This window comes from Ailuropoda melanoleuca, chromosome 3 (assembly GCF_002007445.2).
Source record: "Ailuropoda melanoleuca isolate Jingjing chromosome 3, ASM200744v2, whole genome shotgun sequence".
NCBI classification, from domain to species: Eukaryota; Metazoa; Chordata; class Mammalia; order Carnivora; family Ursidae; genus Ailuropoda; species Ailuropoda melanoleuca.
The window spans coordinates 21,298,407-21,368,565 of record NC_048220.1 but is presented as its reverse complement, the minus strand read 5'-3'; the positions used below and the strand labels follow the sequence as shown (position 1 = coordinate 21,368,565).

Below are 70,159 nucleotides of genomic sequence, written 5' to 3'. Positions count from 1 at the left end.
GAGGTCCCTTAAAAAGTTAAAAATTGAGCTACCCTATGACCCAGCCATTGCACTACTGGGTATTTACCCCAAAGATACAGACGTAGTGAAGAGAAGGGCCATATGCACCCCAATGTTCATAGCAGCATTGTCCACAATAGCCAAATCGTGGAAGGAACAGAGATGCCCTTCAACAGATGACTGGATTAAGAAGCTGTGGTCCATATATACAATGGAATATTACTCAGCTATCAGAAAGAACAAGTTCTCAACATTTGCTGCAACAGATGGCACTGGAGGAGATAATGCTAAGTGAAATAAGTCAAGCAGAGAAAGACAATTATCATATGATTTCTCTCATCTCTGGACCACAAGAACTAGGAAGATCGGTAGGGGAAGAAAGGGATAAAGAAAGGGGAGTAATGAGAAGGGGGAGTGAAGCATGAGAGACTATGGACTCTGAGAAACAAACTGAGGGCTTCAGAGGGGAGGGGGGGTGGGGGAATGGGGTAGACTGGCGATGGGTAGTAAGGAGGGCATGTATTGCATGGTGCACTGGGTGTTATACGCAACTAATGAATCATCGAACCTTGCATCAGAAACCAGGGATGTACTGTATGGTGACTAACATAATGTAATTAAAAAACATTAAAAAAAAAAAAAAAAGAAGAGCAAGACCAAGACCAGGGCAGTGATATGACCCAAATTACTCATAAGCAAGTGTTTTATAATCTTTAGTGGGTACTTACTAACTTTTACCAGGTACTGTGCCAAGTGTTTTAGACATATGATTTAATTAAATATTCATTTTAACCTTTTTTTTTTTAAAAAAAGAAAAACTATTATGACTAGTAGAGGGATTTAGACAGGTGGAGCAGAATAAGATAAATTCGTATATGTATACAGATTTTAATAGTCTTTAAAAGTGCTAAGTCACAACTAATTAGAAAACACGATGAAAATAATTTATGCTTCACAGTATCAGTGACTCATGAGAAATATGTGGAAATTCACTTAGGGCACACAGAAGGCACGTAAAGTTTGATCTACGATAGATATAAAAGAAGACAAATAGATGCATATGTCACGTACCTGGAAAACTCAATATTTTAAATTTATTAATTGATAAATGCAATTGGCAAGATGACCCTAAGGATCAACTGAAAGAATTAATATGGATGTGAGTACTTTGATTTATAAAGATTGTATATTCGGTCATTCAGATGACTGCAATCTATTTCTCATAGGTATTTGGTCTTCATCCAGTGTTCCTGGCTCAGGTCTTAAAACCCTTGGAATTTCCTGTCATAAAAGCAATAAGTGTGTCTTTTTTTATGTTAATGAAGGTGACTTTTGGTCTTCACCCAAGGGTGGGGGTGCAGGAAGGCCACTGGTTGTCAGGGCGACCAACCAGGTGATTAGAAGATTGGAGACTTTAGTCCCATCCCTTCTCCTCCACCTCTGGGAAACTGAGAGGGGAGAGGGACAGGTTGAAGTAGCCAATGTTCAATGACTTATTTAATCATGACTATGCAATGAGGTTTCCATAAAAAGCCAAAAGGACAAGGTTCTGAGAGCCTCTGGGTTGGTGAACTATTGGGGGTAGGGGAGAGGGGAGTGCCTGCAGAGGGCCTGGAAGCTCTGAGCCCTTTTCCCATATCTCGCCCTATGTATCTCTTCAACTGGTTGCCGATTCATACCATTTATCATATCCTTTAATGAGCTGGTAAATGTTAAGTGTTTCCGTGAGTTCTGTGAACTATTCTAGCAAATTAAAAGTACTGAAGGAGGAGGTCAATAGAACCTCCACAGTCTATAGCCAGTTGGTCAGAAACACAGGTGACAGTCTGGGGCTTACGACTTGGTATCTGAAGTAGGAAGTGAAGCACAGTCTTGAGGGACTGAGCCCTTAACCTCAGGAATCTCATGCAATCTCTGGGTAGTTAATGTCAGAATTGAGTTAAATTCTTGGACACCCTGGCTGGTGTCTGAGAATCACTTCGTATTGTGCTGGTGGGGGATCCCTCCACATTAGACTTGGGGTTGGTAACACAAACAGAAGATGAAAAACCAGAAATTGGGTTAAAAGACTAATAAAGTAAGATTTGCCCTTACAGGCAGCCAGTGTGTGATAAAGTAAAGTAATTAAGAATGTGGTAGATCCACAGGGGGAATAAATATATCAGTGGAAAAAAAGAGCGTTCACAGCAAGCGATAAAGGAAACATTTTAATTCAGAGGATAAAGAGTAGTTTATTCAATAAATCAGGTTGAGGCTATTTATTATCTACACACACAAAAAATGGTTATAATCCTACATAATATGTACTTCTCCACGCTATAAAATGAATTACAAATTGATTCACAGTGGCATGCCTGGGCGGTTCAGTCCCTTAAGCGTCTGCCTTCGGCTCAGGTCATGATCCCAGGGTCCTGGGATGGAGTTCCAAATTGGGCTCCCTGCTCAGCAGGGAGTCAGCTTCTCTGCCCCTCCCCTGGCTGGTGCTCTCCCCCCCAAATAAATAAATAAAATCTTTAAAAAAATTAATTCACCATCTTTTTAACATGGATATTTTCATAAACTATTTATATACTTCAAGACAAGGGCTGGTAGGAAATATAAATATTTTTATAATGAACTTCTTTTTCATCAAAGTAAACATTTTCCTTTTTTTTGTTTTTTAAAAAGATTTTATTTATTCATTTGAGAGAGAGAAAGAGAGCGAGAGAACAAGTGGGAGGGGGATGGGGAGAGGGAGAATCAGACTCCCCACTGAGCAGGGAGCCAATCCCATGACCTGGGATCATGACCTGAGCGGAAAGCAGACGCTTAACAGACTGAGCGACCCAGGCGCCCCAAGGTAAACATTTTAAATATGTTATTCTATTACATAGAGATAAAAAGTATCAGAAATACAGTGTGAACTATTGATAGCTGTTTTTGCTGACAATAGCACTTTGGGACATTTACATTTTCCAGGTTATGTATTAGTCTCATTTTAATTTTAGATAAATAAATATGTATTATATTTGTTAACTAGAAAAGTGATAATAAAATGGAAAATAAAGGCAAGGAATAAAGGAAAAATACTGCTTATTATATAATATAAGAATCTTGCCATAACACACTGGACTTTACCCCTCTATGTTAGTGTCCTTGTACATTTACTTGTACAAATGTCATCAACTTCGTCCTACATAGTTACTGTTTTTGCTTTAAACAGTCAGTAGTCTTAAGTAATTTAAGAAACAAGAAAACATTTTATATTTACTTACTGTATTTACTGATAGACTTTGTTCTTTTTTTTAGAGCTGAATTTCTGTCAGGTATCACTTCTTTTCAGCCTTAAAAATTTCTTTTCACATTTCTGGTACTGCAGGTCCAGTGATGATGAATTCTCTGAGCTTTTATTTTTTATTTTAATTAATCCCAAAATACCTTTATTTCTCGTACCACTTTTAAAGATAATTTCTCTGGATATAGAATTCTAGGTTGTTCTCTTTTCTTCATAGCATACTTAATATTTAATATATCATTCTATGCTTCCATGTTTTTTGGCTTGCTTAACATCTGACGAGAGGTAAATAGTAATCCTTATCATTGTTCCCCTTAATGCCATATGTTCGTGTGTTTTGGTTGTTTTTAAGATGTTATTTCTGGTTTTAAGATATTTGACTATGATGCACCTAGGTGTGGTTTCCTTTGCATTTATCCCACTTTATCTTAAACTTCTAGTGGTGGTGAGTTAATAATTTTTACAACCAAATGTAGAATTTAGACACTTTTTTTTTTTTTGCTTCAATCTCTTTCTCCTCTCTTTTTCTGGGACTCCAATTTTATGTACATTAGATGGCTTGATATTGTTTCAAAATCATTTCATTGAGTTTCTGTTCTTTTTTTTGTTTTTGTTTCAGTTCTTTTTCTCCCTACTATATACGTTTCTATGTTTCCATTTAGATTGTTTCTATTGACTTGATGTCAAGTTCACCGAAGTTGTTTTCTTAAGTGTTCCCTCTCCTTTTAATTTGACAGAGATAGAGACAGCCAGCGAGAGAGGGAACACAAGCAGGGGGAGTGGGAGAGGAAGAAGCAGGCTCATAGCAGAGGAGCCTGATGTGGGGCTCGATCCCATAACGCCGGGATCACGCCCTGAGCCGAAGGCAGACGCTTAACCGCTGTGCCACCCAGGCGCCCCTGGATATTATATTTTTCAATTCTAGAATTTCCATTTAGTTCCTTTTTAGTTTCCTTTTTTTTTTCCTGCTGAGAAGACTCATCTGTTTTTATTATATCAATTAACCATTTAAAATTCTTGGATATGTTACAGTAGCTGTTTTAAAGCCTTTATCTGCTAATTCCAGTATCTCTATCATCTCTGCATCTGTTTCTATTCCTTATTTTTTTTTCCTGGTTATGGATTATATTTTCCTGCCTCTTCATGTGCCTGGTAATACATGATCATATGCTGGGAACCGTAGATGGTACCCTGTTGAGAGTCTGGATTATGCTGTCTCCTTTACAGAATGCTGAGTTCGTTATGGTAGGCAGTAAATTTACCCGAGGTTTGATAGGATCCTGTTGAGGCTTGATTTTGGGCTTTGTTAGGGTGAGTGTAAGTAGTGCATACAAAATGGCTAGAGTAGTTCCTATTCCGAAAGCACAGACTTTCTATGATTTTAATTAAATGCTCAGTGTGTTCAGCTGTGTCTTCCACTCTGGCTGGCCAGAACAGGTCTCAGCTCTATGTGACCTCTGGAATCCCCATTTAGTTCACAGACCCTGAGGTTGTGGTTTTTTGTTTTGTTTTAAGTAGGCTCCACACCCAACGTTGGGCTGGAACTCATGACCCCGAGATCAAGAGTGGCATGCTCCACTGACAGCCAGACACCCCACAGACCCAGAGTGTTTAATCCACCAGTCCTTGTAGATCATTTCCCTGCACACATGTGGCTTAGACGAAATCTCAAGACAACCTCTACGTATATGTTTAGAGTTTCTTCTCTACGTGGTTCCCTCCTCTTTGATGCCCTGCCTTTCAAATTCAGCTAACTCTTCATTTTTTATCTCTGATACCTGTTTTCTTCACCCGGTGAGACCATTGCACTGTTTGGGTTCCACTTTCCTTTGCCATGGTTTGGAAAGTGCCCTAGGCAAAAACTTCAGTGAATGTGGAATTCGCCTTTTGTTTCCCTTCTCAAGGATGAAAGCTATTTGATGTCCAATGCCTGTAATCAGTTGCTATAAATGTTTTATCCAGTTTTATAGTTGTTTACAGTAGGGAGGTAAGTTTATTACCAATTACTCAGTCATGTTTGGAATCCAATAAAAGTTTAAAAGAAGAAGGGAAAGGAAAATAGGGAGCCCTAGTTCAGGATGCGGGTCTGATGCCACACATGTCTAGGATTCTAATTTAGCTGAAAGCAGCTGGGCCAGTAGGGGCTACCCATCTCCAGTGCTTTCTAATCTGGCATCAGAATTGTGCTGAATAAAACTTCCATTTCTGGCCATAACAGTAAGTTGTATCAGACTAATCCTCCTGCCAAAAACAGCTATAAAAGTTGAACAAAATATATAAAACAACCATTTGAGGGCATTGGAGAACAACCAATACAGGTAAGAATTGAAGGATTATGGTCCTTGAGAAAAGGGAATAATGTGCGGTGAATCCCACATTCACCCTGGCTTTTTCCCTGGGGGCATTTCCCACATTGTTGCACGGGCAGGAGGTGCAGGGAGACTAAGCAGAAAGCATCAGTCTTACGAGACAGAGGATGGGGTGGAGGGTGGGTTTGGAGTTCAAGAATGCCAAAGAGGCTAGAACTTAGGGTCAGAAGATTGTGGAAAGGAGGAAATATCAGAGAAGGAGCCCAGTGAACAAATTTCTCTGAATTTATGGGTGAGTGAGGGTGTCGTGGGCTCCTGAGGCCTCAGGCTGAAGCTCTTCTAGAACAGATGGGCCTGGTTGTTCCTTAGTATGGCCAGGGCAGCTCAAAGATAATCCTGAGGCTACACAGGTCACTGAGCCAGGCCCACAAGTGTAGGCTGCAGGCAACACCCCCCAAATCCATTTCCTCCCTCTGACTGGTATTTCCTTGGTAGTCCCCATTGGTTGGACCCAATTAAAAATCCCAGAGCAGGAGAACCTGTTTATGTCATCCAGGTCAGCAGCCAGGGGCATAGAGCAGAGGCAAAGGTGGGTGAGGAGGACAGATCTGAAGAGACTAGCAGAAGTTGCCCAAGTCCGTCAAGTGCTAGTTACACTTGGTACAGGGGAAGTGCTCCATATGTTAACTCCCAATCACAGAAGCAGCTTAGAGCATTAGGAGAACCCACATAAGGACTGCCTATTTCGGCTCCTCTGGCCCCTTTGCTCCAGGGGCTCATTTCAACAGGAGCCAGAATATTCTTTTTTTTTTTTTTTTTTTTAAAGATTTTATTCATTTATTCAACAGAGATAGAGACAGCTAGCGAGAGAGGGAACACAAGCAGGGGGAGTGGGAGAGGAAGAAGCAGGCTCATAGCGGGGGAGCCTGATGTGGGACTCGATCCTGTAACGCCAGGATCACGCCCTGAGGCGAAGGCAGACGCTTAACCACTGTGCCACCCAGGCGCCCCTGGAGCCAGAATATTCTAGATATGTCCAGAATCCTGTCAGTTGCCTCCCCTATCTCCTTTCCTAACTTCACTTCGCTACTAGCCTTTGTTTTTTCTTTAGGTCTACTGGCTCCTATGGCCTGAGCCTCCTGTAAAACTGTAAGTTAGCTTAACTGGCTGTGCAAGGCGCTGGTCCACAGTGGCTGAGAAAGGGCTTTGGGACCCTCCCCACATCCTCCCTGCCTTCCCCACCACTAGAGGTCGCAGCATTGGTCATTGTCTGTGAAAACATCTCTATCTGCTCCAGTTGCTCACGCTTAGGTAGCTCTAAGCAAGGGTTCTGGCTAAACCTTGTCAGGTGGGAGAGATATTGCACTGGGTCAGGCCCTGAGGGGCTTTTCGAAGGAGACAGGGGCTGCTCCTTTAACTGGGTGTCCCACGGTGGGCTCCAGGCACCCTCTGGTGGCCGTCCTTATTTTTGCAGATGCGGTTCTCTGGGCAGTACCAGAATGCCCCCAAAGGGTTCTGAGGCCCCATGTGTCTTTGCCTGCGGACACAGATAACTGCTGGTGTCCCAGAATGGAACAAGAGAAAATCCCAGGTCTTATTGAGGGTAGGGGACCAGCCTGGCCTGGAGCTGTCGGGGCGGGAGAGCACGGCTTGCCTCTAGGACTGCTGAAACCCAAGAGTGTCTAATGGCCCAGCCATAGTGGGAAAGCCATCTCTCCACCTTCACCACCTGGATTACTTACTCTTCAGTCAGGGAGACTCCTTGTTCTAGGCATTCCTGCTTCCCTTTGGGCTCTGATTCCTGCAGATGCTGGAGGTGGACATCTTCCTGATTCCAAGCCTTATCCAGCTGGCTCAGGATCAGGGATAAGGTCAGATTCTGGTTCAAAGTCAACATCAGGTTCTGAGTCAGGTCCAGGTTAAGGGTAGAGCCAGAGTACAGAGCAGAGGATCTCTTCCTCCTTGTGTGAGAGGCCAAGTTCCACAAGTGTGTGCACGCATGCATATTCCTGTGTGTATGTGTGTGAGTGTGTCTGTGTGTCTAGTGGTTAAGGACTCTTCCGCTAGAAGCTGTGGCCAAGTTGTTGTGTCTTTCAGGTGCCAGAGGCACAGGAATCATCAGGCTTCTCATGGGTTCACACAAATGCTGGGGACAGGAAAAAAAATATGGAAAACTACAAAAAGAAAGTATAAATACTAAATGCTAACTCATGTAGCATTATGTCATGGAAACTAGTCCATTGTGGCTCAGCCATGTTCTTGCTGGATAAGGATAACATGTACTTCTGTGGGATGTGGGTGCATTAGAATATGTTTGATGTGGTGTCAGGTAGTGAGGTCCTCTAGAAGAATGAGTGCTCTGGCCTTTCTGTGGTAGGTAGGGTGGAGTCCCAGGCAGTGTCCCACAGGGACAAAGGACAGGGCTTACCAGCAAGTTTGGGTGATAGTGTCTACTCAAGGGGCTGGGGGAGAGTCAGAGCCACAATGAGACCTGATACAGGCAGGAGAGTGGAGGGTAGGAGAGAGCCCACAGGAGAGGTTGGACTCTTTGAGGCAGGTGTGAGCAGGGCTCAGTTACAGGGGTGACTCAGTCTCCTGTGGAGGTAGATCTTCAAAAGGATATGGTGATTTTGTACAAATTAGCAAAGGATACTCGCTTTTCAGCTCACTTTATTTATTTATTTATTTTTAAAGATTTTATTTATTTATTCGACAGAGATAGAGACAGCCAGCGAGAGAGGGAACACAAGCAGGGGGAGTGGGAGAGGAAGAAGCAGGCTCATAGCGGAAGAGCCTGACGTGGGGCTCGATCCCATAACACCGGGATCACGCCCTGAGCCGAAGGCAGACGCTTAACCGCTATGCCACCCAGGTGCCCCTCAGCTCACTTTATTTTTGATCTACTGGAAAGCTGTTGTAATGAATATGCAAATCTGTAATGTCTGTGATGCGAATGGAGCTCCCCCACTTACACAGTACAGAATTTGCACAAATAGACCAGGCTAGGGAGACTCCCAGATGGACTGACTGACACCCATCTCACTCCAAAAAGGATATAACCTGCCTTACAAACATGTATCACTAGAGCAAGATGAAATGCACTCATTGAAAAATAGGAGGGGATATGAGGCACAGGGAGAGGAAGGGTAGCATTAGTGAGTTGGTGTTGAAACCATCATTAAATGGGTGGTTACCTTCTGGTGGAAAGAGTCTGGTGATTTAGGAAACCAGACATTGTGATTAAGATTCCTTGTCAGTCTGAAGCCTTGAAGGTGGCCGGTGTGTTCTCTGTGGTAGCCAACTCGCTCCCCATTCTTGGGCTGTCTGGGGGCTGCCAGGGATTCCCTTCAGCAGGGCCTGCTCTGGGAGCAGCGCAGAGGGAGCCAAGGGTGAAAAACCCTCATTCTGGATGAGAAGTAAGTCCTCATTGCCCCAAAGGAGCTCAGAATAGGGAGCAGAACATTCAATAGAAGTTTGGGGTTTTTTTAAAGATTTTATTTATTCATTTATTTAAGAGAGAGAGAATGAGAGGGAGAGAGAATTGGAAGTAGACTGCACTGAGCATGGAGCCTGACATGAGGCTCAGTCCCACAAAATCAAGAGTCAGACACCCAATGACTGAGCCACCCAGGCGCCCCTAAATGTTTGTTGAATAAACAAATGAGTGAATGAACACAGCCCTTCCTATTTGAGCTCTTCATAATTCTCAAGTCTACCCGCTTCTCCCTGTATGCGTTGCCATTTCTCAGTTCAGGTCACCACCAGCTCCCTCCCTATCACCTCCAGGCTCTGCTCCTCCTTTTCCTCTCTCCTCAGGGTGCAGCGTGCTTTTCCTAAACCCCAAATGCTCCTCCCAGGTCATCTGCCCCTGGGACCTCTGCAGCCTTACCTGTCATTTCTCCCCTAACTTCTCTACTGGCTCGCTGACATTTTGACAAGGCCTAAAAAAAAATAGTAAAACCACCGCACTTTCAGCATTTTAGAAAGTAGCTAAGTTGGATGTCCATTAGCTAACCCAACCCTCACCTCATCCTCACTCATCCGTAATTTCTACCCAGTCTCAATTTGGGCTCAAGGTTCAGGGAGGAGGAATAAGGGGCTTCTGTGTTACAATAATAATGACTTTTAAAAGTGTGATTCATCTGTATGTATCAAAATACCAGGATTTGTAAGCACCATACCTAGCTAACTACTGGCCCTCTGGGCATCTGCACCAGCTGAATCTTCTTGCCAAAGATGGAAGGGAGGTGTGTGCAGTGAGGAGGGAAGCCAAAGTCTAAGCCTGCTATCTTTATCACAAGGGCTTGCCTTGGACCTGCTGGGTAATTACAGCTGCAAAGGCCTTGGAACTCCTCTCTCCACCCTGTAATGACAGCCCAGCTTGTGGTGGCTCTGCTGTTTTGGGCTGTGGAGATCCATGGGGGAGGCAGCTGGGAAGGGACATTCCATGGGGCCTGCCTTATTTTTTGTATGCACCAAATGGGCTCAGAGATCTGGGGAGCACTTTCTGGGGACCTACTTGGCTCTGTCCAGGGCTGGCCCTACAGAGCCCTGGGGATTCCGCCAGATTCTTTCCCTTCTCCAGGGTCATGCACCAACCTGGTCCTGGAAGAGAGTACCTAAGAGGCCCTATTTCTGAAGCAGTAGAGCCACCACTAGGTGGCACCACTCAAACTGCACCTCCTACCCTCTGTGGCTGGCCTGGAGTTTAGAGTACTGGTCAGTTGGGACACCCAGTCTTTCCTCAATCCCTGAAGCGAAGAAACTGGAGTGGGGAGGGTGGCAGTCCCAGAGTCCAGTGGACAGCTGTATGCTGAATGTGCTGCAATGTACAGATGTGTGTCAACATATACAAGGCCTTCTGTGCAGCATTGGTTGGCCCCGGGGCCCCTGCTCTGGGGAATTGCATGGTGGGACCAGGTGCTCATAAATCCCGGCCAGGCCACCACCGCTGCTGTGTGGTTGCCAGGATCTTCAAGAGTCATTAGCAGCCAGGGAGGCCTCAGCGCCAAGCAGTGCAGGCCGCCCCCCTCCCCAGAGATCACAGGTAAGCTGGGGAAATCGGGGGCAGTCTGAGGAGGCCTCTGTTTAGAGGGAAGTACTGCACCCACACACCTCATCTAGTTACCTATCCATTGAGTAGCTGATATCCAAGTATTCTTGCCATCCTTTCTGGAAGAGACACCAGGTCCTTCCCTTGGGATAGGTGGTGTGCAGACAAGTCTAGTCCACCTGGTGATATCTATAATGGGGGAATGTGGTGGGGAGGAAAATAGAAATGATGGGGAGATGTTCATTTCATGTCCTGAGATACAGAAAATGCTGGAGCAGAAACAGCTCTGGGGTGTCGGTAGGGTGTGGGGAGATAATTAATTCACCTATCAAGTGGCTGCAAATAAAAGGCTATGTGGGTCTGGCATGGGCCTGGGCTAGAGATTCAGACCTGAGAGTAATGGATTCACCCAGGCCAGGTAGTCCCTGGAGGGCATGACGGAATGTCAGGGGTAGTGGGTTAAATGGTGGCCTGTATAAAGATATGACCATGTCCTAATACCTGGCCCCAGTGTGTGTGAACTTATTTGGAAAGAGAGACTTTACAGATGTAATTACCTGACAGATCATAAGCTGAGATCAGCTTGATTACCGAAGTGGCCTTAAATTCAATGGCAAGTATCCTTGTGAGACAGAAGAGAAGATGCAGGCACTAGGGAATGAGTGGGGTGCAGGACTCTGAGGGCCTGTGAAGGACTTCGCCAGGCCTTTGGCTACTGGTGTGCAGTGGAGCAAGCATTGAAGAGACACCCATCCCTTCATGTAGTCAGCAAGTATTTATTGGACCCAGTTCTGTGATTGGAGCCGGGGATATGATCATGGGCAAAAATACACAGTTAATGTACTCCTGGGGGTCCAGGCAGGTGGAGGAGGCAGACACCAGTCAAACAATCACTCAACTATATCAACTGTGGCAAGTGTTACAAAGCACATAGGCCGTGAGAGGCCGTTAAAGGAGGTTTTGACCTGGCCAGGGACATGAGAAAAATCCCTCTAAGGGGACGTGAAGGATTTAATTGGGGAGGAGGGAAGATTTTCTAGACAAAAAGAAAAACATGTGCAAAGGCCTGAGAGTGTGGTCAGTTAGAGGGGTGGGAAGAAGGTCAAGCATGACTAGGGAAGTGAGCAGGACCAAATCATATGGGGCCTTACAGACCACCTTTAGGATTTTTCCTAAGAATAATGTGGTTTACTAAGCTGGGAGCGATGGGTTCAGACCTATAGGAGACTACCATAGCTACAGTGTGCATGGACTGGAGAGAGATTTAGGTGGTAAAAGTGAATGGACATGGCATCTGGAAAGACAGGGTCTGGGGGCAAGGCAGAGGGAGATGCTGGGTGTGATTCCCAGGCTTCTGGTTAGGTACCTGATGGAGGGTGGCTCCTTCACTGAAGCAGGGGGTTGGAAGGAGAGGAGAAGGGGAAAGACCATGAATTCAGTGGTGGGCATGCTGTCGATGAAGTGCTGTGGACACTCAATTGGAGTTGTAGACTCAGCAGGTAGTCATATGAATCTGGAGCTTGGGCGTTAGGGCAAGTGTAGAGAAATACATGAACCATCTGTGTAAAGGAAGAAATCAGAGAGTAGGGCGTCTAGGCCTGGGCTTTGAGGGGCCCTCAAACTTTACTGATTAAGGGGGAGTGGGGGAGGGGAGGATGTACTGGGAGGGAAGAAGCCGGGGCAAGTGGTGGGAAGAGAGGGCGATGGAAACCAAGGAAAATGAGTGTTCCAGGGAGACAGTGGTCAAACACTGCTGGAGAGTCAAATGCTGCTGGGGGCTGTGGCAGAGGAGAACTGAAGAGAGGCTTTTGAATTTTGAGACACGGAAGCTACAGACCTGGTTTGGTGGTGTGAGGACATCAGAAAGCCCACTGTAGGAGCCTGAGGGGTAGGAGAAATGAGGACAAGGACTGACAACCGTTCTTTCCGGGAATTTTGCTGGGGTCAAAACGGAGGAAGACATTGCAGTAGTTGGTGGAGTCCAATGAGGGTTTTGTTTCCACTAGAGACTTAAACGTATTTATAGGTCAAGGGAAGGATCCAGTTGAGAGGGGGAGGTTGAATCTTCAGGAGAGAGAAGGGGTGATCCACAGGGCAAGGTCCCGAGACCGGGGAGAGGTCGGGAAATCTAGGCCGACAGAGGGAGGCTCCTGTGGCATAACAGGATGTAGCCGATGCAGGAAGGTTTCTGTTTGGTTTTAGTTGAGCTGGTGGCTGACGCGGGCCGGAACAGTGGCTTGTTCCTGATTTTATGTGGCAGTGTATCGTTCTATGTGTGTGCTCGTGCCTTCCCCACGGCTGGGCGGCCAGCCTGGACAGAGTGCCATAGGGAATATCCCCACACAGCCTGGGCGGAGACGGACACCTCCCACTCTGGGCTAGCTCCCTGATGAGATTCTCAGACCGTGTTTCCCCTCATTCATGACCGGGAAGGTTCACAGAGCAGGCGTGGGAACCTGCTTGGCCGCCAGGGCCTCCTCCAACTCACGCTGGGATTTTGCAGCATCCCGGCCTTCATGCCCTCACACACCGGCCTAGGTAAATGAGGTGTCCACTGTTTTTGGTCCCTGTTGAATGAAAAGGCTTGGGCAAAGCAAGAGTTGGCCCCAATATGCCACCCCCCACCTCAGTCTTTGATTGGTCCCCTCCTCATCAACACATCACCCACACATACGTCACCAGGAGGAGTGCCTGACACAGGAGCTGGGGACAGGCAGAATCCCTACGGGAGCCTGGTCCTGTGAGTGGACCCCAGGTCTCTCGTCTTCTTCAAGGTCTTCTCCACCGGTCTGTCCACTCCACTGATATCCTGGTCCCCGGTCCGGGTTGGCCCCCCCCACCCCCGCTCCCCCTGTAACCCGGGGGCGGTGATCAGATGGAGAGGGGCAGCAGGAGCCCGTGCGCCCAGCAGGACCCCTGAAGAGATGGGCAGGAGCGGAGGCCGGGGGAGTCCGCACGCGGGCAAGGGCGCTCCCCGCCGCACCCGCGCGGGAATCGGGTGGCCGGCCCTTCGGCAGCAGCCCGGGGGCTGAGAATGAGAGAGGCCCGAGTCCCGCAGGTGGAGCGGGGCGAGGGGGGGGCGGGCGCGGCGTACGTGCGGCGAGCAGCCGGCGGCATGAAGGGCGCGGAGAGCGGCTCCCTCCCGGCCCCCACTCNAGCCGCCCGGGGAGGAGGCGCCGAGCGGGCAGGGCGCCGCCGCGGGAGGTTCTGGAAACGCCGGGAGCGGCGCGTGTCCAGGTGAGCGCCCCGCCGGCTCGGCCGCCGGGGCCGCCGCTGGGCTAGTGAGCGGGCCGGGGTCGGCGGGCCTTGCGTACTGCCTGCGCGGGGTCGGGAGTTGGGGGCCGGGGGTCGCGCAGTCCGGGCGAGCCCTCCGCCCTGCTTCTCCTCCCGTCTGGGTTCCTGTCCCGCCGCTTGCGTGCCCTCCCCGAGCTCAGGGTGGTGAGGTCAGCGGCGCCCTTCCTGCCGGTCCCTAGGCGTCCGCGCCGCGCCGGGTCGGGCGGGGCGGGGAACTTGGCCGCCCAGCCTCGTCAGACTCCCCGGGAACGGGAACGGGCGGCCCGGCCCCGAGGGCGGCCAGAGGTTGGAGGCGGAGGCGGGGCCGTCGCCCGGGGCCCCTGGGGGCCGCTTACTGTTAGCAAGGTCCGCCTTCCTCCCTCCAAAAGGCTGGGAGTCTCCGGCCTTGGCGCGGCGGGGTCCAGCTTAGTGCTCGTGAAACGGGCTGTTGGTTGAGAAAGATTTTTCCCCCTCTAGACATCACTTTCCAACGTGCTTGTTTTTCCTCGGCAGCTGCGCAGACCTGTGGTAACTAGTTAACTAATTCAACAAACGGACCCTTCTGTGTGTCAGAAACTGCAAGGAGTTGCTAGCCCAGTGAGGCAGACGGATTGAAGACTGGTAAAGTCCCGGTCCAAAACAGTGTGGTGAGTGCTGTGCTGGGAGAGAGTACCAGGCTGTGGCTCCTTGGTAGAGGACAGGATGCTTCAGGCCAGAGGGCTTCCTGGAGGAAGTGATCTGTGAACTGGAATGGTCAGAGGAAGGCTGAATAAAGAGTAACCTGGACAGAGGAACAGCGCGTGTGAGTGGGAGCAGTCCCACTCCAGTAGAGGCAAGGTGGTGAAGAAGGGACATTTAAGGGGATAGCTGCCCATGGACCCAACCCACAAGAGTTTCAAGTGAGAGGACAGTGCCTGGTACTGTGCCCCACGTGTGGATGCTGCTCTGCATGAGCGTGGATCAGGGCACTTCCTACTTCGGGACAGTTGGGCCCCTGGCCTTGTATTCTAATGTGATATCTTTAAGATGGTGTAGAACATTCGTTCCTCCCGAGACTGAGGCTGGTGTCCTCTGCTGTGGAGGGACACCTAAGGCTGTGCTTCTTAATGTGAGCTGAGGCCTGAGAGCCTCAGCCCCTTTGCAGGAATCCTGGTTCTGAGAGCAAGGGTTGGGGGACATCATTTTGTAGCTGAGGGCATTCTCACATGTCCCAGATTTTACCAAGATCCTCTCTCCACCTAAAAATTTATAGAATGTTTTTGCAAGCTGCTGCTTCTCACCCTGTATCACATCTGGAACAACAGGTTCCGTGATTTAGTTCTCTGTTAAGTGAACCTAGATTTCCTTTGGTCAGTGCTTACACTGCCCCTGAAGTATCTAGGGTGCAGTCTGTCACTGTGTTTCCGGGGCTCAGAGCCCAGCTTCTATTCACTTCAACACACTCGCAGGAGTGTGCTTTGAATCCTTTTCTTCAAGGGCTTTCTTATTCTCAGATGGCCAAGTATGTCCACTGTGCGGCCCAGCCAAGGAGGCCACGTAGGAAGGATGGAGTGAGTTGGCTGGGGGCCTTATCCCAGAGATGCTGTCATGTTGGGCCACCCTCGTTCACTGAGAGCTCAGCAGGCAGACCTGATGGCAACTAGGCATTGCCTGTGACTTGCAGTAGGCCCTTTTACCCAGGAGGAGGCTCTGAAATGGGGTGCCTGGGAGAGTGCTTACTTAGCCACTGCTTTAGCCTGTACACAGCTGGTCTCTGTTCATTCCCTGAGTACCTCCCCTGTGCCTGGCTTCTGCTTGGAGTGTGCCTCGGGGTGGAATTAGGAGGGAGAGGAGGAGGAGGAGAAGGAGGTGGTGGTGACACTATCCTTGCCCGTGGGTAGCTCATAATCTCCCCAAGATTGCTGCTTCAGGCTGGCAGCTGGCCATGTGGCAGAGGAGGAGCTCAGAGTGTGAATACTCATCAGAAGGAGAGACTGTGTGGGTGCAGCCCTGAGGAATGACTAGGGTGAGGGAATCTGGGGTGTACTCATTTCCTCACTTTTTACTCTGCCCTCCCACGTCCATGGGAGGTTCTGAGGCTGGATGCAAGACCTTGGCCGATTTGTGGCCACGCTGGCTGATAGTGTACATTGGGCTGGTGGGTGTGTCCCTGGCTCTTGGGATCTGTCAAGAGTTTAATTTTATGCAGATGGTCATTGGCAGGAAATGCTGTGATGCAGGCACGTGCAAGCCTGACAGAATGCTAGACCGAGAGTTAAACTGAGATTGCTTGAATCTAGCAGTTTGGACTTTTGAAGTGCCCCAGAGTGGGACATCAGCCTGTTTTAGAGTGTGGGGCGTAGTGGCTCCTGTGGTCTCTGGGGTTTTTGCTGGGGATGTGGACTGAAGGATATAGTTTTTATTCTCAGAAGGGGTGGAGGGTAATGAAAAGTCTGGACTAGACTTCTTGGAACCCTAGAAGAGTTTTTGTTTAAGTGTCGTCGTTGCCGGGCAGAGGATTAAGTATTTGGAGAGTGAGTTCTCCAGCTCAGTTTGGATCCTCTGAGCCTGTTCACAGACTGGTACCTGCTCTAGACCTTTCAGGAAGTGCTTGCTAGAGTATATAGCCTGCTTTGTACCTGGCACTCCCAAGGACCAGGGTGTGGCCAAGATCCTGAGGCCTGGTATTTGTAGGAACTCAGAACTAGTAGGTCAGAGGTATAGAAATACAAGAGATCCTAGAGTATTAGTCCAGTCCTCTGCCCTTTTCTGGGGAGCTGTCTTTCCTTGATGAGCTTTAGAGCCACTGTTTGACCTCTTCCGGGGTCATTCCCTGATGGTCAGTGTGCTGCATTATGTCTGACTCTCCTCTTTCCTAAAGTAATGCTTCATTTCTTTCGGCCCTTGTGGAATGTGGAGATTGCCCAATATCTGCCTCATTTTCATCTTCACTGTCCCCTAGACTAGACTGTCCTCTTTGCCAGGGATTAGCCAGGCAGCTGGCTGCTTAAGGTCTACTGATGTTCTTCTTCCAGTACCCTGGGTGCTGGTGTCTGGTATAAGCTGTGCTTGATGGTAGGCTGCCCACTGATAATTGCCATCTCATTCAGTCCTCACAACAACCCTGTGAGATGTAGGTCCTCATGTTATCACCATGATATAGAGGGGAAACAGACTTAGAACTTGTGTAAAGTCACGAAGCCAGGAAGTGATGGTGGAGCTGAGAATGAAGTTGGGGTTGTCTGACCCCTGACTAGACAGTACTGCCTTTCCCTGAGCAGGACTGTGTGGTCATTTCTGAGGGCTGTGATGTCTGAGGCAGGAGTGACTGCTCACCTGAACTCGAGGCCCCATGTTGCTGTCCACATTTTGGTGGGTATGTCATGCAGCTGATTTGTGAACCGTGATAAAGTTCTTCACCTGGGCAGGCCTGCTCTCCTCGGTCAAAGTGGCTCCTTGTGGGAGACCCTCGTGCTGTAAGACAGTAGATGTTACTGAGAGGGATTGAATGGTTGCAGTATCTAATGGAAAGTGTGTTTTGGGTTTGAGTCTCAGCTCTGCCACTGATTTGTGGTAGCATGTCAGGTATGTAGGAAACTCTCGCTCAGCCTCACTTATCTAGCTTCTGTATCTGAAGTGGAGATGATTATCTAGTTTACAAGGTTTTGGTGAGGATTAGATGGCAAAATGAAAGATTTTTGGAAATACAAATAGTGGTTAGCCTAGTTTCCAAAAAAGCAGAGCCTGAGATGGTGCTTCATGCTTTATTGGAAGGTGCAGGGCAGCAGGGGTAAGGGAAAAGAAGCCTGAGGGAGAGAAGGATGGAAGGCACAAGGTGGTGCTTTACTAAGCTGGCCAGGAGCTGCCATGCAGAATATCACTGGGTGAGCTCTACAGAAAATTGAGGCCACAGAACAGCTTGTCAGCGGAGGCCTGGTGAGGGAATTTATCTGCCGACCTCCTGTCTTCTGTCTTCATTGATCAGAATTGCCTCATGGGAGTTAGCTTCCTCTTGCTCCTTGGTTGCACAACCAGAGTCCTCCAGCAGCCACTGGGGAGGCCAGTGTGGTACTTCTGTGGACTTTGGAAGTAGCGGGAGGAGCCAGAGATATGGGGCCTGCACACACTCCCCCACAGAATCTGAGGCCCGGCAAGAGAGCCAGGGCCCAGGAGACTGGTGAGGCCAAGAGTCTGTGAGGTGGTACATTGGAGGCATCCTGTAGATTGCTCAGTGGACTTTGTCCTCATGTGTAGTCCCTTCTTAGGAGTTAGTCTCACTTAGATTGCCAAGCCTCTGCCAAGACTCTGACTGAAAGTCCAGTTCGGACTTTGCATGTTGATTTTTATAGCCTTTTCTGCTCCTTCACTGCCTAGCTACGGAAGCAGGAGACGCTGTGGTTTTAATGGTACCCAAGTGGGAAATACAAATCAACATGTTCCTATACCTGATAGAGAAGTATAAGGATGGATACAGGTGAGCATCGAGATTTCAGTGAAGAAAGTCCTCAGTGAAGAATATTTTTCCATGTGAGGTAGCATTTGAAGCTGGGAAACCTAGAGTCACGAGATAGGGGTGGAGAGGGCTGTAGGGCCATGCCATGCAGAGTCACCAAGGCCCTTGGGGCTAAGGAGTTTAGACTTGATCCCGAGGGCAGTGGAGAGAGAGACCAAACTAGGAGCCGCAGTAAGCCCTGCTGGCTGCTTTGTAGGGCAGAGGTAGGGGGGACACCAGATGAGAGGAGAGACCTGTGCAGGCAGGGGACAGGATGTCTGCGGGAGGGAACTGGGAGTGGCTCAGACCAGGGTGATGACTGAGGCCTGACATCAGGTAAGGAGAATAGGGTGCCTTCCATCCTCCTGGGGGGGTCAGCTTTCTGGGCCTGAATGGACATCCACGTGCCTAAGTTCCGGGGCCTCCACAACTCCAAGTCCTTGTGGCTTTGTTGGTCCAGAGTTGGCCACACTGCTGGGAGGCAGGGCCACTGGGGGGGGGCGCCCTTTTCAGACAGGTTTTTTGTTCCTTCCCAGAAGGCAGGCAACTTCTTGATTAGTGCCAGGCAAGACCTGCTTGTACTCAGCAAACCCATGTTCTGTCTCTAGGCTGTTAAATACATTGTTAAATTTCAAGCTGTTGCATTTGGGTTGCAGCTGGGAGCTTGGCAGAAGTTCGTGCCTGATGAGGTAAGGGGAGAAGCTAAGGACGCTGCTGGTTTGCAGCTGGAAACCTCTTTTCATGGCTGTTTGGCCAGATTGTAAATGTCCTTTCCAAAGAGCAGGCTTGTTGGGGCCTCTGATTGTATGTCTTGGAATTTGCCTGTACTTAGAAACAGTGCTGGTCACCTGGTGAGTGAATCATTGTCACTGGGGTGTTGGTGGGCTTTGGAGAACCTCCCTGTGGGGGTCTAAACTTGGGACTTAATATGCATACAGTGTCCATTCTTAACAATCCGTAACAATCGATTGTGTGGAAAAATGTAAAATTTTCTTTTGTTGTTTCTAACTTGAACAAGTCTTTGGTGAAGCATTATTTGGTGGATGCCTGGTATGGGCCAGAAATTGTTATAAACTTGGGATGCAGCGCAGATAAAACGCAGTGTTGGTTTTCTCCTCAGGCTTGGTGCCACTCAGTGTTTTGTTTTTCATAAAAGGAGATTTGACGTTGCCCATTTCCAGGTCTATTCAGCATGGATTTCTGAGGGTTCCTAGAAGGGCTTGTGGCAGCACTGGACACTCTGGGGGGCACCAGGCATGCACACACATTCCCACCTACTCTGTCCTAAGCAAGCTCTGGGTATAGGTATGAGATCAGATTGGGGGAAAGGCAAGTGGGGGCTTGGCTTGGCCTTTCCGACACTGTGGGACAGTCCCTCTTGGATGCTGCCTCTTCCCAACCTGACCCTGATTAGATAACTTCTTATACAAAGCCTTTAGTGTTCCGGGTCAGGATCCAGGGAAATGTTGGGACTGTAGGGCATCTCTGCCTGAGGTGGCAGTCTAGGGGCTGCTTGGGGGTACCTAGCTCTCTGACCAGTGGAGTTATCTTCCCCTCCCCCCATCAGAGCAGGACTTTGCAGGCTCTTGGCAAGCCATTTCCCAGAACCCCATCTGTGATTCTTTGGGGCTCTGCCTCAGGGCTGGTATTCGTGGATGGGCTTAGTCTAAGCCAGATAGTGCATTCCAGAGAAATGACAGCTGGTGTTCATGTAGTGAAGGAACCTGGCTGCTTTTTTCCTGAGTGCTGTAAGGCATGAGCCCTGGACAGTATCACCAGGAGGATTTGAGAGGAGCAGAGAGGTGTCTCTCTCCATTGAACTTGTTACCCCGTCTCTGAAGAAGTATGCCACTGCAGCCATTGACACAGCAGGGGAGAAGCGCTGGGCTCCCCTACTTCCACCTGTGCCTGGTCTGAGCTCTTGCCAGGGCCCTGCTCTCCCACCATCCCAGACTGACAGGCAGTTGGCTGGTCCCTCAGTGTCCACAGGTACAACCTCTTGGCCCTGGATTTTAGTTTCCTTTTCACATATAGAAGGTGCTTTCCTGAGTTAGTTAAGCCTCTTGAGGTGTAAGGAACAGACATTACTCCCTGTAAAGGTGCCTTATGTAAGCAAGAAGAGAGGCCCTCAGGAATCCTGGGCTGGAGGTGCAGAAGATGTGAGGCCTGGGAGCAGACCTGTGGCTGGGACAGGGCGGACCTGCACTCCACCTTGGGGCTGATGGCCTCCTCACCTTCTCTCAGTAACTTGCTTTCTTCTGCTGCCCTAACTGAATAATCCATCCCTTAGCCTGATACTCCATGCCCTGCAGCAGGTTCTGGCCCAAAAGATCTTGCTCTGTGCTTGTCGGCCTCCAACACTTAGTGCACTGATGGGCATGCCGATGGCTCTGCAGACATCTGGCAGGGGCATGAACGAATACAGCCATTCGCTTATTCTCTCCTCTTTCTGAGAGAGGGACCTGTTTGGGGGTGGGCCTTGTGGTTGGGCTTCTCTGAGCCTAACCTGGCACCACAGTGGGTTGGAATTTCTTCTGAGGCGAGGAGTGGTAGCCATGACTGTGTGTCTGATCAACCAGGGCAAGCAAAACGCTGCTGAACTGGCATTACCTGAGACTTGGAATTCTGTCAGGTAAGGCTTACATTTTGGAGATAAACATTTGTATTTTCTTCATTTTCCTTGTTTGCTCTTAGTATATTTCCACTGGGACTTGGCTGACGTCAAGCAGGAAGAGAAGGGACTGGTAGAGCTGGGGCTCAGGTGCGTGCTGGGCTGCATGGCTGAGCTGGGAGACCATGTCCAAAGCTTTCCTTATGTACTTAGGTCCACTGCCAGTGGGGCTTGTCCCAGGTTGTGCCTGCTGCCTTCACAGCTGAGGCTGGCTATTTCTAGGCTGACGAGAAGCCAGAAGCTGGTCTGGCATCCATGTCAGCAGTCCAGCCCATCCCGGGGTTTTGGCCTTGAATGGCAGATTGATTTTTGTATCCCAAGTGCCTAACTCAGTGACTAGCCTATGTGGATCTTCAGCAAATATTTGCGAATGGTGACTTGCCAGTGAGGACGGTGTCTGGTGAGGTGGCAGACAGGAAGAGCAGTGCCTGCCCCAAGTGCCTGCTCCCCATGCTGCCTTTGCTGTGGCCAGGTACAGATGGCAGGGGCAGTTTGATCCCCCTTCTGGCCAGCCAGCTGCTGTACACCTCATTTTGGGGGTGGGTTCCCTGGGGCCTATTGTGTCAGGTTCTCTTTCTGTCATTGTTTCTCCTGTACTTTCAGTCTTCTCGTAGGCAGAAGCTACATGTAACCTGGGGGTCCCCAGCACCTGGCACTGTCCTGACACACGTTGGAAAAAAAGACAAATGAAATAAGCAGTCTGTGAAATGAGAAGGGTTGGGCCTGTATATTGGACTGGCTATTAGAAGCAGAGGGGACTGTCTCTCGCACCATTCAGCCTTTCCATGTTGCCAGTAGTTACCGGGAATCTGGAGGGCAGGGGCTCTCCCAGGGGCACATGGCCTCCCAGAGCAGGGGCCAGAATTGAGCACACATCACTGGTTGCACACCCTGGCCTCTTTCCACTGCTGGTGCAGATTATCCTTAGTTCCTGTGTCCTTGGTCGGGGTTTTGGCATGCACATGTGTATGTATCTCTTCACTTAAGTTGCTTTTTTCACCTGTTGATCCAGTGGCTGTCACTGAATGCCGTGCAGACACTGTTCTCTGTGACCATGAAGCGCTGGGTGTCCACATTGCTGGTGGCCTGGTTTGGTGTCCTGGGCTGTGTGCAGGCTGAATTCTTCACTTCTATTGGTATGTGCCAACAGGACTGTCTTCTTCCTGAGCAATCCTTGGCTCAAGTGCCGGGGAATGTCACCACCTGAAGCCTGTTCTCACTCAAGGTGGGATGGCTCACTCACTGTTTTTGACCAGTTCTGGGGAAAGTGGGGCTTGTGGAGCTGCCATTTCCCCTTCTGAGGCCCTGATGACCTGAATGTCCTTGCTGGGAGCCAGCTGTCTCAACTGGATCTCCTCCCTGAGAAGCGCAGGCTGCTCCTGGCCCCCCTGGCCTTTCTGACCATCTTTGTCCAGGACCAGAGAGTGGTTCTGAGCAAAGAAGCCTGCAGGATGTCCCTTCCCTGATGCCATTACCCAGCTGGGTGCCAGTAGGAGAATGAGATCTGGGGCTTCTTCCTTAAGGCACTCCCAGTGCTCTCATCTCACCCTCCCCTTGGAGCCTCCACCTCTGTCTTACTGGAGCTGGGGGCCAGGACCATGTGAGTACCCTAGGCCCCCTTTAACTCCCAAGTCCCCATGATCCCAAGAGAGTTGACATGCCATGCGAGTGGCCCAGAGGACCTGCCTCTGTACTGGTGTTCTATGCCTCAAGGAAGGGGAGTGGATATCCCTTATCCATTTCTTTCTGGCCCTTTTCTCTTTCCCTGCAGGGCACATGACCGACCTAATTTATGCAGAGAAGGACCTGGTGCAGTCTTTGAAGGAGTACATCCTTGTGGAGGAAGCCAAGCTCTCCAAGATTAAGAGGTATCTGATGTCCCAAGGTCCCACCCCCACCCCCCAGAATCCATCCAGGGTGCCCATAAGAGGAAGCCCTTGAGAGAGCAGCGAGGAGCTGGCCTGGAGGTTACTTCATGCCAGTCCTCCTAGTGGCTTAGCACACGGGCTAAGGCCTCCCTGCTTTTCTCTACTTAACAGCCTTTTTGCATACATTGGGGCTCCCACTCTTCTCTAGATTAAGGGAGTGCAAGTGTCAGTGGGGAGTTGCTGTATTCATTTTATATTGCCTCTCGATAGAAAAGGGTCCTGAATCTCACCACTGAAATTACCACAGGTCAAGACCTGTGTGAATCGGTGTGTTAAGTCTTCCTTTTCCTCTGTTTCCACAGCTGGGCCAACAAAATGGAAGCCTTGACCAGCAAGTCAGCTGCTGACCCTGAAGGTTACCTGGCCCACCCCGTGAATGCCTATAAACTGGTGAAACGGCTGAACACAGACTGGCCTGCGCTGGAGGACCTGGTCCTGCAGGACTCGGCCGCAGGTGAGGAACGGTGAGCAGGTGCTTGGGGAGCCAGTGTGTCCGTGTGCTTGTGCCTGGGGAGTGTGCCTCTGAGCCTGTCCTGGGTCTGTGGCTGTTAGTGGGCGTGTGCCGTGTGTGGATATGCACCCTGCCAGGCCTGTAGCCATCTCCCTTCTCTCTGGGCACCTAGCAGTTGGCTGTCCTTACTTTTAATATGTAGTAATCAGTTCTTGCCTTTTCCTAGTGTTTTTATTCCCTTTTTTAAAAAGTACTGTGTTTTTTGGGGCACCTGGGTGGCTCAGTTGTTAAGTGTCTGCCTTCAGCTGAGGGCGTGATCGCAGAGTCCTGGGATCGAGCCCCACATCAAGCTCTTCCGCTGGGAGCCTTCTTCTTCCTCTCCCACTCCCCCTGCTTGTGTTCCCTCTCTTGCTGGCTGTCTCTCTCTCTGTCAAATAAATAAATAAAATCTTTTAAAAAATAAAATAAAAGTACTGTGTTTTTGTAGAAAAGTTAGAAAACAAAATGATGTAAGAAAATTAGAATTCTTAACCCAGTTGTCTAGTGATAAGCACTATTAAAATTCCAGTCTTCCTACACTTGTATTTACATTAAAAGTAGAAATGGACCCATTCATATAGTCCAGGGAATGCAAACGCACTTGCTTTGAGGGAACAAATGAATTAAAAAAAGTGAGTCAAGTGGGCTGGGTTATGGGGCCAGCGTAAACTGGGGATTATGGGCCTCATCTAAATCCATTCCCATTCATACCTTTTAGAAATAAAACGTATCTGTGGGCAGATTTGTGCCATAAGCATACAGCGATTTCCTGTATTTTCCAGCTTCTTTAAATGTCCATTAAATGTTATATGAAATGATTTTAACGGCTACACAGTAATAAGTCAAACGAATGTAGTATAAAACTTGTCAAGTTAGTAGATGTGGGATTGTTTCCAAATTATCAGCAATCGTGCATTACATCTTTGTGCCTACCTCTGATTATTTTCTTTTCTTAAAATTCTTTTTAAAAAATTATTTTTTTAAGATTTTATTGAGAGAGAGAGAATGAGTGAGCTAGTGCAGGAGCAGGGGCAGGGAGCTGGGGGCAGAGGGAGAGGGAGAAGTAGGCTTCCTGCTGAGTAGGGAGCCTGAAGCCAGCTGGATCCCAGGACCCCTGGATCATGACCTGAGTGGAAGGCAGATGCTTAACCGACTGAGCCACCCAGGTGCCCTCTCTGATTATTTCTTAGTTTAAATTCCTAGAAGTGGTATTTGCAGGTCGGAGTTTGAACTTTTTTAAAGCTTTAAAGCTTTAAGTGTGCTTGGTGTCTTTTACTGCGCTGGTATTTTTTATGCTCTAACATTTTCCTCTCAGCAGGAGGTGGTGGGGCAGGCATGGAGGTGGGCCCTCCTGACTCCAGCCAGCCCTGGGCTCAGCCTCCTGGACTCCTGGGCCTCTTCTCCCTGAGTCGGGAGTGCTGATTAACTTCAGACTGGTTGTCTCTGGCTGAGGCAGTTCAGCCCATGTGGCCAGACTGGGCTGGGCTTGGCTGGGGGCAGGGTGGCCTCTGGGGAGGGATTGGTGAGTTCAGCCAGGCTGGAGCTGTGCCCAGTGAGCTCACTGCCTCCAGAAGCCATGGCTGCCTTTCCCAGCCCCCTGTCTTCCAGCCTGGGGCTGTAGCTCAGAACTGGCTGTTCTGCCGGCACTGTGGTAGAATAAGCCTGCTGGGATGACCTTCCGCTCCCTAGTCTTGCTCTCCACACCCCACCCCCACTGGCAGCATCTGGTTCTTGTAGAAAACCTTATAATTACCAGAAGGCAGACAGGACAGGCCCAGAGAGCAATAGGTTGTTTTCACCTCTTACTTGAGAGTTCTTGCCTCTGAAATGAGGGGGACGTGCTGACGGTGTGGCTTTTTCTGGGGGCATGTTTTTTTTTTTCCTGAATTCCAGACTCCTAGAATCCCTGACTGTGCAGCCATGGGGAAGGCAGGATTACAGCTTCTTGATCCCTGGGTCCCCAGGCATGGTTAGAAGTGGGTGTTTGAGCCTGAGGTCCTGAGAGTAGGTGGCCGTGGGTACTGCTGCCCTGAGGAAGAGGCCGGGGAAGGAAGGGCCTTGGGGTTCCCCTCCCAATTCTTAGCTCACAGGCAGCACTGAAACTCCTAAATCAGCTTGGGAGGACCTGGCTTCCACCTGGAGTCCTGAGATCATAAGAGGTGCATATCTTGCTTAAGAGCTAGGGCTTGGATTCCCAGAACAGCCTCCTTGGGTACTTCTGTGGTCAGGGGCTGTCCTAGCTTCCAGGCTGTGGTCCTGAGTGCTACATTCGGGGAGCTCATGCCTTTGAGCTCATGGCAGGTCTGAGCTGTGGGAGTCCCTAGAGAGCAAGCACCAAATCACTCCACCATAGTCATCATCACCTTTCTGGGTGATAAGGGCCAGTGGTCAGTAATGAGTGGCCAGCTAGGTTCCTGAGTTGACCACCTCTGTCCCTTGGGCTCCTTGATCTGGAATGTGGGCTGGAGGTCTGTTATCTGCCCCCCCCAGTGATCCTGGATCAAGGTTTTCCATGTGGTTCATTTTCCATTAAGTGATCAACAGATTCTCCCTGAGTCTTCTTTGACCTTTTCAATTACTGTTTCTGTTCTCTGTCCCTTCTGTCTCCACCAGATCTGAGTTCGTTGGAGCCAAGACTCTCAGACTCCCACATGTTAACCAGTTTGTGGGGCCATCTTTGGTCAATTCCAAATGAGCAGTACAGGCAGTTCGTACAGTGAGGAGGAAGAAAAGAGAGATCTTCATGGACTGGAGCCATTGGGGAGGGCTTCCTGGAGGAAGGGGAAATCGCCTTGAGGGAAGGGACAGGGAGATTGCACTACGCAGAAACCCTCCACTGGGTACCTTTCTGGTCCCAGGGGGAATTGTGCCCTTGGATCAGGGTAACCTGTTGTTCTCACTCTCATTTGGAAGGTTTTATTGCCAACCTCTCTGTGCAGCGGCAGTTCTTCCCCACTGAAGAGGACGAGATGGGAGCCGCCAAGGCCCTGATGAGACTTCAGGACACATACAAGCTGGACCCAGACACGATTTCCAAAGGGCAACTTCCAGGTACCTTACCACTCCAGGCTTTGCTCATCCAATGGATGTGTGTCTACTATGGTGTCTGGACCCTACTATGGGTTGGAGCCACCACCACCTGGTGGTCTTCACCCTCAGGCACACCATCACTGCTGGTGATGATACTCTCTTGGGTTTCCAGGTGGTACCAGTCCCCCCATTCCCATGACAGCCATCTCCTCTCAGCTCCTACTCTTCCTTCCCATACCTTCCCCTCTCCCCACTCAGAGAAAGCCGAGGCTGCTGCTCAGGACCCCTTAGCCTCTGCCCCCCAGACCGCTGCTCAGATCTGCTTCCAGACCTGCTTCTGTCCCCACACCGTCTGATTTCTTTATGACGAAGGCTGATCTCTGGACTCACTGCCCTGTGTCCTGTGTGTCCTCAGTTATAGTCTCTGCTCTGTTCATTCTTGGCCCACCCCACTTGGTTCTTCCCCCTGAGCTCACACACACAGCGGGTTCTTACCTTACAAACACCTCCCTCAGGATCCAAGACCCTTCGAGTCTCTGCTGCTGATGGATCTCTTGGTTAGCCTAACTTAGCTAGGCTGCCAAACAGTCATCCGCACGCTCTGCACTTCCTTGCTTCCCAGGTCCTCCTGAACACGCAGAGTCTGGCCTCTTTGCTCACCATCCACCGATCCTGTCCCTGCCAGGTCACCAGTGGCCACTCAGCTGCTAAAGCCAGTGGTTGGGTTTCAGGCATAATGTCCTTTGGCACATTGATTGTCCCAGTGTTCCTGATACTCTCCTTCCTTTGAATTCTGGGGCACTGATCTCTACTGCTTCTCTTTTCAGCTTTCGGCTCTCTTTTTTTTTTTTTTTTTTTTTTTTTTTAGACAGGCCCCTTTCACCTGATTGCCTCAGTTTGCTTAGAAGAGGTTATATTGGGTTTGGGGGACTGTTAGAGGCCAGTAAACCCAGGGATTCAGTTAGACCCCATTAGACTTTGGATGTCACTCACCCATGGGGACCCTGGAGGCACAAGCCTGGGAATCATGGTGTGTAGGAGAAAGAGGCCCCTCTGTAGTTGGCTAGTCAAGGCCTAGAGTTCTGCCACTGAGGAGTCTGGTGAGCCAATGGGAAGGAGTGTAGACTTCTTATTCCTGCCTTAGTTGGGCAGGAATAATGGACCAAGCCAGGCCAGGCCATGAAGCCAGTGAGAGAAGGCCCCTGAGGGCCCCTGCAAGACATGTTCACCCTGTAGCTGTGAGAATGGCTGGTAGGAGGAGGGAGCCATACCCAAGCATTGACCTTGTACATTCAGTTAACAGATCCTTGCATGTCCTGAGAGGCAGGGAGGGTGGAAGGGAGTTATTCCCCAGAATTCCCTTACGTAGTTTTCCCTAACCACGTTCTGCAGGTGAGCCCAGCCATTTCCATCACATGTACATGGATGACATCCACACCTGTGTTTCCTACCAAGGCTTATGGCCAAAGCTTCCAACCAGTGAAGGCAAATGCCTTTGGGGCATCTCTACTTCGGTGTTCTGTGGGCTCCTCAAAAGTCACATATTCCAAACTAAAATCCTCATTGCCTTTGGAAATGTTTAGCCTCCTCCCTTGCTCCTTGCCTGAGCAGAGAGCACCAACGTCCACTGGCAGCCCAAGTCAGAATCCTAAGGCCCGTGGATTCTACCTGTCTTGTGTCTTCTTTACTTGGAGGCCCAGACTCCAGCCTCATGGTCACTTACTTCTCAACTGGATTATTGAAATAACATTCTGACTTGTCGTGTATCTCCAGCTCACTCTTTAAAATCATTCTCCGTGTGGTCTTAAGCGCATCTCTGTTTACATCAGTTCCTGGTCACAAAGCTTAACTTCAACTGCTAAACCCGAATTCCTCCTGTGTGTGGTCTTTGAGGTCTTGCATGGCGCCCTCTCCTGGGCCTCCTTGCCTATACTAAGTATTAAGTTTGTACTAAGCTACCCACCACCCAGCTTCCTTGTCCATCCCACACCCTCTGCAGGAATACCTTTACCCACATCATCGGGGTCTCATGTCTGGTTGCCTTTCAGCACTCAGGTCAGCTGGCACTCCCCAGGGAGCGCTCTCCAAGGGGGTAGACTTTTGATGGGCTTCTGGGGAGGATGCTGAATATGCGGGAGCTATTCTTTTTTTTTTTTTTTTAAAGATTTTATTTATTTGACACAGAGAGAGAGATAGCCGGCGAGAGAGGGAACACAAGCAGGGGGGTGGGAGAGGAAGAAGCAGGCTTCCTGCGGAGAAGCCTGATGCAGGGCTCGATCCCAGAACTCCGGGATCATGCCCTGAGCCGAAGGCAGACGCTTAACGACTGAGCCACCCAGTCGCCCCTGTGGGAGCTATTCTTGACCTTCTCGGCCTCTGTGAGACATGTGAATTGTAGCTACTGATTATTAGCATCCCGGGGATCACAGAAGACATCTTTATATGTCATCTCGTTGAATTCTTGCCATGAGTCCCCTAAAATTGATGGTATTAACTCTAGACCTAAGGGGACTAAGAGTTGGAGAGGTTCAGTAAATTATCCATAGTCACACAGCTGGTGGGCGCCATAGCCAGGTCCACACAGACCCAGCTTTGTCCAGCCAGTTCAGCTGCTATTTTATACTGCCTCTGTCATTGTGAGTTCCTGAGAATTACATAGCTAAAGGAGATCTGTGGAGGCCCAAGGATAATGGCCAGGGGCTCAAGGAACCCCTGGATCCTTAGCCCGTCTACTAGCTCTATCTTTTTTTTTTTTTTTTTTATTATGTTATGTTAGTCACCATACAGTGTATCCTTAGTTTTTGATGTAGTGTTCCATGATTCATTGTTTGCATATAATACCCAGTGCTCCAGGCAATACATGCCCTCCTTGATACCCATCACCAGGCTAGTCCATCCCCCCACCCCCCCCTCCCCTCTGAAACCCTCAGTTTGTTTCCCAGAGTCCGTAGTCTCTCGTGGTTCATTCCCCCTTCTGTTTACCCCCCCTTCATTCTTCCCTTCCTTCCCCTACCGATCCTGCTATTCCTTATGTTCCACAAATGAGTGAAACCATATGATAATTGTCTTTCTCTGCTTGACTAATTTCACTAAGGATTATCTCCTCCAGTCCCGTCCATGTTGCTGCAAATGTTGGGTAATCATTCTTTCTGAGGGCTGAGTAATATTCCATTGTATATATGGACCACATCTTCTTTATCCATTTGTCTGTTGAGGGGCATCTCGGCTCCTTCCACAATTTGGCTATTGTGGACAGTGCTGCTATGAACATTGGGGTGCATATGGCCCTTCTCTTCACTGTATCTTTGGGGTAAATACCCAGTNTCCTAGTTCTTATGTTCCATAGATGAGAGAAATCATATGATAATTGTCTTTCTCTGCTTGACTTATTTCACTTAGCATTATCTCCTCCAGTGCCGTCCATGTTGCAGCAAATGTTGAGAATTCGTTCTTTCTGATAGCTGAGTAATATTCCATTGTATATATGGACCACATCTTCTTTATCCATTTGTCTGTTGAGGGGCATCTCGGCTCCTTCCACAATTTGGCTATTGTGGACAGTGCTGCTATGAACATTGGGGTGCATATGGCCCTTCTCTTCACTGTATCTTTGGGGTAAATAACCTNGCATATGGCCCTTCTCTTTACTACGTCTGTATCTTTGGGGTAAACACCCAGTAGTGCAATGGCTGGGTCATAGGGTAGTTCAATTTTTAACTTTTTAAGGGACCTCCACACTGTTTTCCAAAGTGGCTGTACCAGCTTGCATTCCCACCAACAGTGTAAGAGGGTTCCCCTTTCTCCACTTCCTCTCCAACATTTGTTGTTTTTGCCTTGTCCNGAGGGATCCCCTTTCTCCACATCCTCTCCAACAATTGTTGTTTCTTGCCTTGTCTATCTTTGCCATTCTAACTGGCGTAAGGTGGTATCTCAGTGTGGTTTTGTTGAATTTCCCTGATGGCTAATGATTTTGAACATTTTTTCATGGGTCTGTTAGCCATTTGTATGTCTTCATTGGAAAAAGTGTCTGTTCATATCTCCTGCCCATTTTTTGATTTGATTATTTGTTTCTCGCGTATTGAGTTTGAGAAGTTCTTTATAGATCTCGGACCACCCTTTTATCTGTAGTTTCATTTGCAAATACCTTCTCCCATTCTGTGGGCTGCCTCTTCGTTTTGATGACTGTTTCCTTTGCTGTGCAGAAACTTTTTATCTTGGTGAGGTCCCAAAAGTTCATTTTTTCAGCAACAGAAGTTGCTGTGGCCGATGTCGAAGAGGTTACTGCCTATGTTCTCCTCTATGATTTTGATGGATTCCTGTCTCACATCGAGGTCTTTGATCCACTTGAAGTTTATCTTTGTGTATAATGTGAGAGAGTGGTCAAGTTTCATTCTTTTGTATATGGCTGTCCAATTTTCCCAGCACCATTTCTTGAAGAGACTGTCTTTTTTCCACTGGGTGTTTTTTCCTGCTTTGTCAAAGATTAGTTGACCATAAAGTCGAAGGTCCATATCTGGAGTCTGTATTCTGTTCCACTGGTTTATGTGTCTGTTTTTGTGCCAGTACCATGCTATCTTGGTGATCACAGCTTTGTAGTATAGCTTGAAATCAGGCAACGTGATGCCCCCAGCTTTGTTTTTCTTTTTCAACATTTCCTTGGCAATTCGGGGTCTTTTCTGGTTCCGCACAAATTTTAGGATTGTTTGTTCCAGCTCTTTGGAAAATGTCATCGGTATTTTGATCGGGATGGCATTGAAAGTGTAGATTGCTCTGGGTAGCATAGACATTTTTTTTTATTTTATTATATTATATTATGTTAATCACCATACAGTACATCCCCAGATTCCGATGTAAAGTTTGATGCTTCATTAGTTGCGTATAACACCCAGTGCACCATGCAATACGTGCCCTCCTTACTACCCATCACCAGTCTATCCCCTTCCCCCACCCCCTCCCCTCTGAAGTCTTCAGTTTGTTTCTCATAGTCCATAGTCTCTCATGTTTCATTCCCCCTTCTGATTACCCCCCTTTTCTTTATCCCTTTCTTCCCCTACCGATCCTCCTAGTTCTTATGTTCCATAGATGAGAGAAATCATATGATAATTGTCTTTCTCTGCTTGACTTATTTCACTTAGCATTATCTCCTCCAGTGCCGTCCATGTTGCAGCAAATGTTGAGAATTCGTTCTTTCTGATAGCTGAGTAATATTCCATTGTATATATGGACCACAGCTTCTTAATCCAGTCATCTGTTGAAGGACATCTCGGCTCCTTCCATGATTTGGCTATTGTGGACAATGCAGCTATAGCATAGACATTTTAACTCTGTTTATTCTTCCGATCCATGAGCATGGAATGATTTTCCATCTTTTTGTGTCTTCTTCAATGTCTTTTATCAGTGTTCTGTAGTTTCTAGAGTATAGATCCTTTACCTCTCTGGTTAAGTTTATTCCTAGGTATCTTATGGTTTTTGGTGCTATTGTAAATGGAATCGATTCCCTAATTTACTAGCTCCATCTTGTGTTCACTCTCCTCACCTTCCTATCCCACGTTGTCTATTGCTGAGCCATCATGGTGAGCAGACCCCTGTCTCTAATGTACCTGACCCATTGCAGTAGGAGTTTCGCTGTGGACAGAGCCCCACCTTGGACATTAGGCAGAAAGAAGCCCCTTTAAGGCAGCTCTTTCACGGCACCCATGCCTAGGAGTCTGTTAATGGGGTTAATGGAGACTTCCCTGCTTTCCAGGGAGGGTCACAGCCCTTCCTTCCTCTGCATGGGGCCTGCTTTTTCATTATTCCCTAAGGAGTACACTCATCGTCCCTCCCACCTTACTCCTACCCTAAATCCTACATTTTCCCATAGGTAGCATACTATATCTCATCCTTCTTGACTTGAGACTATCTTCATGGTCACCTTCCAGTGTGGAGCCCATGGCACACAGGAGCTGCAGAATTGATGCTCACCAAGGTCCCCGCCACCTAACGGTCAAAGGTGGCACTGCAGTCTTGGCTCTGACCTCCCTTGGCATCTGTCCCACCACTCCTGCTTTGTTTGTGCTACCTATCAGGCCCTGCTCACTGTTACTCTTTGCCCTTTCTCTGTGGGGTTCTGGCCTGAGCCGCCTTCTCTACTCTCTCCTCACACTCTTGCTGGAAATGGTTATCCTCATCCATGGCTTTAGGTGCCACCTAAGTTCTGTTTTTTATATTCAACTAATTTTTCTACTTTCCAGACTCATATGGCTAGCTGCCCAGCAGACATCTCCTGTGTGGCTCACAGGACCTTCATACTCTCCTGAATACTACTGCTTCTTGGGCTTCTTCACAACAGAGGCCCCTTCCCACATGGGAGAAGGGGAGTCTGTGGCCAGGAGATTGGCTGTGAAGCCCAGTCCAAGGCAGGCCCCTCCTGGTTGTGCTCACTTGGAAGTGCCTGGTCGTAAGCTCTGGTGGGACTCTGCAGGGGGTTGATGCCCTCCTTCCACTGGCCCAGGCTTCCTCACTGTGGGAGTCTCTCTCCCTAGCCCAGAGGCTCTTTAGAGCCAGACTGTTTGCCTTTCCTGCTGTAGGAACCAAGTACCAGGCCATGCTGAGTGTGGATGACTGCTTTGGGATGGGCCGCTCGGCTTACAATGAAGGCGACTATTACCACACTGTCCTGTGGATGGAGCAGGTGCTGAAGCAGCTCGATGCTGGGGAGGAGGCCACCATAGCCAAGGCCGAGGTGCTGGACTACCTGAGCTATGCTGTCTTCCAGCTGGGTGACCTGCACCGTGCCCTGGAGCTCACCCGCCGCCTGCTTTCTCTTGGTAAGGAAGTTCTAAGGGAAGGTCAGAGCTGATGGGGGGCTGGCAGGAGAACTCGTCACTCCACCAGCCACTACCTGGCGGCTGCCCTGGGACTGAGCCAGTCTGACATGTTGCCTGGCCAATGACTAATGCTTTACTGCTCTCAGGCCTGTTGTAGCTGCCTGTCAGCTCTTTACCCCCCTCATTTCTGGCCTTAGCCCTTGCCCAGTTTCGTATGGATACACTCAGACCTGTAGCTCTACACACTCCCCTTCAAAGATTTTATTTATTTATTTATTTGAGAAATCAAGAGCGAGAGCGAGATTGAGAAAATGAGTAGGGGGAGGGGCAGAGGGAGAAGTAGACTCCCTGTGGAGCAGGGAGCCTGACACGGGACTCGATCCCAGGACCCCGGGATCATGACTCCAGCTGAAGGCAGACGCTTCACTGACTGAGCCACCCAGACGTCCCAATGCTCCTTTTTAAAATAGGAATCCAGTGCTGCAGTGCCTCCACTGCTCTGCAGGGTGAGCCTTCACATGGTCAGGAGCCGCTCAGGAGGAAAGCTGCGCTTCAGGATTGTTGCAGGGACCGCGGCCTGACCCATTAGTTCGAGCTCTGAGGTCTTACTGGTGGGACTTGCTATGGCCTTCGTGTTGTGTCTTGAGGTGTTAGAGTGAAGGAGATTAAAAGCACCGTGTCTTTAAAACCTTTCTGTTTCACCGCTTACTGATAGATGGGATAATCATAGTCTGGAATTCCACAGGTCAACAAAGACTTTCTTTTGCTGCTGCTTTTCGTGGGCCTTGAGTCTGATGCCAGCTACTGTATGAGCGTCCTGCAGGACTAATGTGGGAAGACAGCTTTGTAGATGCTGTCATGTTAGTTTAGAGCCTTGGCCTGGGAGGCAGAATGCCTGGCTTCCTGTTCGGTCCAACCGTAGCCTAAATCTATTAATATCTTTGGGCCTTAGTTTCCTCATCTGTGGAGTGGCACAGTAATCCTGCCAAGCTTGCTCCTTTGTGTTGTGAGGCCCACAAGATGAAGCTATGGCATTGTCATGTGGTTGTTCTTTTTGCCAGGACTTCAGCCTGCCTTCTCATTGTGGCCAGCATGTGATCTGGTCACCGGTAATGGATGTACTCTGGGGACGGATGTAAGTGACTCACCACCAGGTCGGGAGAAGGGGGCAGGAGTCTGGACTGCTTCTCTAGACCTGCACTGTTGGGCCCTCCAGGGATGCCTGAGAGGAGAGCCCCCTGTGTGTGGCTGGCTAAGCAGCTTCCACTGTGGCTCCTTTCCCATCTCTGACAGAGCTGGGAGAGCCTGTGTTGGCTTTCCTGCTCTGACCAGCGAGCCCTGGTTAGCTGCTGTAGAAAGCAGAACGCTGCGTGCAAATGAGCTGTTGGGAGAGAAAACCGCTTACAGAATAATTTCTCTAAATGACCTAACAGATGTTTGCGGTTTCCTTTTCCTTCTTGTTCTTCGCTCTTTCTAGACCCGAGCCACGAACGAGCTGGAGGGAATCTGCGGTACTTTGAACGGTTGTTGGAGGAAGAAAGAGAAAAAATGTTATCAAATCAAACAGAAGCTGGGCTAGCCACACAGGAAGGCATCTATGAGAGGCCTGTGGACTACCTGCCTGAGAGGGACATCTATGAGAGCCTCTGTCGTGGGGAGGGTGTCAAACTGGTGAGACACGTGGCCAGGTCCCACATGTGGACCTAGACTTTGGCTCTGGATGGGCAGATTTGGGGAGGATGTTCCTCTTTGTGTTGGCTGTTTCCTCAATATCTTGCCCAATTCTTTGTAGCATCTGCTGAGGCTGACGGGTGGGTGTTCTCTGGGGTATAGGACGGGAGACTGCCTCCCCCGATGTCCCAGGCAGAGTTTGAGTCCTCTAAGTTATTGCTGAGCTCCCCTCCCTACCCCAACATGCCCAGCTTCTGCTCGACTCATGCTGTGAGGAAAACCATGGGTGTGGATGTGCCCTGTGGGAAGTTGTGGTCTCTGTAGTCAAGACACGGCAGTAGCTAACGGCTCAGTCTCCAGTGTCACTGATTTTTGAGAGCCCTGGGATCCCAGTGCTTCCTCAGCAGGCTCAGGTATGAGGCGGTCTCTGGGCCTTGTCCATGCCTTTATCTGAGTGCCTCCCACTGGCTTCTTCACCTCGAATAGCCTCTCCCTTGCCTCAGCCCTTCTGACTTACTCATATCTCTTTGAGAAGGGTCAGGGGTTAACCTTGTGCCATGGGACTTGTGGATGTGAGGAATTCTTGAAAGAGAGGAAACATTACATGATTTGTGGGGTATCGTTTCTCTCAGTCAAGCTGTGGGGCCTTTGTGTGCTTCTGTGGTGGGGCGGGAGGAAGCAGCTTCCGGACACGGGGTATGAGACCCACATCTGCAGCCAGGCAACCTGGGGCCGAGGATTAGGACTCACTCTGCTGAGATCCTGTTGCTTTGTATGCTCCCCAGACTCCCCGGAGGCAGAAGAGGCTTTTCTGTAGGTACCACCATGGCAACAGGACGCCACAGCTCCTCATCGCCCCCTTCAAAGAGGAGGATGAGTGGGACAGCCCGCATATCGTCAGATACTACGATGTCATGTCTGACGAGGAAATCGAGAGGATCAAGGAGATTGCGAAACCCAAAGTAGGTGTCTCTGCAGTTCTTTCCTGGGTGCCTTATCCCCGGTATCATGGGGCAGTTTGTTTGCTGACTCCGCTGGCCTTTGCTAGCGTCTGGCATGAGTCTGCTGTCTGGGTCCTGAGGTACTGCAGACTCGGTTGGATGCTCACGGTCCAATGGCAAAGAAAACTGAAGGAACCAAGGTGGACAGCCAAGTGCTATGACAGAAGGACTCCCTGGGAGCAGGGCCGGTCCACAGTGGGAAGTGTCGGCTCACCTGGTGGGGGGCTGTGTGTGGGCAAGTTTTGGGGAACTGCCATAGGATGCTGCCATCCTGGGTCGTGTGAAGAAGTGATTGACTTGGAGAATGAACATCTTTACACTATTCAGTCTTCTCATCCACAAGCACTCTGGGTCTCTCCGTTTATTCATATCTAGTAAAATTTCTTCATATATGCCCAGCACATTTTTTTGTTAAGTTTATTCCTACGTAGTTTTTTTGTTTTTTCATCGTCATATTTTTACTGGTTATGTTGTTTTATTAGTTCACTATTATATGCTGAAGTATTGAGTATAAAAATATATTTCATAAGTAACAGTTAATGTTTACTGAGTTCTTTTTTAAAAGAGTATTTATTTGAGAGCAGAGCGAGCAAGAGAGAACACAAGTTGGGGAGAAGGGCAGAGGGAGAGGGAGAGGGAGAAGCAAGTTCCCTGCTGAGCAGGGAGCCCTACACGGGGCTCCATCCCAGGACTCTGGGATCACGACCTGAGCTGAAGGCAGATGCTTAACCGACTGAGCCACCCAGGTGCCCTTGAATTCTTTTTTTTTTTTTTTAAGATTGATTTATTTGTTGGAGAGAGTGCATGCGTGAGCAGGGGGTAGGGGGGTTGGGGAGGCAGAGGGAAAGAATCTCAAGCAGACTTCTGCTGAGCATGGAGCCTTCTTGGGGCTCAATCTCACAACCCTGAGATCGTGACCGTAGCTGAAATCAAGAATTGGGTTTTTAACCAGCTGAGCTACCTAGGCGCCCCTGTTTTCCGAGTTCTTAAGTTTGACAGGCCCAGTTTTAAGTGCTTAACATATATTAACCATCACGTCTGTAAAGCACACTGCCATTGTCTTCATTTTACTCACAGGGAAACAGACCTGTGCAAAATGCAGCTAGTTGTTCAACTTACTTATTCCTCTTTTGGTTTTTAGCTGATTCTCTTGCGTTGTTCAGACACTATCATCAGCTGCAAATAAGGAAAATTTTGTTTTGTCCTTCCTAATAATTATAGTTCCTTTGTTGTTATCATCTTGTTGAACTGCTCGGAATTCCTTGAGCATTGTTAACATTTGGCATCCTGGTCTTGTTCCTGAATTTCCTGGAGATTCCTCTGATATTTCACTGCTAAGTATGTAGTTGGCTGTTGGTTTTGTACATACGTCATTAGGCTGTAAAATTATTCTTGTATTTCTAGTTCTTAGAAGATTTGTTCCCATTTGACTTCATTCAAAGAGAACCACTTCCTGCCATGTCTCCACCCTTTTCCTATCCCTGGTGATTACAAGGGGGGCATTTAGCTGAATCCTCTGTTGCTCTGCGCCTGATAGACTTGTAGTGGCCAGGAACCCTACACTTCTGGAGAGATGGAAAATAGGTTCCTATCCTGGCCCCCCGGCACCTCATCTTGAAGCAACCTTGGCTTGAGGTACAAGGACATCTAGCGCCCAGAATCAGCCCTTGAGGTTGCTGAGGGATGGTCTAGCCAGTGTGTATGGAGAATGGGGACCAGGACCCACCCTTTCCACTCCCGGGGTCAGCTGCAAAGTCCTCCAAGGAAGAAAACTGTTTCCCTGGTTGTCAGGTGAGAGAGGCTTCGTTATGCTAGGACCTCCTGAGAGATTCCTCCGTTGTCCCTCAGGCCAAGGCACTGAAACATTTCTGTGTGTGTATTCACATTGGGGGTGTGTGTGCACGTGTGTGGCAGGGGCGGTGTGGGGGGAGTGTTGGGAAAACTTGTCTTTGAATAGAAGCCATTACAAGCTGACCTCTCCTTTCCGGAGCCTTTGAGGGACAGATGCTATTCTGGCTTTGAAGTAGGGCTCATGAGCTTAACTTGGCCTGTGGGGAATGCCTGGCAGCTGCTTTTTTGGGTCCCTGGCCTGCTTTCAAAATAGCCCTGCCTATCTCTGGGAGCAGAACACAGCTGCCCACAGCCTCCTTGTAGATGTCAGGCCAGCACTGAGGCTCAGAGGTTTGGATGGGGCTCAGTTGCAGCTGCACTTGTCATCGGGAGGAATCATAGCTAGGAGCTCAGGGAAGCCCTCTGTCCTGGTTGCAAGGCCACGTTGCCAGAACTGGCTGCAGCAGCACCGTGTCCTGGCGAGGTGATCTCCTGGCCAGTCTTGTGGTCCCTCCACACCTCTCCTTCCCTTCTGCCATGAACTCTTGCCCTGACCCCTTCCTTGAGCTCCTCCCTGGCTGCCTTGTTACCACTCTGACCCTTCGTTAGTCAGCTTTCCATGAGGTGTCGACGTTCTGATTGTGAATGTCCGTTACCTGCCTTCCCTGTTTCTCATTCACCAGAGGATTGCTTCCATGCCCAATCTCCACTTGCCTCTTTGGCCTCTTTTCAACCTCTAACATCTAATTCACGCTCATGGTGTCAAACCCATTTTCGTTGCTATTCATTCCCTGTTCCTGTAATGTTCCCCTACTTGGCTAACTCCTGCTTACCCGTCAAGTCTCAGCTAGGTGGTCTCTCCCTGACCGTTCTTGACTGTACAGACTGAGCTCCCACAGACATGAAGCTTACCCCGCTCCCAGCTCTCAGCGTGTTGTGCTGAGGTTAGGCAGCTAGTTTTCTGCCTTCCCCACTGACTGAGTTGTGTGAGGGCGGGGGCTATATCTTGGTCACCCAGTGTAATGCCAGCCACATAGTAGGCACTCATTAAGTACTGATTGAGATTAAGGGGAAGTGCTGTTGGGGTGGAGGTATCTGGATCTGTGGTCCCACCCATGTGAAGTCATTAGGACAGTGCACAGCTGAAGCACGGTGAGTTGCCTTTGGGCCACAAGTGCTTCCTGGGAGAATCACTGTACCTGTCTGTGGAGATCGAGAGGATATGAGGTAGGTTAGGGGTGTTTGTGGACGTGTGTGTGTTAGCATACATGTGGAGGCAGGTGGCTTCCAGGCAGCAGATCACATATGTCAACTTGTACAGTGCTTTCCAGATTCTATCAGCTGACCTTGTGAGGCTCCTAAGCAAGTAGAAAGTGTGCCTCCTATCTCTGCTCTTCACAGCAGTGGGAGCTGCTATAGCAGAAGGCCATTTGGGTAGGTTTCTTGGCAGAGGAGGCTGCTGTGGTTGAGGAGGGCCAGGTCCAGAGGAGCATACAAGGTTGAGGCTCAGGGGCAGTGACAGTCTGAATGTGGTGGAGTAGCCAAGCACAGGGGTACTCGGGCAGGGGTGGTACGTGTGCCTGGTGAGAAAGCAGTCTGTCCAGGCAGATGGGTGGATGGACAAAGGGGACTCCAGAGGCATAGTTCTGCAGACAGCACAGACCTGGGTGAGAGCAGGGCAGTGGCCAGGGTGTGACAGCAGAGCAGGAACGTGGAGGCCTTAGACCATTGCCCTTGCCTGGCTTGCAGGATCACGGTGCCTTGCCTTGGGCCAACTGCCTGAAAAACTTCTTTCTCATACTGGTCTGAATGGCAGATCTGGTCCCAGTCTCTCTAGGAAAACACAAGGCAAAGAAGGATAAGTCTGCCCTTTTTTCCTGCCTTCCAGCTTGCACGAGCCACTGTTCGTGATCCCAAGACAGGCGTCCTCACTGTTGCCAGCTACAGGGTTTCCAAAAGGTTAGCGGAGGTGGTTGTGGTGGTGGTGGTGGTGGGGTGGCTGCTCAAGCCCTATCTCCAGGGCTTCCTAGTTTCTACTCAAGGGAGCTTGGCTTCTCCTTCCTGCCGGCACCCTCCCTACTTAGAATACTCACCCTGTGCTGCCTGTTAGTGCTGGCCCTGACTGGGGGGAGAGTGCGAGACCTCATCTAAGCCACTGGCCCACCTTCCTTTCTCTCCCTCTTTTGGCTTAGCTCGTGGCTGGAGGAGGACGATGACCCTGTTGTGGCTCGAGTGAACCTTCGGATGCAGCACATCACAGGCCTCACAGTAAAGACTGCAGAACTGCTGCAGGTATGGCTGGCCCCTGGGACCCTGGGGTTGAGAAACGGGTATTTCCGGCTAGATGGTCTTGCAGGGTCCCCAGAGCCAGGCTGAGGGAGGCTTCCCAGTGAACTGTGTGACTGCACAGTGCTTTGGATATGGAGTGACCTCACACAGGGAAGCCAGCATGCCTACTGTCATTCCAACAGTTATCATTCAACAGATATTAATTATCTTGTGTGTGCCAAAGTGTCATGCTAGGAGGGTCAGTGGTGGGCATGGCAGACCCATTTGTATCCTTGACTATGGAAGCTGAAATCCTGAGTTGTTTTAGGGACACTTCTAAGAGAGCTATAAATATCTTCAAAGGTCATAGTTCTGATGCACATGGTTCACATGCACTTGGAGGTATAAAGTGTCTGTGATACATTGGTAGGAAAAGCAAGAGGTTGGGAGACGCTGATGAGAGTGGAGACCTTTTTTCAAAGTAGCCCCTGTGGAACCCTGGCTTTCTGCCTTTATTTCAAAGGTGATTGTGAAGACACATGGCAGCTGGGTAGAGCTCCTCATAATGTATCCTCTGGTGTATATTGAGTTCACAAATCAGTTTTGGCCATGTTCCCTTGTGAACATCGGAACTTCTGGGTTCTGTTGCAAAACACTGCCAGAGAAGTTTTGCTGACATTTTTTTAAAGAATATTTAATTTTTATTTTTTGAGAGTGAGAGAGAGCTCGAGTGTGCACGTGTGTGCAGGGGGAGGGGCAGAGGCAGAGGGAGGGAGAGAATCTCAAGCAGACTCCATGCTGAGTGCAGAGCCCTACGCGGGGCTTGATCCCATGACCCTGGGATCTTGACCCGAGCTGAACACAAGAGTCGGATGCTTAACCAACTAAGTCACCCAGGTGCCCCTTGCTGGAATTTTTTAAGAGTTCCTTGGGTCTGTCTCTCTGGCCAGAGTTTCTGTGTATTTAAGGATTGCAACTTTGATCTTTAGGCTTCATATATTTCATTAGAATATTGGACTGAAGATCATTTGGAAGATTCTTTGAATACACTGGATACACTTAAGCAGATCACTGAATTTATTATTTTTTTTCTGTAGCTGTGTCAGCAATCAGAAAACCAATTTTGAAGATCCTCTTTATGGATTTGTGTGAAATCTACCAGTTTTTAAAAACATGCTGATTACCTTTCAGTCTTGTGAAAATTTTATATAATCTCCAGTTCAATCCAGCTTAGTGTTGAGTTGGTAAAATTAATTTAATTTTTAAAAAAGATTTTATTTATTTATTAGAGAGCATGCACACATGAGCTTGGGGGAGAGGTAGAGGGAGAAAGAGAAGCAGATTCCCTGCTGAGCAGGGAGCCCAATGCAGAACTCGATCCCAGGATCCTGGAAACATGACCTGAGCCAAAGGCAGATGCTTAACCAACTGAGCCACCTAGGCACCCCAATTTAATTATTTTTTTTTAAGATTTTATTTATTTGAGAGAGAGAATGCATGAGCAGGGGGAGGGGATAAGGGAGAGGGAGAGAAAGAATCTCAATCAGACTCTGCACTGAGTGCAGGGCCCAATGTGGGGCTTGATCTCACCACCCTAAGGTCATGACCTGAGCCAAAATCAAGAATCTGGTGCTTAACCTACTGAGCCACGTGGGCACCCCAAGCTTCATTTGATTTTAAGGTAGTTAGTAAATAAGCACATTGATAGAGGATTTCTGCCACATCTCCCACTTGCACCATTTCAGGAGCAGTAGGGGCTCTCAGTGCACTAGGTGCATCTCTCTTGGCATTGTTATGATTCATATCTTCGTGGAGCAGGTCTGTTGTTCAGACATCTGCCACTGTCAGAGCCAGTGTTAGGACTCTCATGGCCCCCATCGAAGACAGCATTCTGCTTGATTGGGTGATTCCATACGCTGGAGCAGTGGGCTGAGGAGACTGGATGAGACCTGTGCCTCTGTTGCCCTCCCGGTTGGCTCCCTGGCTACACCCCCTGTAGGCTATCTCACATGCAGCCGAGAAGGCAGCAGCTTCGTACTTGGACTGGCTTCTCTGCCACAATCCTGGCTCCATCTTGTCTGGCCTGTCGTCATGTTGTAGGTCAGTGATGAGTGGGATCTGAATGCCGGGACTCGCTGTGGAGGGGCTCTTCAAGTCAGGGCTCAGACCCAGACTTTGGAAGACCCAGACCACAGCTGCCCAGGGGCTGAGGCCGCATTTTTGTTTGCCTTCTTCTTCTAGGAACTGTCTTGGCATTTCCTCTGCCAGCTGGCAGTGTTGAAAGCTTTGACCCTACATGGTCTGGGGGACAGGAGCCTGGGTTTCAACACCTCCCTCTGCATGCTCATTCAGTGTGGACCGGTTGCAGAGCCTGTATTCCAAGGTCCCTCAGAATGTTACAGGCTTCTGGAGAGCAGCTGGTTCTTCCTTTCCCTGTTGACACTCTTTCACTTGTACTCGATGTGTTTGCAATAGATGATTTGGAAGAAAAAGAGCAATTGAGGCTTTCTTATGAATTGGATGAAGGCTTGTCTGCTAGTGGAGGAGATGCTACACTGCCAGAATTCTCTAAGATTGAAGGCACTTCTGACTTGATGTCTCAGCCTTACTAAAAAAGTAATTTCTGACTTTTTTTTTTTTTGTCTTCACTCTGACCTCAGTATCATAAATACCCATGCTTTTCAAATGATTGGTTCTTCTACTTTTGTAACAACACATCTAATAATTCAAATGAATGCCTCCTCACAGGAATCAGTGGTTTTTGTTGGGAGGGACATATATATTTATTTTTAAATTTAAATTCAGTTAATTAACATATAGTGTATTATTAGTTTCAGAGGCAGAGTTCAGTGATTCATCAGTTGCATATAACACCTAGGGCTCATTACATCACATGCCCATTACCCAGTTACCCATCCCCACATCCCCTCCCCTCCAGCAACTCTTGTTTCCTGTGATCAGGAGTCTCTTATGGTTTGTCTCCCTCTCTGATTTCATCTTGTTTTATTTTTCCCTCCCTTCCCCTATGCTCCTCTGTTTTATTTCTTAAATTCCACATACAAGTAAAATCATATGATAATTGTCTCTGATTGACTTATCTCACTTAGCATAATACCCTCTTGTTCCATCCATGTCATTGCAAATGGCAAGATTTCTTTTTTTTTATGGCTAATATTCCATTGTATATATGTACCACATCTTCTTTATCCATTCATCTGTTGATGGACATCTGGGCTCTTTCCATAGTTTGGCTATTGTGGGCATTGCTGCTATAAACAGTGGGGTGCAGATACCCCTTCAGATCACTACATTTGTATTTTGGGGGTACACGGCTAGTAGTGCCATTGCTGGATCCTAGGGTAGCTCTATTTTCAACTTTTTGAGGAACCTCTGTACTGTTTTCCAGAGTGGCTGCAGCAGCTTGCTTTCCCACCAGCAGTGTAAGAAGGTTCCCCTTTCTCTGCATCCTTGCCAACATCTGTTATTTCCTGACTTGTTAATTTTAGCCAAGGAATCAGTTTTGATGTACAGTTGCTTGTTATTAAAGTTGTGAGTCTGGGCCTGGAGTTTGCTCAGATGGTGAATCTGATTGCAAATCCAGAAGCTCCCATGACACTTGCACTCTTTGGGGACAGTGTTAAATAGTGCAGACACAATAGGATCAGCACATGATTAAATGTGATTCCCAAAACTGTTAAAATATGAGCCAGCTATAGTGATGTGGCTTCTTTCACTCCACGATATATGCAAATTTAAGTATCCCATCCCACAAATGGGAGTACTGGAAAGTACAGTCATTCTCTGCAGTTCCAGCAGCAAGTGGTGATGGAATTTTGCAGAGTGCATTGGCATGCTAATCCCAGTCATGTTTAAAATTTTCTTACAAGTTCTCAACAAGTGGACCCAAAGAAAACGTTTGTAATAACACTTTATCAACTGCTGTAGCACTTCCCTCCTTAGATGCACCTCCAGCCATAGGGCCACCTGCTGAACCTGGCCTTCTTGCCCTGTTGACAGAATTTCCACGTATTCTGGTGGATGCATCTTGGAGGTGGAAGCAGCCTATGGTAACATATTTTCATCCACCGATTCTTCATATCAAAATTTTTTAATTTTGTGGACACTGAAAACCATGCTGTGCAAAAATGCACTACATCACATTTGATATATATTGCTTTCTTTTCCAATAAGAGGATTTCCTTTCTTGTAAAGTACTCCTTCCCTCCCTTCTCTCTCCCTCATGTCTGTAGGTCTCCATTATGGCCAGTTTTGCAGAATCTCACATCTGACTGTTGGAATCGCCAAAAAGGATATGCAAAAAATAACAGTTTCCTGAAGACCAATAGCTGAGCCCCAGAAGTTTTTAGGGTTTCAGTACGATATAGTAGGCAAATGTTCCCAGATGGACATTAGTGGTGCCACTTGATCTGTCAGCTTCCATATCAGATTCTGTACTTGGTCTTGAACTCTGTCTCTCATTCTGTCTACTGCGGGGCTAGAATAACTGTTTGTGACTGCAGACTTACATTGTGCTGACAAACTGTTCAGTCAGGCACTTACAGCTTGTAATCTAGTTAATGACATCTGGTAGTTGCTGAAGCTAAGATGGCTCAGGTCCTACTCCAGGTCCATGCTCCCACTGGGGACGCTGAGGTGCCCGGGGCCTGCTGTTTCACTTGGATGCAGAAACACTCTGTGCAGTGAACCACTGTGAGAAGGACTGGGGTATGTTCTCCCTCCTCCCTTTGACCAGGAACAGCAACCAGGGCGCAGTGACCTGGGGCAGGAGCAGTGTCAGGTCTTCAGGAGCTCCCAAACTAGCATAAAAACAAAGTTCCTGTCTTGAGTTTCTTGTTGCATTTACTCTGGATTACCTTCCTGTTATCTTGCAAACAAATAGGGCCCCGGCCAGGGCCTGTCTCAAGGAAAGCGCTCTCTTCTGCCATCTGAGTGTCCCTGAAGGGCGGGAGCTTCTCCACAGTGGCTGTCTGCAGGTTGCCCATTTTGCTGTGTTTGGGAAACCCCTTTTATGCTGTGGCCTTACTCTTGGGCACAGCCATAGATATATCTGAAGCATTTGGTCCGCCAGGGCTGGCGGGGCATAAGTACCATCCACCTTCGAGAGGATGCCCTCTGGGAGTTCTGGTTATTAAGGGATGCAGGTTGTTTTGGTTGTTGGGGGGAGACAGTATCCCTGGGGAGATGGGCTGCTTCAGGACTGTTCATGCTGCTGACAAGGTCCAATGCTGTTCTTTCCCACCAGGTTGCTAATTATGGAATGGGAGGACAATACGAGCCACATTTTGACTTCTCTAGGGTAAGGCCCAAACCATGGGTGTTTCCAGAGGGCCCTATTCCAGCTGAATTGAGAAAGCTGGAGATTCTCGGAGCATTTCAGCCTCTATATCAGCCCCTGCCCCCCATGCCTTACCAGGACCAACTCTTTGTTCCTGGAAAAGTCCAACTCAGGAAGCATGGGGCCTGTGGAGCCCCGTGCAGCCTGGCTGTTTCCCCATGCCATGACTGTATACCATCGGACCTTACTAGGTCTTTGTGAAAGGTGTTCCCATCCCCCTTCCCCTGTGCCCTGGCCAGGGTTTCCTTTATAGCCATGGTCCATGGTCCATGCTGATGTATGGAACACATGCTTAGTGTCTTCCCTTGACCCTTTTGGCCCCAGTCCTGTGAGTGGGGGGTGGAATCATCTGCAAACTTGGGTGAAAGTTGTTGTTTGTTGCAGCGACCTTTTGACAGCGGCCTCAAAACGGAGGGAAATAGGTTAGCGACGTTTCTTAACTATGTAAGTACTGGGGCCAGGTCCACCTGTTCATTCTCACTTAATTTTATAGAAAAATGAGCAAGATGCTTTCAAGCGTTTAGGGACGGGGAATCGTGTGGCCACGTTCTTAAACTACGTGAGTATGATGCATGCAGCAAATGGGCCTTCGGGGAACCTGGGTCCAGAGTGCTATCTTATATCCACTCCTGTCAGGGCTGATACTACCAGCTGTTGCTCAGTGGCTGGGCCCTTCTGGCCCTCAGCACGGTTTTTGGCTGGGGTAGAGAGTTGGCCTTTGTTCCCATCTGTGTGTTCACCCACACCCCTGACGTTCACATCCCTGGCTCCTTTTGATGGGCTCAGCGTTAGTCGGACTTTTGGGGTGAGTGCTCTGGAGAGTTCCTTCCTTGGCAGCAGAGTAAGGAGGCTGCCATAAAGTGCACGTAAATGAAAGCTGCCTTTCTTTCCCCAGAGCTCAGTGGCCTGCCTCCCATCTGCTGCCTGTGCTGTAGCCATAGGCCTTTGGGTTTACCTCTCACACGAGGAGCAGTTTGCTTTCCCCTCTGCTTAGAGAGCCTGCTTTACAGAGGCATACAAACTGTCAAGTAACTTAGAGACAGAAGCTCATGGCCATCTTTTCCTTTGGTGCCTCATTTAAGTTTGTGTGGTTATTATGTTCTGGGGCTGGCCATGAACATGCTGGTAAGCAGGACACGTGGAGTCTCTTGTGCGGGCTACGGTCTAATACGAAGGACTTGCCTTAACCATAGGAGAGGTAATTTATTCAGTTACCATGGTGACAGGTGCCTTGAAAAAGTGGCTCAGGGTTGAGGTTCAGAGAAGGTCTCCCTGGGGAGTAATGTATCAGTGGAGACTTAAAGGTTTAGTGGAAATTAGTTGGTGGAACATGCTTTCTGGAAGAGGGGAGAATGCGTGGAAACCTGGAAGAGGGAAGGAGCTGGGGATGTTGGAAAAAGGGAAGAAGACTGGTGTGACTCAGAGGCAGCGCTTGAGGTGACAGTGGCTGGAGAGAGAATAGCTGCTGAGATGGACAGGGCCTTTTGGTTCTAGAAAAGAGCTTGGATTTGATCCCCAGGGCTGTGGGAAGCCATCAAAGGTTTTCATCTTATTCGTTTACCATATGTCTGTTGAGTGCTCTTTAGTCTGTCTGACATGTATCCTGTGGAAATATTTTTAAAACTCCACGTTTTATTACATTATAGACAAAGATCTTGAAGTAAGACAGCCAGATGAGAGAGAAGTGGTGCCTTGGGCATGAGTTGAGGCTCGCTTTGTGGGCATAAGTGTAGCCTCCCTACCGTGGAGCTTGTGTTCCATTTGGTTGGAGGCCTCCCTGGGAGAAAGCAGGGCCTGTGGAACCACACCCTGTCTGCTCACCCAGCTGGCTCTGGGGAGGGCTGCTGTTCTGGGAAGGTGACGGTGGTACTAGAACCAGAGAAATACAGCCTACAGTGGGGGCCACAGATGGTGTTGGGAGCAGCAAGGAGCTTCAGGTTAGGGCAGTTCACAGGGCACAGTGCCTTTGGTGTGGCCCAGGCTGGATGGTGATGCAAGAGCGGGGGGTTAGTCAGGCATTTTCCACATATAGACTCAGATTGTTCCCATCCGAGGACAGCCAGGATTTGGGTCTCCTGCAGGGCTGCTGCTCTAAGTGCCCTAGGCATGGGACTATCCCGATGAACCACATAGATTAAGCTGGGTTTAGGGAGGGGTAGTGCATGGGTTGAGCTTTTCTTGGCGGAAGGGCTGACTGTGGAGCAGAGCCTTGGAGCAGTGCCTGTCCTGCTCAGAGAAAGGTAATCTGCTTACTTGTGTCCTTTGTGGCTCAGTTGCTTTGAGAGCTTTGAGTACAAGGGCCAAGCTCTATGCTTTGTATTCTCAGATGAGTGATGTAGAAGCTGGTGGTGCCACTGTTTTTCCTGATCTGGGGGCTGCGATTTGGCCTAAGAAGGTAAGTTCTAGTTTTTGTGGGTCACAGGTTGAAGCTCCCAGTTCCCATTCCCTGGCCTGGTTGACCCTTACTGTGAGAGGCCTTTGCCCCTTCCTGCCTGAACTCTGGCGTTGTGGCCTTGGCTTCCATCTGGGGAGATGGGCTGGGAAGGAAGTCCATTTGGGGGAAGGTGGGTTATTAAACATCTGCCTCACTGTGAAGGGTGCATACTTCTGTACTGCTGGAATCCCAGAGCCCTGTCCCTTGGTACACAGGATAGTGAGGGTGTTTCTGCTTAGGGAGATGTTGAGGGTCAGGTCCTTGAGCCCCGTATCAGAGTGTTTCTGACGGGCTCTCTCTTTTTCCTAGGGCACAGCCGTATTCTGGTACAACCTCCTGCGCAGCGGGGAAGGTGACTACCGTACGAGACATGCTGCCTGTCCCGTGCTTGTGGGCTGCAAGTGGGGTAAGTGGCTTGGTGGTCTCAGCCTGGGCTCTTGGGGTCAGCCTGAGACTCTGAGTGGGGAGATTCCTGCTGCCCTCTTTTCACAGTGCCAAGACTGTCTTCCTTTTTGAGTTTTTCCTTTCCCCCCTGCTAACTGGTTGTCTTATCCAGCCATGTAGCTGTCCACAAAGCTGATTATGTGCCAGGACAGCTGGCTGGGAACATGTTCAGAGATGCCCACAGAGCTGAGGAAGCTCCAAGCAAGAATAGGTACACAACCATTGTAGGTCCAGGATGGTTCCCAGAGGAGTGGACTCTGGCAGGGGTTCTGAGGGAGCAGTGGGAGAGAACTAGAATCGGAATGGGTAAGGGGTGACCCAGGCAATCAAGGCTTACATGGAACAAGGCCCACACTAAAACTGGCATCATGGGTATGGAGACCGGCTGCCTTTGTCACTTGCATAAGGGGAGGCCTGTAGCACAGGGGCCAGGAGATGAGGCTCGAGGCTGGGAGCAAACTGCAGAGGCTGAAGCTTTGAGTTTTGTTCTGGAAGCAGCTGTGGTGAACCAGGGAGAGGCTTGGGCCAGGACGATGGGAAGTGATTGCAAACAGAGGAGTTTATACCCTTCTGGAGAGTTTTGGGGATAATAGTGGTAGGTTTACAGAAAATTAAGCAATTAGAAACTAAAGCAATTGCTGACTTCAGGGAAAAGAAAAAGTTGTGTGAGAAATGTCAGCATACAGTACTGGGTGGCTCAGGCATGAGCAACATTTACGTGACATGATAATGTAAGCACTGAAAATTAATTTAATTAAAATTTGTGATTTAATGCTATTGGGAAGATAGGAGGTTGTAAGTATGTGTTTTAGGGATAGTATAAAAGAATTCCAAAATTGAAAGTCAAGAGATAGCAGTATAAGCATGTTATTTAGAAATATGTGGTTGAATATCAGAAGAAACAACTAAAGGAGTTGCGTGTCTTCTAGAAGTGGGGTTTGGCAGTGGAAGGGCTGGGTGGGAGATTGCTGTTTATCATTATAAGCTTTGTAGACAATTTAATTTTTTTCAACTAAGTACATTTGTATTTTAAAAGCTTTATGGCTTCCGTAGTGCATTAGGATAAATTTGTTCTATCATTCTAAGAGTCTATGTTAAGGAATGAACCTGTGGTTCATGTGGATCTGGGCACAGCTTTAGGTGACACAGTGCTAGCACCAGCACTGCTACTCTGCTACCCCTGGCATACAGACTGGGTTGGCTGGCCCACAGGTCTTGAGGTTGACATCCAGGCCCTCCCCGGTCCTGACAGGCTTCCTCATCCTTAGCTTCTATATCTCATTTCTTTTCCAGTAATATCGAGCTGCTTGGGGTCCTTGATACACACCAGGGTGGTTCATGCCTTGATGTCTTTCTCATCCTGTTCCCACTTCCTGGACCCCCTTGACAAAGGAATCATCTGGTATATCCATCTTCTTCCCTGGATAACTCCTGTTCAGCTTCATGTCCCAGCCTGGAGTCTCCTCTTCCCTTACATGGTTAGATGCCCTTTGGTTCAGTTTCCATGGCAATATACACATACGTATCTTTTATCACCTTTGAACAGTTATCTATTTATATATAGGTCTTCCTTACCAGCTCATGAGCAACTTGAAATATGAGACCATATCTTACTCATGTTTGAGTCCCAAGGCCCATTGCAGGATTCATCATGAAGGAGTCATTCATTTTGGCTGCTGAACTAACCAACAGGATTGTAACATACTTTCTTTCTATTCACAGTCTCCAATAAGTGGTTCCATGAACGAGGACAGGAATTCTTGAGGCCATGTGGATCAACAGAAGTTGACTGACTTCCTTTTCTGCCCCTCCCCTTCCTGGCCCTACAGCCCATGTCGTCTTCAAGTTCAACATGACAGACACCTTTGTATGTTCCAGGCCCTGTCACTTGGGTCTTGGTTGGAGTGAATGTTTGTCTGGAGCAAAGGGAGAGCCGACTGGGGAGGGTCCTGGGTGACCTGGGTCCCGACCTCTCTGGCCAGCTTGTGCCACTTCTGGCCACAAAGGTTGGTTCAGGGTGGCTGCAGCAGAGTCAGGCTGTCTAGCACCTAGCAAGGTGCCTTTGTACCTCAGATGTTTTAGGTGTGAGGTGTTTCAGTGAACCAAAGTTCTGATACCTTGTTTACATGTTTGTTTTTATGGCATTTCTATCATTGTGGCTTTAACCAAAAAATAAAGTGTCCCTGCCGGAAGCCTTAAAGAGCCTTAATCGGAGTGTTTTTTGAGATGGGGGAGCTTATACCAAGTTCACTATTTCTTTCCTATGCATTTCCTCTGTGCAGGCAGAATCTGGGTAGTGAATACTTGATTGGCAAAACCTTGACCTTGGGTTCTAGATCTGGTTTCAACACTTATATTTTCAAGCTTCGGTATCCTTTCTGGAAAGTGAGGGAAGCAGTCTCTCCTTGCTCTCTAGAGAGCGTAGTGATCATGAATGTTCATGACTATTTTGCTGTTACAATTTGAAATATTTTTTTGAAATTTCTTATTTAAAAATTTTGAGATACACAGAATTGTGAAACATAGATATACAATTTAAAGAATGTGAAGGTGAACATGAGCACCCCTGTGACCACCACCCAGGTTAGAGAAGGGATCATTTTCAAATTTGCACCTCAGGAGCCCCTCATGACCCTCTTCTGGATCACATCTCCTGTCCTGCTTCCAATACCTTGGTGGTAACCATTGTCTAGTGGTTTGTGGTAGTTACTCCTTTGTGTTTGTGATTTTACTACCTGTGTCTACATCCCTAAATTTGTTTTCCCCAATTTTGAATGTTTTGTAAATGGAATCATGTATTTTTATGGGTTTTAGCCTTCTTTTGTTTGACATTTCTTTTTTAAGATTCATTCATGTTGTTGTGTAGCTCTAGTTTGTTTTAATTTGTAGAGTTGCCTCAGTTTTGTTAATGTATATTGTAGGACAATACATAATATAGCCAAGGTATTGTTAATAGATATTTCAGTTGGTTTCAATATTTGTATATTATAAAAACTACCATTTGCATTTTTATACATGATTCCTGGTACTCATAAACACATTTCTATAGAATATATATCTAGCAGTGGAAATGTGGAATTTTAGTAGTCAGTCTTCAACTTTAACATATAATGTATTCCAGAGTGGTTATCCATATTCTCATCAGGAGTGAGTGAGAGTTCTTATCCCAGCCTTCTCCAGTATCTGGTATTGTCATATTTCTACATTTTAGCTACCTTGTTACATGCATAGTATTATCTATTTTAGCATCATTACTGATGACATTGAATACCTTTTTATTAGTCCTTAGGTTTCTTCTTTTTTCAGGTCTTTTTCTTACTGATTGACTGGAATTTTTAGCATATTATACATGTAAGCTCTTTGGTTACAGGTTTTGCAGGTATCTTCCTTTTCTAGTTTGTCTTTTCAGTCTTAGTTTTGTCTTCTGATGAACAGAAGTTCTTAATTTTTATGTCCGATTTATCAAGCTTTCCCTTTTTGATTTATGCTTTTTATATCTTAAGAAATTATTCTATTCTCCAAAATGATGATGGTATTTCCTATCTTCTTTTCCAAAAGCATTATAGTCCTTTCTTTTACACTTACGTCTTTCATATACCTGGGTCTTATTTTTGTTGGTGCAAGGGTCTACTTAAAAAAATTCTTCTTGCATATTTTGTTAGGATAGAATAGGCTTATGCTACAGAAATAATAAAACCTCTAAATCTCAGTGGCTTTTAATATATAAAATGATCTCTCTTCTAAAAAAAAAAAAATCCCTGGGTTTGGGCTCCTGCTATTTATCTAATGCCATGTAATCTTCTTCTAGTACCCTCTTTTGGCAGATCCTAACAGGATGTCAGCTGGTCAGGGAATATGGAAAACACAATTTACAAAGTTGCAACTCCAGTATAACAGCAAGAGTACAGAAAGATTGACTTGAGCTGAGAAAGACTGAGAAAAATTGAGCGGAGAAACAACAGAAAAATTATTGGCATGATAGGTGGGTCTCCCCCACCCCTGCCATTTGACAGTATTCAAGCTTCTCAAAGGTATATGTCTTTAATTAGTTTTGGAAAACTATTAAGCCATTTTCTCTTTTAATATTTTCTATGTTCCTTCTGGAACTCTGATTAAATGTAAATTAGATTATATCATACTATTCTTAGCTCTTAACCTGCTTTCATATTTTTTTTATAACTATGCTGTATTTTGGGGTAATTTTTATAATTATCTTCTAGTTTATTCTCTTTTCTATTAAATTCATCTACATGTTTTTCTTCAACCAACTTAAAGATGTAATTCCATTATTTCCAGGCTTACGCCATTTTGGTTGAAAATTCAGCTATTTTTGGCCTTTTTTTTTTTTTTTTTTTTTTGGCTCCTTTGAAAGTAATTTCTCCCCCATCCCCTCCCTGATGTCTGCTTTTTTAAGATTTTTCTTATGGTTTTCAGTGGTTTTACTATGATGTGCCTAGTGTGGGTTTCTTTTTGTTATTTTCTGGCTTGGGGAGTACAGAGTTTTTTGAATTTGTGAGTTGTCTTTCATCAGTTTTGGAAGTTTTTCAGACATTATTCAAATACTGTTGCTGTCTCATTTTTTTGTGTCTGTTGAGACTCCAATAATCTGGATGTTAGAACTTTTCACTGTTTCAGTTTTAATACTCTTCTCTTTGTTTCTCATCCTTTTTTCCCCACTTGTGTAGCAGACTAAATATTTTCTATTCATCTGTCTTGCAGTTAATTTATCACTTCTGCTAATCCCATCAATTGAGTTCTTAATTTCAGTTCTTATATTTTTCAATTCTAGAATATCTATCCATTCAATTATTTTTAATAGATTCTAATTCTCCAGGGAACTAAGCTTTTGTGTTTCCTCCATGTTTTTTTCAACTAACAAATCAGTTATTTAAAAGTTCTTGTCTGGGCGCCTGGGTGGCTCAGTAAGTTAAGTGTCTGCCTTAGGCTCAGGCCATGATCCTGGGGTCCTGGGATTGAGTCCCACATCGGGCTCCCTGCTCAGTGGGGAGTCTGCTTCTCCCACTGCCCTTCCACCCCTTGCTCATGATCTCTCTTTCTCTCACTCTCTCTCTCTCAAATAAATAAAATCTTTTAAAAAAATAATTAAAATTTGTCTGATAACTCCATGATAAAAATTTTCTGTGGATCTTTTTTTCCCCTCTTGGTTGCTGATCATTTAGTCCATTCTGTTGGTATTGCTGGTAACTTTTGAATGGATGCACAACATTGTATATGACAAATTATAGAGGCTCTGGATGGTGACAATGTCCTATACGATGGGTTCATCCTTTTCCTTTACTAGGCAGAGTGGGGATTGACCAACTTAATCTAATCAGAGTCTGAGCCAACTTAATTAAGGCTGGGTTTCAGTTTTCTTGACTCTACCTCTAGGTTTTCTTCATTTTCCCCTCTTAAGAGAATTAATCCTCTAGGGGTTTTCCAGTTGAGAGCCCAGAGTGCTCACTGGATCTGTCCCTCTGGCAGTTGTGCAACTCTAATCTTTGTATCCTTAGTATCTAGGTACTGCCCCCAAAACTCATTTTTCTTTTTAGGTTTTTCTGCTTTTTAACTTTACATTCTGCATAGCTTCAGAATTCAGAAAATGTCTGAATAGGTAAACAGGCTGAGTGGTTGACTAAGCTCTCCACCCTTCCCTTCTATTCAATATTCAACAAATTAGTCTAATTTTTGGTGTTTAATACCCCTTGAGACTGCCAAGAGGTCTGATGGTTTCTCTGCCTCTTAGCAACTGCCCATCACTTGGGTCCTTTATCTGCATTTTCAGTTTTTACACCATGCCTATAATCAGTACATGATTTAGGATAAAAGAGGCTAGGAACTTTTGGCTCACCAACTTGAGAATCATTCTTCCTTGGGATCCTGATGTTCAAGTCCTTTTTGTTTCAGCAGTCCGTTGATGCCTTAAAACAGATTTTTGAAGAGATTTTATGCAGCTTTCATGGTTCTGACATCGTTCTACCAGAAGCTACTCCATCTTAGCTGGGAGTGGACGTCTCTTGTTCTTTTGAGTTTAAAATTCATTTCATGAGAATAAAACACAGATATAGAAAAGCTTATCTTTGATATCTTCCTTTGTTATATGGCCTAAGAAGATGTTCCACGTTAATTTTGAACATTTCCTGCGTTAAACAAGGAATCAACCATTAAAGAATCTGCTATGTCTTGTTGCTTACCTACCAATCTCATTGTGGTCCTGAAACAAAGGACAACATTAGACATAGGAAACTATTTTCAGTAGTCTTTATTAACTTACTTAGCATTGACATGTTCAATATGACACTAAAGAGTTGAGCATTTCAGTAGAAATTTGGGAATTTGCTAGGCAAACTCATAACCTTTAGAATAACAAGCTGGAGAACAGAAATGTTAGGCAACATACCTGAGGTCACATGAGATTTCAGTGCTGGTTAGTGAAAAGCCTGGGAATCAAACCCTGATCTGGTAGCTGCTCAAAGTCTTAGCTCAAAATAATTTTTATTTGGGGGGCACCTGGGTGGCACAGTTGGCTGAGTGTCCAACTCTTGGTTTCAGCTCAGTTTGTGATCCAGGATTGTGAGACTGAGCCCTATGTTGGGCTCTGCACTCAGTGCGGAGTGTGCTTAGGACTCCCTCTGCCCCTTCCCGTGCACACTCTCTCTCAAATAAATCTTTGAAAAATTTTTTGTATTTTCATCCATGCAACAGTTATGAAAGATCTGATATGGAAGCAAAGATAAAATATTGCTTTACCTTTAAATAATTTGGAGTAATGTAAAAGATTCTTAAATAGATGTGTGAAATAGAAGTCTGATAACAGAGAACAAGCGCTTGAGTAACAGGAGAGTATCTAATTTAACGAGGAAGTTGGCACTACAGTAGGCAACATTAGATGTGGGGCTTGAAGCATATGTAATAATTTGCTTTCTCTGCTATTCCAATTAAAAATACATGCACAGGGCTTTGAAATTAAGGAACAAAACCTAACCATGAATAATTTTCCCCCACCCTATTGCTCTCCTCCCCCATCCTTCCTAGAGGAAACTCTTTCCCTTGTCTGTTTTCATTTTTTTGGCTGTAAATCATATGCTTACAAAGTGCTATCTCTTGATTTTAACACTTTGGAAATTTGAGAGATGGTCATCTAGCTATACTCATTATCCTTCATTACCTCTCACCCTCCCTTTGCTACTTTTTGATAGTTCTATTATTTATAGTCCTCTCTGGTTGCCGTGTAACGTAAATCTCCTTTTTTGTTCTGTAGGCCCAAGGCTGTATGTACGACAGTCAAATATGTGAGATGAAGATCCAGACTACTGTTTGACCAAACAACTGGTCATAACAGTCTAGGCAAGTTGACACATAAAATTCACCATTACATGCCCTTTTACTTCACAACTTGTCAGTTATACTTTAGACATTGTTCTAGTTTCCAGGGTAAGTAGATTAGTACTAAAAGTTGAAAAACCAATTACTATGTTTCTTTATGTAGCTATCATAAAAAGGAATCTGTGCCGTATTTGTCTAATAAAATTCAAAACAAATTTACAACTTGTATGTTTGCTAGGGCTGTCATACTAAAATACCACAGACAAAGTGGATTAAACAACAGACATTTATTTTCTCACAGTTCTGAAGCTAGAAGTCCAACATCAGGGTGTGGGGAAGTTTGGTTATTTTTGAGGTCTCTCTCTGGCTTGCAGATGGTCACATGCTTACTTTGTCCTTACTCTGAACACCCCTTGGTCTGTGTGTTGTGTATGGCCTCAACTCCTCTTAAAAGGATACCAGTCATATTAATTAGAGCCCACTGATAATGACCTTATTTTACCTTAATTACCTCTTTAAAGCCTTAGGTCCAAATGCAGTCATACTGCATTCCAAGGTAATGGGGGTTCGAACTTCAACATATGAATTTTAGGGGGAACATACAATGCTATTTGGAAACTGTGTCAGATCTGAAACACTACTGGGAATAAAAGAAGTAACATACTTTTCCTTATTCTTTGTATACCAGAGGTAGCCCATCTTGAACAAATGTGTCAAATGATTCCATTAAGAATGTCTTAACAATAGATGAAAGTTTTACTGATTTTATTGAAGAGATAAAAGGATATGCGCTAGCTAATAAAATTCTTAAATTGGAAAAAGTATTGACAGAAAATCTTGGAGGTCAGGATCATGATAACGGAACAAATACAGCAGGGTATACAAACCATTATTTTCCCCCAAAATGATTATGCCAAATTTGTGCCTTGTTCAGCTCATAATCCAATGTGCAAAAACCCTGCTTTCAAGGAATTCAAATATAACCCTTTTTTAGTATTGGACAAAGGATATTTATGTACTTTGTGAATTCAATGAGCAGGTAGGATATTAAGCCTGCTCTAAAAACTACACTAAAACACACATATGAGTCCTAAGGGGAATCAAGAGCAAATGCAATCAAAGCACTTCACACAAATTAAAGATGTCTGTTAAATATTAAAATAACATCAAATGACAAAATACAATATGCTGAAATAGCAAGCATCTTGGTGGAAAGAGATTACAAATTTTTATGCATCTTATCTGTATGAGATGATATTTTGAACTAAGTAGAAAAAGGTTGTTAAAATAACCCCCATGACTATACAAGGCACGTTGCCTGCTTAATAGAAGACCTGTCCCTTTGCTTTTAAGAAATGAGAGCAAGTAACTCTGAAGTATTAATGTAAAACAATAGCAAGAGATATGAATATATGTCTTGAACTTGAAGACTGGAAATGTACAAATCACGGATGAGTTTATCAACTATTATAGGAAATACGTTTACCAAATAGAAATTAAAGAAGATTATAGATGTTCTAGAAATGGAGATGTCTTCAAATACTTAAATTGGAGAACTTATTTTCTATGCTGACAGGTTATTTTCTACCAAAACATCTGATTTACAAAAAGCAGTCAAAGAGTACCCTGACGATTTAAATCCTATGGAAATTTCATATGAAGAAGTTTAAGGCAGCAAACAATTTTGTAATTAAAAAAACAGCACTGTGTTTGGATCCTGTAAAACAGATTCACAAATTTTTCTTAGTGGAATCCTATTCAAATATATAGTGGTCTCGGGAAATTTTTTTTAAAACACTATCAGTCACAGTGGTGGCATCCTGTATACAAAGTAAGTCTCCATAAACTAATGTTAATTAAAAATTATTTAGGATTAAAAAAATAAAAATGATTTAGGATTGTACTTGGTCAAGGGAAGTAAATCTTGAAAATTTTATTTATGAGCTTCCATTAAATTAAGGAAAATTATAGTATTTTTTATTTTTGGTATAAACAAAATATTTAAATTTTAAAATGATGTGAATTTCAATATACCAACTTTTCAGTTTTTCAGTATTTAAACCTATTTTGGGAACATTACCCATTAACACACACCAACACAAAAACATGTATGTAAGAGGCACATATTTCTTTTGCCTCAGGCTCCAATAAGGCCTGGCACAGCACTGCTCCTGTTTCCAAACTTGGCGTCTGAAAGACTCTACCATTATGGTTGCCAGATTTAGCAAATAAAAATACAGGACACCCAGTTAAACTTCAATTTCAGACGAACAGCGAATAATTTCGCATGAGCTTTACCAAAAAATCACACGTTGCCTCTCGGAACTTCAAATTTAAGTGGTTATCCTGCACATTATCTGGCAATCCTAAACATAATTATGCTACATGGTTGAGAAAGCTGTCTCCTTCTTGGTTCAATTTTACTGTCCCACCAACAATTCATCACTCCTGCCGCTGGTTTTGCAGGGGTAGCTCGGGCTCACACGCGGGCAGTGTCCCGCTGAGCGGCCTGTGGGCACCTCGCAACCCTACGAGGAGGTCTGGGAGACCCTGCGTCTGCATCCATCACCCTTCCTGCTGCCTCTGACCCGGCCACACTCGCTTCCTCAGGACAACTACGCTTGCTGGTCCCACTTCCCTGGAACGTTCTTCTTCTAGGTAATCACAGAGTTACCGCCCTCATTCCCTTCGGGCTGGTCAAATACCACCTTACGTGAAAGGCCTTACCAGACAGGTGACTGATGACTACTAGGAAGGAACTGGGTCCTCATTCCCCTCCCCCTTACCCTTTGTTTTTCTTTATAGCACTCACCGCCGTCCGTTAAATGATATATTTACTGCGTATTAGCTTATGGTCGGTTCAACTGGAATAGAAGCTCCCTGAGGGAAGCAGCTCTGTTTTTCCACTTCTCTATCGCCAGAGCCTGAAAAGGCGTTTGCCGCGCTTCAAACTCCTTGCTCCCCGGACAGTTATTGAAAGATGCTCTCGCTAGGGAGCTCAGTACCCGGAAGAGAACTAGGGGGAGGTGGCAGGAAGGGGCAGGGCTTGTTGTAGGAGCCTACGGAAGGGGCGGTGCCAGAGGCTTCTGGAAAGCCTTTGGCCCTGTGGCGGTGTTCGCAGAGGTGAGGGGGTGAAATGGTCTGGGTCGGTGAGCCGTGGGTGACGCTGTACCTGCAGCTGCCCTGCGTTAGGGTTTGTTACCGCTTCTCGCTTCAGGTCTGTCCAGCCGGGACAGCCGCTCGGAACCCGCTTGGTGAGGCTGCGGACTCGTGTGGGCTCTGTTGCTGTGAGGGACTTCCTCGGCAGGTGGAATAGAGAGTGTGCCCTTAGGTGGGATGTACAGGTTCCCAGTGGTGTCTTGGAAATCGTTTTCGAGGCTGAGGCTACTTTGTGGAGGTTTGTTTAGCTTTTGTGCAGATTCGTTATTCTTCTGAAGTCGGGGAAAATACATTTTTTAAAATGTATATATGGGTTTTTTTGGTTATTTTCGTTTTAAGATTTTATTTATGTATTTGAGAGAGAGCGTGAGCAGGGCAGAAGGAGACAGAGAAGCAGGCTCCCCGCTGAGCAAGGAGCCTGATGTGGGGCTCCATCTGAGGACCCTGGGATCGGGACATGAGCCAAAAGCAGTTGCTTAACCAACTGAGCCACCCAGGCACCCCGTGTATATGTGTTTTTAAGTATGCTCCATGCCCAGTGTGGAGCCCAGCGTGGGGCTTGAACTCACGACCCCAAGATGAGGACCTGAGCTGAGGTCAAGCGTTGGATGTTCAACTGACTGAGCCCCCCAGTCATCCCGAAAATAATTTTTTTTGTAAAGCGTTTGAGGGTTAAGAGAAGTAGGTGGTAGGAAAAGGTCATAGGTATTAGACAAAGCCAAAATTTTGTGTTTTAAGGGAACCTTTCAGTGCCTTTCTGAAAATGCTTTTTTCAGTGTGGAGCATCAGCATCCCCCCCCCCCCCGAAATTACTGTCTAGATATAACTGTCTTCTCTGAAAAGTCTTGTTTTCCTTACCTCGTGAATATGCTGAACCTCACTAAAGTAATAACCAAACCCTCCCTTGTACACTATGGGCTCTTGGATGTCATCTGGTCTATCTTCTTGATTTCACTGGCAAGTTACTTAAAACTATGTGCTGTATTTACTGCCCTCTCACTTCCCTGTCTTCATTTTTTGACATAGTAAGGCTGTACCAGCTAATTCCTTGAAATTTTCTGGTCAGGTGATAGGGGCCTCCTAGTGGCCAGATTCAGTAGGTATTTCTGACTTTTTTCCTTAACTGAGGCACAGTTAGTGATTCTTGGTTCTCCCTTTTTTCCCAGCCTCCCTTGCTGGTTCTTCTTCATCAGCCCACCTTTCTCCTGTATGTGTTCCCCAGTGTAATTCCCTGTTATGTGTTCCATAATCTAATTCCAGTTTCCTTTTCACAATGCTATCCTGTAGGAGGAAGTTTCTTATCCACTCCTGTTACTTTAACAACCGTCTATATGCTTATGAGGTGTTAAAATATTTTTTTTGCATTCAAATCTTTCTCTTAAGTTCTCTTCTAGACACTTATATCCAGGTTCCTAGTGGATGTATCTACCTGTTCTTCCCACGTGAATATAAAGAATGGATGCAAATTATTAAATGAATGATCATAAATAGGACCTGAGGTAAGAAAATATGCACTTACAGTGCCTGTTAACCCTTGGGGTGACATGCCATCTTGAGAATCTTATGAAAATCAAGGACTTTCTCCCTAAAATGGTGTACAGTAATTTTTGCCTCTAGTTTTGGAGCTTCCCAGACCTGGTGTAGGTTCAAGAACACAGATCTGGATTGGGCTTTCTGAAATAATGATAAAATGCAGAAGAATGTTTTCATAGATATCCATTAGATTTAGAAGCTTACAGTGAGAATACATTGTATTCTAGCCTCCATGGACCATTAACCTGAATTAATACATCAGACATGTTTATGGAAGCTTAATCTTTAGAAGCAGCATCTGCAATGAAAAGTTTGGAGCCCAAGCATGCTAGTTTCTGATTAACTGTGAGTGGTGTGTGTTTCATAGTCCAAATAGGATCTACCTTACTTTGGTCAGAGGCCAGAGTGCTGCAGACCTTTCAGAAAGTGTTTGCTAGTGGGAGTGTAGCCTGCTTCTCTCCTGAGGACCAGAGTACACCTGACGTTGTGAGGCCTGCTGCTGTCTGCGTAGGCAAGAAGATAGAGGTACAAGAGATTTGGGGGGTTTTCTTTTAAATAGAACCTTCCTCCTTTGATGGCTTGTAGGGCTGGTGATTTCTCAGCTCTAGAGTTATTCTTTTAATGGCGAGTGCTACTTTGAGATTCACCTTACTCTTTCTGAGTTGAATCTCTTTCATCTCTTCTTCCAATAGCCTACTTAATTTTTCTTTTTTATAAAGATGAGATCTAAGGAGACTTTAGTTATTCTTTTTTTAAACTCTTCTCTTGGCTTCCATGATCCCTCTGTCTTCTGTTTTTTTTTTTATTTTTTGGTGTTTTTTTGTTTTGTATTGTTTTGTTTTGCCCTATCTCTCTGAGTACAATTTCTCGATTTTCCCCTGGTCCTCCTTTCTCACTCCTCAGTTATGGTCAGTTTCTTTGTGGCCATATTGCTTTCTCTGAAGGCTCATGATTGCGGGTACTACCTATGTATTGATAACTCTTGAATCTTTAGTTCTTATTTTTATTGTTTTCCAGATAGCAGCTCCAGCTCTACTTAAATGGCCCTCAGATTGTTCCATTGTGATATATCCCAAACCAGGCTTATTTTATTTCCCATAAATTGTTCTTATTTCTGTTTTGTCTATCTTTGTGAATGGCAAAAATAACTGTTTCTCCTAGTCAAGATTTTTGCATTGTTCCAGATTCCATCTTCTCTCAACACTGCTCTTAATAACTATTCATGTAAAATAACTTTCTTTCCTTTTTTTAACTGTACCAAGAAATTGATTTGTTTCTGTTTTAATATTTATAGTTTAGGAGTTTTGGTATATACTTCCCATTTTACCCATGAGGAAATAGGCTTTCTTTGTAAATTATTAATTACATAAAGAACAGCTATGTACATGCTCCCTCTAAACAATTTAGGTAAAACAGAAACAGAGTAAGATGGTAAAGTGCCTTCTTCCTCCATTTTCCTTCTATCTCTAGAGCAGTGGTTTTCAACTGGGCATGATTTGCACACCCGCTGCCCCCCAGGAATATTTAGTAATTTTTGAAGATAATTTTGAGTGACTGAAGACAAATTGGTTATGACTGAGAGGATACTACTGGCATCTAGAGGGTAGAGGCTAGGGATACTACTAAATGTCTACAGTATACAGAACAGCCCCTAAAACTAAATATTTAAATTTAGTGGTCTCGTAAAATAATTCAGTTTCATAATTTAGCAATTGTAATTTTACTTTTTTTTTTTTTTAAAGATTTTATTTATTTATTCGACAGAGAGACAGCCAGCGAGAGAGGGAACACAAGCAGGGGGAGTGGGAGAGGAAGAAGCAGGCTCATAGCGGAGGAGCCTGATGTGGGGCTCGATCCCATAACGCCGGGATCACTCCCTGAGCCAAAGGTAGACACTTAACCGCTGTGCCACCCAGGCGCCCCGTAATTTTACTTTTTAAGACGTTTATGTGCATGATTATTGTGTATTCTTTTTTATCTTACCTCAGTGTTATGTGGGGTTTTTTTCACACTTCAATTTTTAATTTTTAAATGTGCCACTTTTAACATCATCAGTTACAAACTACTTTCTGAACTTAGTGTTCTTAAGATATACTCATGTTGTTTTTGTGTTCATTCCTTTAAGTACTGTAGTTCATTCTTTTTAAGTGTTTTGTGGTATTCCATTTGGATGACTGTATCATATCTTATCCATTTTCCTATTGATGGATGTATAGTTTTTTCCACTTTGGGGATATAATGAACTCTGATGTGAATATTCTTGTACTTGCTTCCTGTACACACATTTCTGTTCATTTCATGCATAAGAATGGAAGGTTTGGGTCATTGGAATCTACTAAACTATGGCACTTTCTCAGAACAGTAGTATCTTCTCTCTGACCAACCATGTGTGAGAGTTTCCGCTGCACTCTTTCCCTAGCAGGTTTTTGTGTTTGTCACACTCTTAGATTTCAGACTTTCTGCTGGTGTGTGATTGTATCTTGTAATTTTGTTTTGCATTTCTCTGATTATGAGTGATACTGAACACATTTCGTATATTTATGGCCATTTGGATATTTTTTATGAGTTCTTTTTGAGTCTCTAGAGCATTTTTGTATAGTTTTTCTTAATCATTTGTAGGAGCACTTTACGTATTCTGGATGCAAGCTTTATACTGTTCTATATGTTGCAAAGATATGCTCTTGCTTTAATGGCTTGCCTTTTCTCTTTTAGTGATAATTTTTGTTTTGTTTTGTTTTAAAGAGAAATACCAGGCTTTCTTCCTGAGGTCATTTAACAAAAGCAAAATAACGCTATGACAATGCCCTGTTTAAGTTGACTTAATTCCTCATTTCCAACATTTACAATCACTTCAATATAATCTAAAAAGAAAAAAATTCTATAAACCACAATCTTTGTAAAATTAATTAAATTTTCTTTTTTCACATTTCAAGTTTTGGAAATAGCCACCAGTAAATCATCAACAAATGTCTACAGTTGGACATATCACTTAAATATTTAGAGCATTGGTTTCTTCCAAACAGTAGGGAAATACTTGTTTTATCTACCTGTAGAGTTCATTGAATGCTGTATCAGAACTAGTTGATACTAACTTAGAACATGATTATTTACTTTGTAAGCTCTTCCTATCCTCGTTACACAATAAGGTACCATTTACTGGGTGACCTTGGACAAGTTAACTTAATGACACTCTGAGCTAATTTCCATAGCTTTAGAAATTGGACAATAGTCAATTCCATAATTTTATTATAATAAATAGCCTATTGCTTAGAATAATTGAAATAATTTATAAACAAAAGGACTAAGCAAATTATTGAGTTTTCCTAATTGGTCAGGTCAAGGGAGACAGTTACAAGGACTATAGAGTTCTGGATGAAATTATGTTATCACCTCAGAGAGATGACCCCTTACTCCCTGGTTCCGAGTTATTACTGAAGTATTTTGGGGGGCTGGGGAAGTGAGGGAGGGTGTCATGGGCCTGACCTCAAGTTACTAATAGGTAAATAAGTGTCCTGCCTGTTTATTTCAGTGGACTAACCATAGTTGTCCTTAAGGGAAAACTTTCCTGGTATTTCAGGTAATAGAAGTCCTTCAGCTTTGTTCTTTTTCAAAATTATTTGGCTGTTCTGGATCCCTTGCATTTCCACCTGAATTTTAGAATCATCTTGTCACTTTCTGCAAAAATGCCAGGTGAGATTTTGATAGGGATTGCATTGAATCTCTAAATCAGTGTGGGGGCATATTGCCAGCTTACTATTATGTCTTCCAGCCCACAAATACAAAATGTTTTCCATTTATTTAGAGTTTTAAAAATTTCTGTCATCTTTGTTTTGTAGTTTTCAATGTGTAAGTCTTATGCTTTTGTTAAATATGCTTCTATGTATTGCATTCTTTTTATTTTATTTTGATTTTTTAAAATTTATTTATTATGTCAGAGAGAGAGAAAGAGAGTACAAACAGGGGGAGCAGCAGGCAGAGGGAGAAGCAGACTTCCTGCTGAGCAAGGAGCCCCATGTGGGACTCAATCCCAGGACCCTGGGATCTGACTGGAGCCGAAGGCAGCTGCTTAACCGACTGAGCCAACCAGGTGTCTCTTGTATTCCTTTAAAAAAAAAATATTTATTTGTTTTTTAAATTCCAGTGTAATTAATGTGCAGTGTTATATTCATTTCAGGTGTACAATATAGTGGTTCAGCAATTCTATACAGTATTCTGTGCTTATCACAATAAAATGTACTCTTCATCCTCTTCACCTATTTCACCCATACCCCAACCTTCTTCCTCTCTGGTAAACACCAGTTTGTTCTCTATAGTTAAGAGTCTGTTTTTTGCTTTGTCTCTTTTTTCTTTGTTTTGTTTCTTAGATTCCACATATAAGTGAGATCATATGATACTTGTTTTTCTCCGACTTAATTTCACTTAGCATTACACCTTCTAGATCCATCCATGTTGTTGCAATTTTTTTATGCCTTAGTAATATTCTTTCATTGTGTGTGTGTGTGTGTGTGTGTGTATACATATATATATATGCATGCCACATTTTCTTTATCCAATCCTCTATCAGTGTACACTTGGATTGCCTCCGGATTTTGGCTATGGTAAATAATGCTTCAGTAAACGGGTTCAATTTTTGTCTTTGTAGTCTTTGGTTAATACCAAATAGAGTATTTTTTTTAACCTCTAATTTTTTGAGGAACTTCCATACTAGTTTTTACAGTAACTGCACAAGGTTGCATGCCCACCAAGAAGCTTTCTTGTCCTCTTCATTGTCATCAGTATTTATTGTTTCTTGTGTTTTTGAGGTCAGCCATTCTGACAGGTGTGAGGTGATATCTCATTGTGGTTTTTATTTGCATTTCTCATGATGAGTGATATTGAGCATTTGTTCATGTATATGTTGGCCACCTGTATGTCTTCTTCGGAGAAATGTCTGTTCATGTCTCTTTCCCATTTTTTACTTGGATTATTTGTTGTTGTTGTTTTAAGATTTTATTTATTTATTTGACAGAGAGAGTGCAAGCAGGAGGAGTGGCAGGCAGAGGGAGAAGTAGGTTCCCAACTGAGCAGGGAGCCCCCCCTCCCAGTGTGGGGCTCAATCCCAGGGCACTCGGATTAGGACCTGAGCCAACAGCAGACGCTTAACTGATTGAGCCTCCCAGGCACCCCTGGATTATTTGTTTTTTCTGTGTGTTGTATAAATTCTTTATATATTTTGGATACTAACAGTTTATCAGATATGTCAGTTGCAAATATCTTCTCTCATTCATTAGGTTTTCTTTTTGTTTTTGATTGTTTCCTTTACTGTGCAGAAGCTTTTTATTTTGATGTAGTCCCAGTAGTTTATTTTTACTTTGTTTTCCTTGCCTCAGGAGACATATCCTGAAAAACGTTGCTATGGCTGATGTCAGAGAAATTACTGCTTGTGTTCTCTTTTAGGATATTTATGGTTTCAGGTCTCACATTTAAGTTTGTATTGTATTCTTTTTTTTTTTTTAAGATTTTATTTATTTATTCGACAGAACTAGAGACAGCCAGCGAGAGAGGGAACACAAGCAGGGGGAGTGGGAGAGGAAGAAACAGGCCCACAGCGTAGGAGCCTGATGTGGGGCTTGATCCCATAACGCCGGGATCATGCCCTGAGCCGAAGGCAGACGCTTAACCGCTGTGCCACCCAGGCGCCCCTGTATTGTATTCTTTTTGATGCTGTTTTAAGGGGCTTGTTTTCTTAGTTTCATTTTTATAATGTTCATTGTTAGTATACATAAATACAGTGGATTTTTGTGTATTGATCTCATATTCTGTCACCTTGCTAAACTTTTTGATCAGTTCTAATAGTTTTCTTATGAATTTCTTGGATTTTCTATTTGTAGTCTGCAAATCACAGTTTTATGTTTTCCTTTCTAAGTTTTAAAAATAATCTTATTGCTTTGGCTACAATTTCCAGTACAGTGTTGAACAGAAGGGGCAAGAGTGGACATCCTTGTATTGTTTCTGATCTTAGCAGGGAAGCATTCTGTCCTTCACCATTAAATATGATGCTAAATTGTGAGATATTCATACGTATTGTTAAAGAGAAAATCATAGGCCCATGATGGAGTTATTTAGCTTAAGGCCCTGTGTCAACAAAACAAGACTTAATATCTAACTTAACTAGTTTCAGGCTTCCGGGAGTGTAATCTTCAATCACTCAACATGGAATATTCTGGGCCCTACTAGGAAATTTACTGATAGACCTCGTTCCATTCCCCTTAGAAGGGTGACTTTGCGTAAACAATGCATTCCTTTCTCATAAATTCCTTTTTATATCCCCGATCTTTGCTTTTAGAAACCTTCCTTTTGTTTAACTTGGGTGGAAATCCCCTATACTTGCTAGATGGATTGTTGCCTGATTCATGAAACATTTTAAAAAGCCAATTAGATCTTCAAATTTCTTGGTTAAATTTTGTTTTTTAGTAGATTTGGTGACAACATCAGGATCCCAAGTGAACTTCTGACGGCATTTAGGGACAAGGAGAAACACAGGGGTGGCAGGCACTCCAGGAACTCTTTTGAGCTCATAGTCTTGCCGTTTCTGAGGGCTCTTGGTAAGTCCCTCTCAGTTTCAGCCCCGTTCTTTTTTTGCATTTGAGCTACTCATCTAATGGGCTTTCCAGTCCAGGATTAATGAGTCATTCTAGCCTAACAGAGGAGGCACTAATGGAGCACTAATACTTAGCCCTTGATTTAGTCCTCAGTTCCACATTGGAGTCCTTTCTCCATTTCCCATTTGCAGTCCTCATTTCCTGGGGTTTGCTGGTTTAGTCCATTCAGGGAATTGCTGGTGATGCACATGGGGCCTTCTGCTGTCCAGTCCACTGTGACATATTTTGGTTAGTCCTGATGTGCTGAAGTGCACATTTGTTTGTCTTGTTTTGTGTAAATAAAGGCTATTGCTAGCTGGGATCTTGGAGGCCAAAAAGCCCTAAAAATTGGTGGGCACAGGTTAGGCATTTAAGAGCTATTAGAATGCCTGCTTCCGAACTCAGAGACTCCTGTGTTAGGATAAGTTGGTTACAGAACCACTTAGATTGATGGTAAGTCACCTGCCTACCTCAAGAAAACATCTGTGCAATGAGGCACAGTGTAAAACTTGCACAAACCTGAACTCAGTGCCATATCCCTTTTAGGTATTAGTTCAGCTCCAAGAGACCCAAAGGCTTAGCTAGTGGGATCCTTAAATTTTAGAGTCAAGTGCACCACTTTCCAGCACGCATGCTTATTTTATGTCTAAAACTATGGTACCAGGAGCTGTGAATATCTTTGGAAATGGCAACATTTTACTAAAACAGCCTAGAATTACAGGGGCCTTTATGGGGAACATTACAGTTAATACAAGATGGTTTATTTGAGAAGGGCACTTGAAAGTAAGGATTCCTGAATTAAATGAATGAAATGGAATACCTCTTTTAATTGGAAAGTAGAAGCTTCCAGAAGGCTTTAAGATTCTAAAATAGCTTCATGGAGAGATTCATTACAGAAGGCTAATGACTGATGTGACTGCTACTGCTCTTTACCGGAGTACTCACAGTTAGTAATTCTCTCTCTAAAACTGACTTTCTACCCTGGGAGACTGTTAAACAGTTAAGTTTAAAAATTAAGTTACCTGAAGGTGCATATGAATCCCCTCAGTTATCTTTCACCCCTTGGTCAAATTTCTAACACTCCAGAGGAAACACAAAAGTTTTTTGCAGAATTTATAGAGTCTTCATTGGGGCTTGTAGGAGTGCTGACAATACTGACTCAATCTTTGGTCCTCTGTCTTGTTTTGACCTCTCTTGGGCCTATGGGTTCTGGGCCCATTGTAAGTTAATATACATACCTTCGAAATGCCCACCAAGACTGGGATACAGGGAGGCTTGTTTTGGCCTCCCATGAATCTGTTAGAGAGAACATAGTCTTTCCCCTTCCTAACTGAGGGGTGGTGCCACAAGATCGAATTCAAGGTTAGCTGTCAATTAGGTGCTTGTAAACTCTTTGAGGTGTGTTCAGACCTTTTGATCTCACTACAGTGTTCCTCTGTGCATCCCCTTTCTCTATAAAATCTGTAGGCTGAGGTTAAGACACTGCTGCGAATAACTGCACAAATGGATTGTCTTCTGCCCAACTCCCCCTGTCAATAAGTTACCCTGTCTGAAACTGTAAACCATAGGAAGTGGCCTGCTTTATTTTCCAGTCTCAAAGTACCTTCTCACTTTGGGGGATACTTTATTGTCCTTCCCTCACCTTCTAACAGGGCCTATGACCCCAAGCTGCCAAATCTTTATCAGCTTGTGTACCTGTTGGTCAAACCTGGGGAAGCCCGAAAATGGGTGTGGAAAGCAAGAAAGCCAAACATGGAGGATAATATTTGAGATCCTCAACCAGAAAGCACTCACAAAATAGCATTTGAACTTTTACAAGCCATTCCCATTTTCTCTGCCCACACTAATTGGTCCATTCAAGAATGAAAGCAAAAGAAAGATGAATCTTCTGCACACTTTAGGGCCCATCTGAAAGCACTCTTCCTACAGCATTTTCTTCCACACAGTAAATAAGGCCACCCAACCTGGTATAGCTCCCTTATTTGTGAATGCATTATCTCGGACATTAGTGGATTAATAAAAAGACAAAATAGGATGGGAGGCCACAAGCTTAACTGAACTGACTGTACCAAACACTTTGAAAGGCTTTGGACCGAGATCATGAACTAATGTCCTTACAACTACACTAGCTCCAAGGCCAGAGACTTCAGTTAACACCTAGGCCATCCATGTTTCCTCTTCTTGGTAGTCTCTAATTAATAAGCTGGCCTAGGAGCTGATGTCTCACTTGTAATCAATTAGGGCACTGATGAAAAAATTGTCTTATAAGGTCCTGTACAAATTCCTTAATAATCAAATATCCATATGGTCCCCTCCCAAAATTGACAGGGACCCTCTGGTAAACTGCTACCAATAATATCCTTAAGTAGCCAAGGAGAAACAAAATTAAAATTAATGGAAAACCTTGACAAATTCTGGTGGATACCAGAGCTATTCTTTCTGCTTTAAACCCCACTCTCATACACAACAAATCCCTCAGAATGAAAAAGAAGTTTCCGTAGTGGGGGTACTAATGAAGTTCAGAGAGAATTTATATCACAACCAGTACAAATGACTGGGACCTTTCAATGAAAAATATTTGTTTTTGCTGTATGATACAGCCCTGGTCAATCTGTTAGCTAGAGATCTCCTTTCTAAATTCAAAGGGCTAATACAGTTTGCCTCCGGTGGAGACCTCACCTTAGAGTTCCCTCAGAATCTCAATCTGATCTATAAGTTCTTTACATCTTCGGTATCACCGAAGATGAATTTCAAAGAAATCCTTAATTTAATTGAGGTGCCTGGAATTCTTTGGGCTACTTCAATTACTGACATTGGGAGAATAAAAAGTGCAGAGCATATAAAAATTCAAGTAGATACAACTGAACTTCTTTCTAAATTGTCCCAATATGTGTTAAAATCCTGAGGCCATACAAAGTATCACACTACCAATATAAGACTAATCATCCAGGGGTTAATCATTCCCTGTACTAGCCCTTATAGTACTCCTTTCTTGCTGCTTCAGAAACATGATGGGAGGGGATAGTAATTTGTCCAGGATTTAAGAGCTATAAAGAGCTATTCTCTGTTTCTCAGTTGTTCCAAACATGAACACTTTTGTCACAAATTCCACCAGAGTCAAAATGGTTTACTCTTGTAGACCTTTTTCAACATCGCTATAGATCCCAACAGTTAGTATCTGTTTGCTTTTACTTGCAACAATTAACAGT

General features: G+C 45.8%; 1 protein-coding gene across 7 annotated transcripts; it reads left to right on the top strand.

Moving 5' to 3' along the window:
• The first annotated feature begins 13,792 nt into the window (after positions 1–13,792).
• P4HA2 (prolyl 4-hydroxylase subunit alpha 2) lies at positions 13,793–50,517 on the top strand. 7 transcript variants are annotated; one of them, XM_034655985.1, is made up of 17 exons: positions 13,793–13,873; positions 14,423–14,556; positions 21,075–21,141; positions 22,064–22,187; positions 22,823–22,919; positions 23,282–23,433; positions 26,383–26,520; positions 33,069–33,308; positions 34,786–34,979; positions 35,765–35,941; positions 39,699–39,769; positions 40,003–40,102; positions 45,342–45,395; positions 45,928–45,993; positions 47,761–47,829; positions 48,178–48,274; positions 50,035–50,517. In XM_034655985.1, the coding sequence occupies exons 4-17, from the start codon at positions 22,106–22,108 to the stop codon at positions 50,103–50,105; spliced, it is 1,608 nt and encodes a 535-aa protein (XP_034511876.1). In that variant the 5' UTR covers positions 13,793–13,873; positions 14,423–14,556; positions 21,075–21,141; positions 22,064–22,105; the 3' UTR covers positions 50,106–50,517. The 7 variants fall into 7 exon arrangements, with proteins under 7 accessions (XP_034511876.1, XP_034511874.1, XP_034511878.1 ...); XM_034655983.1 differs by lacking the exon at positions 21,075–21,141; XM_034655987.1 differs by lacking the exons at positions 21,075–21,141; positions 45,928–45,993 and adding an exon at positions 45,819–45,878.
• The last annotated feature ends 19,642 nt before the right edge of the window (positions 50,518–70,159 follow it).

Coding starts and splice junctions, on each gene's coding strand:
- P4HA2 (XM_034655989.1), top strand. CDS start 22,106: ATGAAGCGCTGGGTGTCCACATTGCTGGTGGCCTGGTTTGGTGTCCTG. Junction 34,980..35,764: donor GTGGGGAGGGTGTCAAACTG/GTGAGACACGTG, acceptor TATGCTCCCCAG/ACTCCCCGGAGGCAGAAGAG. Junction 35,942..39,698: donor AGGAGATTGCGAAACCCAAA/GTAGGTGTCTCT, acceptor CCTGCCTTCCAG/CTTGCACGAGCCACTGTTCG.